Source organism: Tasmannia lanceolata, unplaced genomic scaffold (genome assembly GCF_043159265.1).
Source record: "Tasmannia lanceolata isolate RefF3 unplaced genomic scaffold, GAP_Taslan_0.1 ptg000257l, whole genome shotgun sequence".
In the NCBI taxonomy this organism is placed as follows: domain Eukaryota; kingdom Viridiplantae; phylum Streptophyta; class Magnoliopsida; order Canellales; family Winteraceae; genus Tasmannia; species Tasmannia lanceolata.
In genome coordinates, this window is record NW_027518932.1 from 376,903 (window position 1) to 448,710 (window position 71,808).

A 71,808-nucleotide genomic window follows, 5' to 3' on the forward strand; every position below is an offset into this window, starting at 1 on the left:
TCTGTCGTTGGAGGATACACATCCTTGGATAAGCAATTCTTTGGATTGGCCTCCTTTCATATATAATTTCAAGACGAAAATGCTAAAATGAATGGTGCCCTTGCAAAAAACCATCTGCATGGGCGCTCCTATTGGGACTTCTGATCAAGGTGGATTTCTTTTTCCATTAATTTAATATCTGTCCGTGCCATTTTCATATTTTTCTGTGCTCTTTCAAATGATTTTTGTTGGGATGGACCAATGTGGAGCGACCTTTAGCTGGTTTTTGCAAGGCAGCCATTCCCATTATCATTTCTCTAATTTATATATGGAATAAACCCCTTGGATTAGCTACATATAGAGTATGCCTTTCCCGCTCAATAAGTGGTGCCCTTTTCAAGATAAATAGGGCATTAATTAAAGGGAAAAATACAGGATACATCCCCTCAACTAGGGCGAAATTCCACTTCTAACCCCGTGGTATCGAAGGTACCAAAGGCAACCCCTCAACTTTCTGACATTTTTAAGTAGATCCCCTACTTTTCACCCTATAGTTCAAAATCCATCAAAGACACCCCCTAACAATTTATTCGTTCCTGTACACCCCGTCATATAACAAGCATTATTGAAAACTAAGGGGGTGTCTTTGGTACCTTTGATACCACGGGGTTAGAAGTGGAATTTTACCATATTTGAGGGGGTGTATCTGTAATTTTCCCTTAATTAAATTATCCAACCTAATGAAAGTCCAGTTGGGAAAAAAGATGTATTAGGTAGTAGTAGATATACTATTGGAGCCATATTGGTACAAATATATAGATAAGGGCGTCTTAGTTGCCCCCAAAATTTATGATATTAAGTTATTGAAAAAATCGTTTTTAAATTCTTTAAGACGTTTTTTGAAAAATTTGCATCAGTGGGTTAGGATCATCCTACCATAGTTTTAGCGTAGATGATGGATGGCCTTTCGGTGTGAGTGGGGGTCCACCAGATCAACAGCTTCAACGATAGAAAATCGACGCCATTTTTTTTTCTCAAATTGCATATTTGAAAAACAACCAAATGGTAAAAGGAGTTTAAAATATGTTTATTATTTTATTTACAATCTAACTAAGATTTCGCAAAGAATCTTTAATAACGAAGTAACTAAAATAAAAATTTTTAGAGATGCCATAAGTTTTTTTTAACAATTACAAGTGAAATTTTAATTTCTACCTCATTCCTCAGCATATCCATCCTTTTGTTTGTGCTTTCTTGGAAATGACTATTTTCAGAGAAAGGCAAACAAAAGGTGGAAATGTAGCCATTCTTAAGAAAAGATTAACAAAAGGAGAAGGAAATGCTGAAGAGGGGTCGGGAAAAATCAATTTCCTAATTAGAGTGGTATTGGCCAACCTTAAAAAAAGGTCTGCAGATTAGCAATGAAATGGGTAAGTATTTTGGGAATATATACATGGTATAAATAGGGTAGGCATTGTTTGAGGCCGTGTGGGAGATCACCCAGTTTGATTTCAGCATGTCCATCCCTCGGCTAATAGTGTAGCGGACGGTTTTGCGAGAGATGGAGTGAATTGGATCTTTGGTTTTCTTCCTGCATAATATGTCGTTTTTTATTTTTCTTTGTATACTTACGACCAGCTCGGTCGTGGGGCTCGTTCCACTTATTAATTTAGATCTTACCATTTCAAAATATTAAAAACAAAATTTACACACAAAAACAAGTCCGACGACTGCTTCTATTCTTTGCTGGAAAAGATCTACTTGGATAAAAAATTAGATTAGATAGCGTAGTTGTTAAACCGTGTATTGATTTGGTAGTAACAAGACCATTTCCATGAAATCACATGACCCCTAAGCCATGCATCTCTCTATCTATCTCTCTCTCTCTCTCTGCTATAAATATGCACCCTTTCTAAGTTTCTTCCACACCGTCAAAACACTTGCACCCAATACTCTTCTTTAGATTGATAAAATGGAGAAGGCTACTCCCCTCCTTGTACTTGTACTCCTTTCCTTGGCATCTTCTCTTACCTTTGCCGCTGATCCCAGTCCTCTACAGGACTTTTGTGTTGCTGACAATATGTCTCCAGGTACAAATGCTTTTTTTTTATTTCTCAATTTAACTTCCATTAGTATCATGATAATCACGTGTTTGTGCAAACTCAATTCCATTTTTGGTAGGTATTGTGGGGTTTGGCTAGATGACTTGAGAAATATTGTTATTGCATTTACTCTGCGTGTGGACACCGGCCCTACGTGCATGGGTTATGTTTTTTTTTATTGGCTGATCTTTTTTTGATGTTTTTCCTTCTCAGTGTTAGTCAATGGCGTGGTTTGCAAGGACCCAATGCTCGCTCAAGCAAGCGATTTCTTCTTCCCAGGGCTTGACATGCCACGCAACACAAATAACCGAGTTGGGTCCAATGTGACCGCAGTGAACGTGGTCCAAATACCAGGACTCAACACTCTTGGCATCTCCATGGCTCGCATAGACTTTGCACCCTATGGACTAAACCCTCCCCACACACACCCAAGGGGCACTGAGATGATTGTAGTTCAAGAGGGCACCCTCCTCGTTGGTTTCGTCACCTCTAACCTTGCAAATGGCGAAAATCGGCTCATATCAAAGGTCCTCAATAAGGGTGATGTGTTTGTGTTTCCAATAGGTCTCATTCACTTCCAATTCAATGTTGGACAGACCAATGCGGTGGCCATTGCCGCTCTGGCAAGTCAGAACCCAGGTGTGATCACCATAGCTAATGCCGTCTTCGGATCAAACCTGCCCATCTCCGATGATGTTCTCGCCAAGGCCTTCCAACTTGACAAGAAAGTAGTTGATTTTCTTCAGGCACAGTTCGGGCCCAAAAACTAGATAACTACCGACAAGGATCCCATGCATTAACTACAATAGTGTATTTGAATAAGCAAACTTGGTGTTTGCATTTCTTAAAATCGTAATAATAATACAGTTTGAGCATGTCAATGGGACAATCAAGCGATTGATTGAATATACAGTCTTGTTTTTCATGAATTCTCTCTCTCTCTCTCTCTCTCTCTCTCTCTCTCTCTCTCTCTCACACACACACACACACACACACACCCAAATCCGAGATCCAGGCCGGGCAAACGACGGTGCCTCATACCTACAACGCGACCCTCACAATCTGGTAAGGTAATTAGAATCATATATCGGAAATAAATCCAGGCATATATCAGAGTAGTAAAGCCAATGTAAAACTAAAACATCGATATCCATCAATACTATTAAAAGATGTATACACGCTCAAGTGCAAATTACTAGTCCTTTGACCAAATAAAACGAGGGTACGCTCCCACTCCAGATCTTTGCACAAGTCCAATTTCAATATCTGAAAATTTTAAACTACGAGTGAGCTAACGCTCAGATAGTAAACAAGCATTACTCTAGCTGGGTCTAGCATGGTAGGGAAACAGAAGGCTGCAACAGAAAGTCAAAGTGAAGCCGAAACTTAGAGTGAGGGATACACTACACATTCTGATGGTTCAACACAAGTAATTTTGAGCCACACAAAATATGCTTAACACAAGGTAAATAATCAGGGATTCATATTACCACAAATGGATAAGAGCCAAAATAGAACATACAAAATTTGCATGTAGAAACCGAAACTGAAATGAGAAGCATGGCCACAATTATAAAAGCCGAAATAGGAGGCAAGGAGCAATGTGAAGTAAAATAGGCATAGAATGAGTAATCAGAGAATCATTTTCCCAAGATACGAACCAAACAAGATCAAATCACATACCTAGACTAAAAATGAAGCTGGAACTGAAATATGCAACAAGAAGCATGGTCGCGTATTTCAAAAGTTCACAGTGGAGATTTTACAAGCAGCATGATCAAACACAAGTAACTGAGATCAAAATATACCAATAGACATAGTCAGGATATTCAAAAGGATTCACTTATCACAAGACATAAACAAGGTCTTCATCATAATATTTTCAAGAAGATCAAAAGTTTGAACCTTCTTCCAAAAATGATTTTAGTAAAGAACTTGAATATTTGAAGAAAGAAAATGAAACCCTCAAGGAAGAAAATGAGGGATTAATTCTTGAATTTTCTTATCAAATTGTTGAATTAAAAAGTGATCATGAAAATTAATAAATACTCAAACAGGGAAAATCAAGAAGAAATTAATGATTTTTTAAACCATATTCAAGATCTTAAAAGAGAAAATGAAAAGTTGAGAATATGTCTAAATAGGTTTATTAATGGGGATAGAATTGTAGACATTATTCTTAAAAGATCTAGATGCACAACTTACTATAGAACATATTTTGCATCTAGAAGGCATGCTAACCCATCCATAAGATGTCACTATTGTGGATCTTATGGACATTATAAATTTCAATGTGAGCATAGAAATCAATATTCTAAATGGGTTAGAAGGAATGGACCCAATAAAACTTGGGTTCTAAAAGCTCCAACATGAATCATTGTTTGAGTTTTTACTCAGATTTAGGGGCTGGAGCTAAAAATTGAAAAATCTTTACAATTTGAAAATGAATGTTGAAAATCATTTTGAGATGATGAGTTAAGCCGGAAGGTTGAACTTAAAATGAAAATTCTTGAGTCCTTGGCAATTTCTTTTTGAAAACCCCCTCTTATATTGAATTTCTAAATAAAAAAAGAGGGAGTTGTAGTTTTAAATTCTATTTGACTAAGGCGAACCTAAAACTTATGTATTAATATTTCAAAACCCCTTGATATTTTGATATGCTCTCATCTCTTCTTTATGTGGATGACAAAGGAGGAAAGAAATTTAGTGTTATGTTTTAAAGTTCTAAGTTGGAATATCATTTACTTCAAAACATATTTTATTGGAAAATCCCTTGTATGATGTCATCAAAAAAGGGGGGAGATGTAAGCCTAATTGTTCAACCCTTGGCTATCTTCTATTTTATGATGATTCAAAACACAAATGATTATATGTACTAATTGTGTTTGTTATTTAAGTTGAAGGTTCGTCAAGGTTCAAAGTCAAAGCAAGAGGAGATCCATGAAGTTGAAAGGGACTAGAAGACACAATTTGAAGAAGATCAAAAGTCAAGTCTTGTGTCAAATATAATGTAAAATCCAATCCCACACTTAGGATCCAAACAAGGCATCAAAAGAGGGTTAAAATACCCCAAGTAAGCTAATGGAATGAAGAAAATCAAGCGGACCAAGTTCCCAAGGCAAAACAATAGGAAAATATGAAATGGCCAAAATTCAGGGGGGGGGACGATCGATCGAGACATGGTCGGTCGACCGGTGCCATTCTGATATAAAAAAAAGGAAAAAAATACATTTACACCCCCTCTTGTTTCTGACAACTCTAACCCTGACTTTCAAAACGTGACAAGTACACCCCCTGAGGTTTCAATTTGTGACAAGTACACCCCCTCCTTCAACTGTCCGTCGGTTTAACCTGATAGAAAGACTAAAACTAACCATGGTTAATATTTTGACGCCAGAAACACCCTCATTTGCAGAGGGATTAGGGTTACGCCATTTTCCACTGCTGCCGTCGCCACCTTCGGCCACCGCCGACACCTCCGGCCACCGCCGTCACCTCCACCACAAACAATGAAACCCCACCCATGGCTACATCAAAGCCACATTTCAAGAAAAAAAATAAAACAAAAAAGCCCTAAAATATTAGGGTTTATGTGCAATTCATGATAATGGTGCGAATGAAGATAAATAAAACTCCTAAATCAAGGGTTTATGTTGATAAATAAACAAGGGTTTGAATCAAACCCTAATTTCAGTTTTTAAGTAACCCTAATTTCAGTTTTTAAGTCTGAAAACCTTAATTTTCAGTTGGGGAAGACGAGGGCATTTTGGTCATTTCTACCTCGCCATCTACTCCGTCACGTTAAAACAACTTCAAGGGGTGTACTTGTCACGTTTTGAAAGTCAGGGTTAGAATTGAATGTGTTAGAAACTAAAGGGGGTGTGTCTGTATTTTTCCCTTAAAAAACATGAGAGAGCCTCTGGCGGTCCACCGTGAGTGACTTCGCAAGTATTTTAAATAGCCTAACGGCTAGTTTAAACTATCCATTACAGAGCCGTTGGGGGTGTCCCAAATGGCTAGTTTTTGGGTTTTTGGCTATAAAAGGGTTCTCAAACCACTTAGACAAAATCAACAAGCTCTAATATACACTTAAAGCATCTCTTGAGTGAAAAGTCACTCCTTGTGCCTCTCTTCGAGAAATCTTATGAGGGATTGGATTCAAGGCTTAAAATTGTATATCTTTATGAGAGCATCTTGTGTAATTGCCTTTGAACAATGCATTCCTTCATTCTTTTAATCTTATATTTGGCAAGTAATCAGAGATGCAGAGCCTTCTCCGAAGGTGAGTGTTGGGAGACATAGATCCGTCTCCGTCGACAAGTGTTGAGGCGCAGAGCAACCTCGTTGTATTGGTTTGATCTTCACCGTTAAGAACAGATTTTAGTGACCATCAACAGTTGTGGTGGAGATGTAGGTCTGGGGTTTTAAACCGAACCCCTATTAAATCTCATTGTACTCCTTCCCTTATCTCCTTTACTTTACTTGTGCATTGATTTTAAGTTCTTTGTGTTTATTGTTAAAATTTTCTTTGATTTTATTTCTTAATCAATCCTTTAAAAGGGCACAATTTTATAAATCTAATTCGCTTCCCCTTTGGGTTGCAATCACCTAGGCCTACACATATTTATTTTCAGATTCCTTGCAAGATTCCATTGCCGCCATGTATTCGGGCTCGGTACAGGATAATGCAACCGTTGGTAGCAAGTTTGACATCAAACTAATAAGACCATTCCTAAACTCGAATACATTACCCATAATAGATCTTCCTTTGTCCATAACATTAGCATAACTTGCATAAAAAAAACCATGCAGCGACTTCGAATCCTTCTCATATGTGATAGCATAATCACTAGTACCTCTTACATAGAAAAGCGCTCATTTGACTGAAACTCGGCAGTGGAATCAATATGCACGGCAGAAACAAGATTGAGCTAAAAACAAAAACTTTTCGATCCACCAACTGAACCAAGATCTTAGTTGCTAGATTAATCAATGTTTATGAATTGAAATTCGGATGGTTAAGGACATTTACCAATTGGTTGACCGATACTGCCAATCTCTGCTTGATCTACTCCCCATTAGGTACCCGACGTTTCTGAAACCCAAGCTGGTCCGGAAGTCGAAGTAGTGGCTTCTCAAACCGTGCGGTTGAAGGAGAAATAGGAGAGAACTTGGAATCCTCTCCCAAACTAAAACCAATAAGGCTTTCAAGTTCTTCTAAAGAACTAGAAACAAAACTAGAAGCGGGAAAAAGAAAGGAGAAAAATGAAATTGGGAGGGGAGATGGGCTGGACGAATTTTGCATATGGGTTTCCAAATTGTGCAAGTAATCCAAATTGTCCACCCATCCCCTCCGTTTATAGAGTTCCCTCTAGCAATTCGTTCCCTTGTATGTGTCCCCTTGATTTTGGAAACTAAATTCAATTAAAACTCTCCGTTTCTTAAACATGTAAAACACATGGATACTCAAAATGATTTTTTCTTATTGAATGTTACCAATAACCAATGGGACTTTTAGAAATAGGAAACCTTCTCCAACTCAAATTCTCTCTTTTCCTTTTTAAATTTCCACCAATAGGAAATTAGAATAAATCAACCAATGGGATCTCTCATAACTGTTATCCAATAGGATTTGAGCATTTAATAAGCACATGTTAATTAAGACATGTACACACCATAATATGGTGTATCTCATCTTTAATACATGTGTGTGCACCCTATGTATGGTGCTCTTCCTCCCTGTATCACATATAGTGGATCCAATCCATACACACATACGATCAAATCTGAAACCCATATTGTCCAACAATCCATAAGGGTCTAGCGAGTTGTGAGTGTGATCGGCCCAGGGATCCAATGATCATTCTCACAGGGTCCACAATGGGCCCTACTGTGATCTCACGCAATGTAGTCCAACTACGATAGCATTAGGCAAGTGACCCCCACCATGACGTTACCCTGAAGAAGACCATTAGATCAAATTACCCAAATCACATCCAATGTGTAGTCCTTCCTCCAATCCTTCATTTACCGAGTTGGGTCTTGTGGAGGGTGGACATCAATTACCCCATGGGCTCACTCAATGGTATACCTTTCTATCTATCAAGCTTGGGCCCGCAAATGCATTTGCAGCTCCCTTTTGAAACAATCAATGTTTTTGAAAAACTTTGATAAACAATTTATCAAACGGATTGGCCAGTCATTATTTAATGGCCTAGCTGAGATCGAAATTGCAAATGATTTTCCTCTATGGGAGGGGTGGAGGATTCAATGATGGGCATCACTATTGACCCCACGGGTTTACCCCATGACCCAGCACTACCCGCTGGTAACCCCGGACCGGGGACTACTGTTAGATAGACCAAAGCCATAAGGTGCGCCCACAGACTAAAAATATCCCTCAGGTCTAAGGACATATCCAAGGGTCCTGTCTGACAGAATAACCTTATCCAATTCCTTGTCCACAGGTTATTCTACGAAGCCATCCGTTCAGTGTGTGATCCAATCATTTCGCCCATTCCACCTACTTAGAATCAACTACCTCAGTGACCTAGATAGGCCACCCCAATGCGTATATGGAGGCAGGTTCGATTCTAGTTGTGTACAGGTACGAGATGTCCAATCTCAACCCCAACCAAGAACATTCTAGGTCTGCAAAGAACCTGAAGATCATATCTCCCCACCACATAATCTCAATGTGCATGACCTATCCTACGATGCTACCTAAGGATAAAGGTGTGCCTAGAAGCACATTAGGTTAATGGTTTATCTATCTTTTAAGGGTTTCTAACATCTAAAACCTAAGGCTCCATGGGTTGACCAGTCTCATGCTTGGGTTGCATTCATGGAAGAGAATTGTGTCTCCACCCTTAAACAATTGGGCATATAAGTTAATAATATATTGTTGCCAGGCATATTCTCACGATTCACTCCAACAAATACCCAATAGATGTCATGTAACAATAAATAATAGTTGCAACATTACAACAACTGGATTTTGATTAGGGCACACACCCTAACAATGACGGCTTCTGAATGCGCTTTACCCAGATTCCCCATAAACCGGCTTAAAACTCCAACCGCGTAAGTAATTTTTGGCCTAGTATATACCATGGAAAACATCAAGCTCCCGACAAGGGTAGCATATGGGATTCGATCCATTTTCTTCACATCCTCTTCCGATTTTGGGCACTGATTGGAACATAACTTAAAGTAAGCTGCTAATGTGTCTTTATCGGCTTAGACTTGCTCATCCCAAACCATTCAAGCACCTTTTTTATAAACATCTTTTGTGAAAGCAACAAAGTTCCAAGGATAAAAAGAATGGAACTTTGTTGCTTTCACAAAATATGTTTGTAAAAAAGAGGCTTGAAAGGTTTGGGATAAGCAAATCTAAGCCGATAAAGCCATCATCAGCGGCTCACTTTAAGATATGTTCCGATCAATTCCCAAAATCGGAAGAGGAGATGAAGAAAATGGATCGAGTCCCATATGCTAGCATTGTTGGGAGCTTGATGTTTATCGTGATATGAACTAGGCCGAACATTGCTTATGCGGTTGGAGTTTTAATCCGGTTTATGGCGAATCCAGGTAAAGCACATTCGGAGGCCGCCAAATTGGTGCTTCGCTACCTAAGAAGTACTACTGATTATGTTATGATATATGGAAAGGATTCGAATCCGTTGCATGATTTTGTTGATACAAGTTATGCTAATGATATGGACAAAGAAAGATCTACTACGGGTTATATATTTAGGTTTGGGAATGGTCCTATTAATTAGATGTCAAAGCTGCAACCAACGGTTGCGTTATCCACTATCGAGGCATTAAGTTAAAACCTATGGATTTATTTTGTGATAACATGAGTATCATTTATTTGGCCAAGAATTCAATTTTTCACAAAGGACCACATATATATCGGTTCAATATCACTACATTTAGGAAGTCATTAAAGATGGAAGGATCTATTTGTTGAAGGTGTGAACCAAAGAGAATGTGGTGGATATGCTCATAAAGATGGTTCAAGGAGAGAAGTTATATTGAAGTTTATCTTCTCCCAGTCTCAAGAAGGAAGGGTTGGCACGCTGGTGATTGTGCATCAAGGTGGAGATTGTTAAAATGGTGACGCATGAGCACCATTTTTTTATTTCTTTTTTCGAAGTCGGTATCTCTTGGTCTTTTAAATGGGATGTTTTCCTTGCCTCTCTCATATGGTTTTTTAAAGACAAAAGATAAATAGGGTTTAAAAAAGGAGAAGAGTGAGAGATTTGAGAGGAGAAAAGGTTTAGACAAGAAAAGAGGGGTTTCCTCTTGGGGCTTTAGGAGGGCTTTGTGGTAAAGCGAAAACAAGTTTCTTCTTCTTGGTTTTCCAAGGTGTGTTCCTCTTCTTATGGTGTGCCCATCAAATGGATGGTTTGGATCTTCCTATGGTGTGGCACGTACAGTACTTTTTGGCAAGTGGGATTGGAAATTAGGGATCTGCTAGGGACTATCGATCAATTAAATGAATCTGAGAGCAACCACCTTTGTCCTCAGGTTAATAAAATGAATAAGACAAAATCTTAGCCTGTGTGGGTTGTGTGGCTACTCTCACATGCAACAGCCAAGCCGCAACATGCCTGAAGTGATTGTCCCTAGTAAATCTTTAGTTTTAAACCTAACATTTAACAAAGTAAAGTGATTGTCGCCAAAGGATGTGGGGCGGGGATGGGGATTAGATATTCCCCATGGGGAGGGGAGGGGGATTCCCCATGATCCCAGCAGTGGGGAGGGGAAGGGGAGGGGGAAAATTCCCCGCATAGGGCAAGGGGTAGGGGACCCCAACATCCGGCCCCGACCCGCCCCGTTGCCAGCCTTAAGAAAGATCTCTCAAGGAAGAAGATGCTAGTGTGTTTAAATCGGTCAGTGATAGCAAACTGATCTTGATCAGTTCTTCTTCATGCATTCAACAAGAAAATAATGGAATGAAGAGAAAAAGGACTATAACACTAGTCTACAATTCCAATTCATTAACAAGGAAAGAAAGAATAAAGGAGAAGAGCCTCTCTCTCTCTCTCTCTCTCTCTCTCTCTCTCTCTCAAATCAATGTCATTCTCAGAAATGAAATGAGATTGGCTTCATATAGACAGCCCTTACAACTAACATCAACCAACATAACCCCCAATGGTAAAGAGACTAAAAAAGGACATGTATAATAATCAAATGATTAATAATGATGACTACTAAATATAACAAAATATGGAAGGACAATAGTATAATAACATTACTATTGCAAGTAATGGTGAAGCAGATGCACCAAAGAATGTAGTGCATCACACTTGCCTTCTTAGAAAGAACTCGGCCCTGAGTTCACATAAATTCCACCCGGGAATTAGTCCACCTGGATCAAAGATGAAGATATACACACCCTCGTCCCAAGGAATATAACCTCCCACCTTAATTCTCTTATTGAGTTGTATCTTACCATGTGATGTGCGTGGGCTAGTAGAATACCTATAATCCCCAATTCAATGTCTGCTGAATATGACATATGTGTAGTAGTCCGCTGTTTAAACCAAATATGACATATGTGTAGCAGTCCACTATGTAAACGTATCATATATAGAATTGACAACCATTAGCCCCATCTCCTTCTCTTTGAAATGACAAGTGTAAGGGCCGTCTCTCTCTCTCTCTCTCTCTCTCTCTCTCTCTCTCTCTCTCTCTCTCTCTCTCTCTCTCTCTCTCTATCAGCATTAAAATCATTAAATGTTAAAAACGAAATAAATGTAAAGTGTAATGATAAAGGGCGGTGAAACTTTGAGAAATTCAGGTGATAGAATTTTTTTTTAATACTTTATAGGTTCTAATAGTTTATATAAAAATAAGCCATGGAAAATATTAATTATAAGGGCCGTGACTACAAGGTTCTAATTCTTCACACGCACACACACGCACACGCACGCACGCACTAGCACACTGGCGCACACGCACATAGGGATTTGCTAGCATTCATCGCAGAAGCCATTTTACGGCTGCGCTGTTGTATGTGAGGGCAGCCACCTCGTGAATGAAGACAAACTCTCACATCGCGGATGGTCTGTTGATGGATGCTAGCAAATCCCTACGTACACTCACACACGATATAGTTACTTAACTTTTAAAGAGGCAATTCCTTAATATTCTATTTGTAGATACGATTAATTTAAAATTAACCTATTTACACATTATGCCCCTTCGTATTTGATTGTTTAAGGCGTTCATATATTTGGCCCGATTGCGGATGGACCATTGTTTCAAAAATCTCCATTGTGAGACAATCTTAGAATCTAAATTTATGGCATATAAATGGATGAAAATGAATGATTGTAAGTTTAAAAAGAAAAAAAGATTAGCGGCATTAACTTATCTATTTTAGGAATGTTTTAAAAGATCAAGAATGGTAGGGATTATTATTTAAAAACAAGAATAAGTCGCACCCTTAGCGAATTCATCAGAATGATAATCTCTTCAAAATTTGGGGAGTTTTCTTAAAAATATTGGACCATTTACAAATCCTAATTATAAGATATATAAGACCATATGTAGATACATAAGACATGAGAGATATAATAGCTTATATTACGAAATTTTATTAGTATTTTTATAAACACATAAGATATAAGAGATTTACTCTTGGCATTTACACTTATCTGTTCAGATTGTATAATTATCTTCGTCATATGCAAAAGAAAATTTAGGGCAGAATGTGAAATTCTCATCATTTTTATTTGTACCATGAGCTTTATCTTAAATGCGAATGATTTTTTAAATTAAAAGAAATTTTGTGTAGTTGTTTGATTTTTTAACTTTTAATAATTTATGGACAAAGGAAGATCTATTATGGGTTATGCTAATGGGAATGGTCCTATTAGTTGGATGCCAAAGTTGCAACCAACGGTTGCCTTATCCACTATCGAGGCTGAGTACATGGAGACAGCGGAAGCTTGCTAGAAAGTAGTTTGGCTTCAAGGTTTGATGGGTGAGATTGGCATCGAGTCAAAACCCATGGATTATTTTTTTGTGATAACATGTGCATCATTTGTTTGGCCATGAATTCGGTTAATCACAAAAGGACCAAACATATATCGGTACAATATCACTACATTCAGGAAGTCTGATGGAAGGATCTATTTGTTGAAAGTGTGAACCAAGGAGAATGTAGTGGATATGATCGTAACGATGGTTTAAGGAGAAAAGTTAGATCGAAGTTTATCTTCTCTCGGTCTCAAGAAGGAAGACTTGGTATGCCGATGATTATGCATCAATGTGGAGATTGTTAAAATGGTGACGCATGAGCACCAGTTTTTTCATTTTTTGTTTTTTTTGGAGCGGGTCTCACTTGGTCTTTTAAGTGGGATGTTTTCCATGCCTCTCTCATATGGTTTTGTAAAGGCAAGAGATAAAAAGGTTTTTAAAAAGGAGGAGAAGAGTGAGAGGTTTGAGAGGAGAAAAGGTTACTACAAGAAATGAGGGGTTTTCTCTTTGGGCTCTAGGAGGGCTTCTCTGGTGAGGCGAAAACATGTTTCTTCTTCCTGGTTACTTAGGGTGTGTTCCTCTTCTTTCATTCTTCATTTCCATTAGTTTTTCCTTGCAACCCTAGCATAATGTTGGAGGTTTTTTTAAGGGGATTTCTCCTCATACTTAGTGTATAGATTTGGGGGTTTTTTGTGATTGTATAGAAGGTTGGAGAGAAGGGTTTTTCGGTGGTTTTTACAAGTGTGGAGGTAACGTTGTGCTATTTGGTTTGAAATAATGGACCTGTGTTACCTTGTCGTTGGATGTAGCCCATTATGGTGAACTGCATATATTGTTTTCTTCTTGTGATTGCTTGTGATTTATTTCTTTTGCTCCTCTTAAAAACTGGGCTGCTGTTGGATCAAATATCAAGGGGGTACCGCCCACATGGGACTTGACCGTCGGGCACCGTATTAAAACTCTTGTTTTATAATATTGTAAAGTAGTAACGGTTTGCTAGAAGAACTCTTAATTTGACAATATATTTTCTGAATTATAGTTTATAATGTAAAAGATATTAACAAGGGAAAAGTGTTTCTACTCGGTCAAAAGTAGATAACGTCGTCTACTACGTCGCATGAAACAAAGTGGGCCCACATTGCTTGGATAATCCAGAGCATTCATTTGTTAGGCCCTGAGATAGATAGGGTGTGCCCTAAAAATCAACTTCAAACGATCATCCTAACCCTTCAATTTGTGGAGGTTAAAAATGGGAGGTTCATAGCCCTCCATATTTAACCTCCACAAATAGAAGGGTTGGGATGATCTTATGGTTTTTATTTTATTTTATTTTATTTTGGCACACCCTAACTATTGCGATCAGGACCCAAACAATGTGGGCCCCACTGTAACTTTGGCCGACGGAGTAGATAACGTATCTACTCGGCCGTGTAGAAACACTTTTCCCTATTAACAATTAGATTGGTATGGTAATTCCATCACAATATTATCCGAAAACATGAAATTGTCAAAACGATTTCCCGAAGGAAATGATATATTAAGACGTTTTTTGATAAATTTGCCATCAGTGGATCAGGATCATCCTATCATAGTTTCAACGTAGATGATGGATGGATTTTTTATGTGAGTGGGGGTCCACCATATCAACAGCTTGAACGACAGAAAATCGACACCAATTATTTCTCAAATCGCATATTTGAAAAACATCCAAATGGTCAAAGGAGTTTAAAATATATTTATTTACCATTTAACCAAGTTTTGGCAACTAATCTTTAATAGCGAAGTAACGAAAATAAAATTTTTTATAGATGCTGTAAGTTTTTTTATAATTACAAGTGAAATTTTATTTTCTACCCCATTCCTCCGCATATCCATCCTTTTGTTTGTGCTTTCTTGGAAATGACTATTTTCAGGGAAAGGCAAACAAAAGGTGGAAATATAGCCATTCTTAAGAAAAGATAAACAAGAGGAGGTGGTAATGCTGAAAAGGGGTCGGGAAAAATCAATTTCCTAATTAGAGTGGTATTGGCCAACCTTAAAAAAAGGTCTGCAAATTAGCAATCAAATGGGTAGGTATAAATAGGGTAGGCATTGTTCGAGACCATGTGGGAGATCACCCAGTTTGATTTCAGCATGTCCTTCGCTCGGCTAATAGGGTAGCGGACCGTTTCGCGAGAGATGGAGTAAATTGGATCTTTGATTTTCTTCCTCCATAATATGTTGTTTCTTATTTTTCTTTGTCTGTACTCATGACCAGTTGGGTGGTGGGGCAAGCCCCACTTATTAATTTAGATCTAAGCATTTAAAAAAAGGGCAGGCATTTTTCAACTCAGATAAGTTACATTATAATTTAGGTACGAAAAGATTGTTTCAACTTTCACAGAAAAAAGAGTCTGACGACTGCTTCTATTCTTTGCGGGGAAAGATCTACTTGGATGAAAAAAATAGATTAGATAGCGTAGTTGTTAAACCATATATTGATTAAGTTGTAACAAGACCATTTCCATGAAATCACATGACACTTAAGCCATGCATCTGTTTCTCTCTCTCTCTCTCTGCCTATAAATATGCACCCATTCTAAGCTTCTTCCACACCATCAAAACACTCGCACCCAATACTCCTCTTTAGATTGATAAAATGGAGAAGGCTACTCCCCTCCTTGTACTTGTACTCCTTTCCTTGGCATCTTCTCTTACCTTTGCCGCTGATCCCAGTCCTCTACAGGACTTTTGTGTTGCTGACAATATGTCTCCAGGTACAAATGCTTTTTTTTTATTTCTCAATTTAACTTCCATTAGTATCATGATAATCACGTGTTTGTGCAAACCCAATTCCATTTTTGGTAGGTATTGTGGGGTTTGGCTAGATGACTTGAGAAATATTGTTATTGCATTTACTCTGCGTGTGGACACCGGCCCTACGTGCATGGGTTATGTTTTTTTTTATTGGCTGATCTTTTTTTGATGTTTTTCCTTCTCAGTGTTAGTCAATGGCGTGGTTTGCAAGGACCCAATGCTCGCTCAGGCAAGCGATTTCTTCTTTCCAGGGCTTGACATGCCACGCAACACAAATAACCGAGTTGGGTCCAATGTGACCGCAGTGAACGTGGTCCAAATACCAGGACTCAACACTCTTGGCATCTCCATGGCTCGCATAGACTTTGCACCCTACGGACTAAACCCTCCCCACACACACCCAAGGGGCACTGAGATGATTGTAGTTCAAGAGGGCACCCTCCTCGTTGGTTTCGTCACCTCTAACCTTGCAAATGGCGAAAATCGGCTCATATCAAAGGTCCTCAATAAGGGTGATGTGTTTGTGTTTCCAATAGGTCTCATTCACTTCCAATTCAATGTTGGACAGACCAATGCGGTGGCCATTGCCGCTCTGGCAAGTCAGAACCCAGGTGTGATCACCATAGCTAATGCCGTCTTCGGATCAAACCTGCCCATCTCCGATGATGTTCTCGCCAAGGCCTTCCAACTTGACAAGAAAGTAGTTGATTTTCTTCAGGCACAGTTCGGGCCCAAAAACTAGATGACTACCGACAAGGATCCCATGCATTAACTACCATAGTGTATTGGAATATGCAAACTTGATGTTTGCATTTCTTAAAAGAGTAATAATAATACAGTCTGAGTATGTCACTGGGGAAATCAAGGGATTGATTGACTATACAATCTTGTTTTTCATGAATTCGTCTCTCTCTCTCTCTCTCTCTCTCTCTCTCTCTCTCTCTCACACACACACACACACACACACACACCGATCATGAAGTCTGCAACAGGATGATCCTAACCCACTGATGGGAAACATAAAGTCAAAGTGAAGCCCAAACTTAAAGCGAGGGATACACTACACATTCTGATGGTTATCTTTTATAGTTCATCACAAAGAAACTCACATAGGGTTCATCACAAGTGATTTGGAACCACACAAGGACCAATGTGAAGTAAAATAGGCATAGAATGAGTAATCAGAGAATCATTTTGCCAAGATACGAACCAAACAGGATCAAATCACATCCCGAGACTAAAAATGTAGCTGAAACTGAAACATGCAACGAGAAGCATGGTCGCGTATTTCAAAAGTTCACAGTGGACATTTACAAGCATGATCAAACACAAGTAACTAAGATCAAAATATACGAATGAACAAAGTCGCGATATTCAAAAGGATTCATATATCACGTGACATAAACGATGTCTTCATCATAGTAGACCAAAACTGAAAATTAGCACCTTTAAACAAACGAACGTTTTGCTGAAAACTTGAAGAATTGGTATTGCCTGCCATATTGCCAACTTACCGAACCCGTGCCGGTCTTCTTTCGAAATTGTCCCCAGCCTTTCTGCTCTGATACCACTATGTAGAACTTAAAGAACAAGTAATACAGAAACACAGAAGAGAACAGAACACAAAAGAACTTTATTATATTGCTGAATGTATTTAACACACACGAAATAGCCTTTCAATAAGACTTTGACTTTGTATCTCGCGGCCAATCCATAAAGCATGTTTCCTATCTACTTTTAACCGATACAACACTACTCCAATCCGGTGTCTCTCTCTCTCTCCAACGTGCATGAACTGTTGGTGGGCCCAATAATTAATTTGTTTTAATTTGTGAGGAAGGTAGGTCCCACCATAGGATGATCCAAACCATCCATTCGATGGCCCACAACGTAAATAGGTTGCACCGCGAAATATTATTTCCAAAGCTCTGATCTAAAGAGAAACCTCTATAGATTTGAGGGTTGCGATCATCCTTTGAAAATGATATTTTGAAAATGATATTCTGGAGTGAAACCTATTTAAGTTGTGGGCCATCGAATAGATGGTTTGGATCATCCTATGGTTCAGGTCTTACAGTAACATTAAGGCCCAATTGTAGGTAGGGGTGGTTATTCGGTTTTAACCGAACCGAATAGACCGAAATTTGGTAACCGAAATAATTTCAGTTACCAAATTTCGGTAACCGAAACCGAACCGAATAAAAATTCGGTTATTCAGTTATAACCGAATAACCGAATTGTAGGAGAAATAGAGGGGAAAAATTAAAATCTCGGTTTGGATCGGAGGGCTAGGATCATCCGATCAGAATGATTTTTTGAGCACAACCTAATTAAGTTGGGATCAATCAAATGGACGGTTTTAATGGACGATCAATCAAAAAAAACCAAAACCGAACCGAACCGACCAATTCGGTTCGGGTATTCGGTTTTAACCGAATAATGCTCACCCCTAACTGTAGGCCCCACTTATATTTTTCAAAATGAACTGTACGGTCCACACAATAGGAGGATCCAAGCCGTTCATTTGATGGGCCGCAACGTAAATAGGTTGTTCCCCCAAAATCATTTCCACGGGATGATCTCAAACCTCCGATCTATAATATTTTGGGGTGCAACCTATTTATGTTGTGGGCCATCAAATGGATGGTTTGGATCATCCTATGGTGGGGCCTACCTTGCTTGATGTAGTGTTGTACAGCTGTAGAGTAGAGTGGGGTGATTTTATCCTGGAAGGGGAGAGAAAAAGGAAATGACTGCTTCGTCGGTAAAAAGTAGATGGGAATCGTACTTTATAGTTAGTGGGCTGTCAAGAGGGAAACTAGCCTCCAAGGGGGCCGTCAAGGGCGAAAATATCAGCGCCCTAAAAATAAATTAACATGCAAAAGGAGTTTTGTATGCTTTCTAGATGACTATACGATGGACTTGAATTAGGTGGGCCCCACAAGTTTTTAATTACTTCATCTAACAATCTCGCAAGGGGGTTTTCCACATCACAAGTTCACAACTACCTCGTCACCTAGTTTAGTGAAATGACGTATACTCAGCTCAACAAATCAATAATTAGTGGGAACAGAAACTTTGAAAATGTATAAAACTGGACGTGGCATGGAACTGCATTGTTCTCTGTCGTTGGAGGATACACATCCTTGGATAAGCAATTCTTTGGATTGGCCTCCTTTCATATATAATTTCAAGACGAAAATGCTAAAATGAATGGTGCCCTTGCAAAAAACCATCTGCATGGGCGCTCCTATTGGGACTTCTGATCAAGGTGGATTTCTTTTTCCATTAATTTAATATCTGTCCGTGCCATTTTCATATTTTTCTGTGCTCTTTCAAATGATTTTTGTTGGGATGGACCAATGTGGAGCGACCTTTAGCTGGTTTTTGCAAGGCAGCCATTCCCATTATCATTTCTCTAATTTATATATGGAATAAACCCCTTGGATTAGCTACATATAGAGTATGCCTTTCCCGCTCAATAAGTGGTGCCCTTTTCAAGATAAATAGGGCATTAATTAAAGGGAAAAATACAGGATACATCCCCTCAACTAGGGCGAAATTCCACTTCTAACCCCGTGGTATCGAAGGTACCAAAGGCAACCCCTCAACTTTCTGACATTTTTAAGTAGATCCCCTACTTTTCACCCTATAGTTCAAAATCCATCAAAGACACCCCCTAACAATTTATTCGTTCCTGTACACCCCGTCATATAACAAGCATTATTGAAAACTAAGGGGGTGTCTTTGGTACCTTTGATACCACGGGGTTAGAAGTGGAATTTTACCATATTTGAGGGGGTGTATCTGTAATTTTCCCTTAATTAAATTATCCAACCTAATGAAAGTCCAGTTGGGAAAAAAGATGTATTAGGTAGTAGTAGATATACTATTGGAGCCATATTGGTACAAATATATAGATAAGGGCGTCTTAGTTGCCCCCAAAATTTATGATATTAAGTTATTGAAAAAATCGTTTTTAAATTCTTTAAGACGTTTTTTGAAAAATTTGCCATCAGTGGGTTAGGATCATCCTACCATAGTTTTAGCGTAGATGATGGATGGCCTTTCGGTGTGAGTGGGGGTCCACCAGATCAACAGCTTCAACGATAGAAAATCGACGCCATTTTTTTTTCTCAAATTGCATATTTGAAAAACAACCAAATGGTAAAAGGAGTTTAAAATATGTTTATTATTTTATTTACAATCTAACTAAGATTTCGCAAAGAATCTTTAATAACGAAGTAACTAAAATAAAAAATTTTAGAGATGCCATAAGTTTTTTTTAACAATTACAAGTGAAATTTTAATTTCTACCTCATTCCTCAGCATATCCATCCTTTTGTTTGTGCTTTCTTGGAAATGACTATTTTCAGAGAAAGGCAAACAAAAGGTGGAAATGTAGCCATTCTTAAGAAAAGATTAACAAAAGGAGAAGGAAATGCTGAAGAGGGGTCGGGAAAAATCAATTTCCTAATTAGAGTGGTATTGGCCAACCTTAAAAAAAGGTCTGCAGATTAGCAATGAAATGGGTAAGTATTTTGGGAATATATACATGGTATAAATAGGGTAGGCATTGTTTGAGGCCGTGTGGGAGATCACCCAGTTTGATTTCAGCATGTCCATCCCTCGGCTAATAGTGTAGCGGACGGTTTTGCGAGAGATGGAGTGAATTGGATCTTTGGTTTTCTTCCTGCATAATATGTCGTTTTTTATTTTTCTTTGTATACTTACGACCAGCTCGGTCGTGGGGCTCGTTCCACTTATTAATTTAGATCTTACCATTTCAAAATATTAAAAACAAAATTTACACACAAAAACAAGTCCGACGACTGCTTCTATTCTTTGCTGGAAAAGATCTACTTGGATAAAAAATTAGATTAGATAGCGTAGTTGTTAAACCGTGTATTGATTTGGTAGTAACAAGACCATTTCCATGAAATCACATGACCCCTAAGCCATGCATCTCTCTATCTATCTCTCTCTCTCTCTCTGCTATAAATATGCACCCTTTCTAAGTTTCTTCCACACCGTCAAAACACTTGCACCCAATACTCTTCTTTAGATTGATAAAATGGAGAAGGCTACTCCCCTCCTTGTACTTGTACTCCTTTCCTTGGCATCTTCTCTTACCTTTGCCGCTGATCCCAGTCCTCTACAGGACTTTTGTGTTGCTGACAATATGTCTCCAGGTACAAATGCTTTTTTTTTATTTCTCAATTTAACTTCCATTAGTATCATGATAATCACGTGTTTGTGCAAACTCAATTCCATTTTTGGTAGGTATTGTGGGGTTTGGCTAGATGACTTGAGAAATATTGTTATTGCATTTACTCTGCGTGTGGACACCGGCCCTACGTGCATGGGTTATGTTTTTTTTTATTGGCTGATCTTTTTTTGATGTTTTTCCTTCTCAGTGTTAGTCAATGGCGTGGTTTGCAAGGACCCAATGCTCGCTCAAGCAAGCGATTTCTTCTTCCCAGGGCTTGACATGCCACGCAACACAAATAACCGAGTTGGGTCCAATGTGACCGCAGTGAACGTGGTCCAAATACCAGGACTCAACACTCTTGGCATCTCCATGGCTCGCATAGACTTTGCACCCTATGGACTAAACCCTCCCCACACACACCCAAGGGGCACTGAGATGATTGTAGTTCAAGAGGGCACCCTCCTCGTTGGTTTCGTCACCTCTAACCTTGCAAATGGCGAAAATCGGCTCATATCAAAGGTCCTCAATAAGGGTGATGTGTTTGTGTTTCCAATAGGTCTCATTCACTTCCAATTCAATGTTGGACAGACCAATGCGGTGGCCATTGCCGCTCTGGCAAGTCAGAACCCAGGTGTGATCACCATAGCTAATGCCGTCTTCGGATCAAACCTGCCCATCTCCGATGATGTTCTCGCCAAGGCCTTCCAACTTGACAAGAAAGTAGTTGATTTTCTTCAGGCACAGTTCGGGCCCAAAAACTAGATAACTACCGACAAGGATCCCATGCATTAACTACAATAGTGTATTTGAATAAGCAAACTTGGTGTTTGCATTTCTTAAAATCGTAATAATAATACAGTTTGAGCATGTCAATGGGACAATCAAGCGATTGATTGAATATACAGTCTTGTTTTTCATGAATTCTCTCTCTCTCTCTCTCTCTCTCTCTCTCTCTCTCTCTCTCTCTCTCTCTCTCACACACACACACACACACACACACACACACCCAAATCCGAGATCCAGGCCGGGCAAACGACGGTGCCTCATACCTACAACGCGACCCTCACAATCTGGTAAGGTAATTAGAATCATATATCGGAAATAAATCCAGGCATATATCAGAGTAGTAAAGCCAATGTAAAACTAAAACATCGATATCCATCAATACTATTAAAAGATGTATACACGCTCAAGTGCAAATTACTAGTCCTTTGACCAAATAAAACGAGGGTACGCTCCCACTCCAGATCTTTGCACAAGTCCAATTTCAATATCTGAAAATTTTAAACTACGAGTGAGCTAACGCTCAGATAGTAAACAAGCATTACTCTAGCTGGGTCTAGCATGGTAGGGAAACAGAAGGCTGCAACAGAAAGTCAAAGTGAAGCCGAAACTTAGAGTGAGGGATACACTACACATTCTGATGGTTCAACACAAGTAATTTTGAGCCACACAAAATATGCTTAACACAAGGTAAATAATCAGGGATTCATATTACCACAAATGGATAAGAGCCAAAATAGAACATACAAAATTTGCATGTAGAAACCGAAACTGAAATGAGAAGCATGGCCACAATTATAAAAGCCGAAATAGGAGGCAAGGAGCAATGTGAAGTAAAATAGGCATAGAATGAGTAATCAGAGAATCATTTTCCCAAGATACGAACCAAACAAGATCAAATCACATACCTAGACTAAAAATGAAGCTGGAACTGAAATATGCAACAAGAAGCATGGTCGCGTATTTCAAAAGTTCACAGTGGAGATTTTACAAGCAGCATGATCAAACACAAGTAACTGAGATCAAAATATACCAATAGACATAGTCAGGATATTCAAAAGGATTCACTTATCACAAGACATAAACAAGGTCTTCATCATAATATTTTGAAGAAGATCAAAAGTTTGAACCTTCTTCCAAAAATGATTTTAGTAAAGAACTTGAATATTTGAAGAAAGAAAATGAAACCCTCAAGGAAGAAAATGAGGGATTAATTCTTGAATTTTCTTATCAAATTGTTGAATTAAAAAGTGATCATGAAAATTAATAAATACTCAAACAGGGAAAATCAAGAAGAAATTAATGATTTTTAAACCAAATTCAAGATCTTAAAAGAGAAAATGAAAAGTTGAGAATATGTCTAAATAGGTTTATTAATGGGGATAGAATTGTAGACATTATTCTTAAAAGATCTAGATGCACAACTTACTATAGAACATATTTTGCATCTAGAAGGCATGCTAACCCATCCATAAGATGTCACTATTGTGGATCTTATGGACATTATAAATTTCAATGTGAGCATAGAAATCAATATTCTAAATGGGTTAGAAGGAATGGACCCAATAAAACTTGGGTTCTAAAAGCTCCAACATGAATCATTGTTTGAGTTTTTACTCAGATTTAGGGGCTGGAGCTAAAAATTGAAAAATCTTTACAATTTGAAAATGAATGTTGAAAATCATTTTGAGATGATGAGTTAAGCCGAAGGTTGAACTTAAAATGAAAATTCTTGAGTCCTTGGCAATTTCTTTTTGAAAACCCCCTCTTATATTGAATTTCTAAATAAAAAAAGAGGGAGTTGTAGTTTTAAATTCTATTTGACTAAGGCGAACCTAAAACTTATGTATTAATATTTCAAAACCCCTTGATATTTTGATATGCTCTCATCTCTTCTTTATGTGGATGACAAAGGAGGAAAGAAATTTGGTGTTATGTTTTAAAGTTCTAAGTTGGAATATCATTTACTTCAAAACATATTTTATTGGAAAATCCCTTGTATGATGTCATCAAAAAAGGGGGGAGATGTAAGCCTAATTGTTCAACCCTTGGCTATCTTCTATTTTATGATGATTCAAAACACAAATGATTATATGTACTAATTGTGTTTGTTATTTAAGTTGAAGGTTCGTCAAGGTTCAAAGTCAAAGCAAGAGGAGATCCATGAAGTTGAAAGGGACTAGAAGACACAATTTGAAGAAGATCAAAAGTCAAGTCTTGTGTCAAATAGAATGTAAAATCCAATCCCACACTTAGGATCCAAACAAGGCATCAAAAGAGGGTTAAAATACCCCAAGTAAGCTAATGGAATGAAGAAAATCAAGCGGACCAAGTTCCCAAGGCAAAACAATAGGAAAATATGAAATGGCCAAAATTCAGGGGGGGGGACGATCGATCGAGACATGGTCGGTCGACCGGTGCCATTCTGATATAAAAAAAAGGAAAAAAATACATTTACACCCCCTCTTGTTTCTGACAACTCTAACCCTGACTTTCAAAACGTGACAAGTACACCCCCTGAGGTTTCAATTTGTGACAAGTACACCCCCTCCTTCAACTGTCCGTCGGTTTAACCTGATAGAAAGACTAAAACTAACCATGGTTAATATTTTGACGCCAGAAACACCCTCATTTGCAGAGGGATTAGGGTTACGCCATTTTCCACTGCTGCCGTCGCCACCTTCGGCCACCGCCGACACCTCCGGCCACCGCCGTCACCTCCACCACAAACAATGAAACCCCACCCATGGCTACATCAAAGCCACATTTCAAGAAAAAAAATAAAACAAAAAAGCCCTAAAATATTAGGGTTTATGTGCAATTCATGATAATGGTGCGAATGAAGATAAATAAAACTCCTAAATCAAGGGTTTATGTTGATAAATAAACAAGGGTTTGAATCAAACCCTAATTTCAGTTTTTAAGTAACCCTAATTTCAGTTTTTAAGTCTGAAAACCTTAATTTTCAGTTGGGGAAGACGAGGGCATTTTGGTCATTTCTACCTCGCCATCTACTCCGTCACGTTAAAACAACTTCAAGGGGTGTACTTGTCACGTTTTGAAAGTCAGGGTTAGAATTGAATGTGTTAGAAACTAAAGGGGGTGTGTCTGTATTTTTCCCTTAAAAAACATGAGAGAGCCTCTGGCGGTCCACCGTGAGTGACTTCGCAAGTATTTTAAATAGCCTAACGGCTAGTTTAAACTATCCATTACAGAGCCGTTGGGGGTGTCCCAAATGGCTAGTTTTTGGGTTTTTGGCTATAAAAGGGTTCTCAAACCACTTAGACAAAATCAACAAGCTCTAATATACACTTAAAGCATCTCTTGAGTGAAAAGTCACTCCTTGTGCCTCTCTTCGAGAAATCTTATGAGGGATTGGATTCAAGGCTTAAAATTGTATATCTTTATGAGAGCATCTTGTGTAATTGCCTTTGAACAATGCATTCCTTCATTCTTTTAATCTTATATTTGGCAAGTAATCAGAGATGCAGAGCCTTCTCCGAAGGTGAGTGTTGGGAGACATAGATCCGTCTCCGTCGACAAGTGTTGAGGCGCAGAGCAACCTCGTTGTATTGGTTTGATCTTCACCGTTAAGAACAGATTTTAGTGACCATCAACAGTTGTGGTGGAGATGTAGGTCTGGGGTTTTAAACCGAACCCCTATTAAATCTCATTGTACTCCTTCCCTTATCTCCTTTACTTTACTTGTGCATTGATTTTAAGTTCTTTGTGTTTATTGTTAAAATTTTCTTTGATTTTATTTCTTAATCAATCCTTTAAAAGGGCACAATTTTATAAATCTAATTCGCTTCCCCTTTGGGTTGCAATCACCTAGGCCTACACATATTTATTTTCAGATTCCTTGCAAGATTCCATTGCCGCCATGTATTCGGGCTCGGTACAGGATAATGCAACCGTTGGTAGCAAGTTTGACATCAAACTAATAAGACCATTCCTAAACTCGAATACATTACCCATAATAGATCTTCCTTTGTCCATAACATTAGCATAACTTGCATAAAAAAAACCATGCAGCGACTTCGAATCCTTCTCATATGTGATAGCATAATCACTAGTACCTCTTACATAGAAAAGCGCTCATTTGACTGAAACTCGGCAGTGGAATCAATATGCACGGCAGAAACAAGATTGAGCTAAAAACAAAAACTTTTCGATCCACCAACTGAACCAAGATCTTAGTTGCTAGATTAATCAATGTTTATGAATTGAAATTCGGATGGTTAAGGACATTTACCAATTGGTTGACCGATACTGCCAATCTCTGCTTGATCTACTCCCCATTAGGTACCCGACGTTTCTGAAACCCAAGCTGGTCCGGAAGTCGAAGTAGTGGCTTCTCAAACCGTGCGGTTGAAGGAGAAATAGGAGAGAACTTGGAATCCTCTCCCAAACTAAAACCAATAAGGCTTTCAAGTTCTTCTAAAGAACTAGAAACAAAACTAGAAGCGGGAAAAAGAAAGGAGAAAAATGAAATTGGGAGGGGAGATGGGCTGGACGAATTTTGCATATGGGTTTCCAAATTGTGCAAGTAATCCAAATTGTCCACCCATCCCCTCCGTTTATAGAGTTCCCTCTAGCAATTCGTTCCCTTGTATGTGTCCCCTTGATTTTGGAAACTAAATTCAATTAAAACTCTCCGTTTCTTAAACATGTAAAACACATGGATACTCAAAATGATTTTTTCTTATTGAATGTTACCAATAACCAATGGGACTTTTAGAAATAGGAAACCTTCTCCAACTCAAATTCTCTCTTTTCCTTTTTAAATTTCCACCAATAGGAAATTAGAATAAATCAACCAATGGGATCTGTCATAACTGTTATCCAATAGGATTTGAGCATTTAATAAGCACATGTTAATTAAGACATGTACACACCATAATATGGTGTATCTCATCTTTAATACATGTGTGTGCACCCTATGTATGGTGCTCTTCCTCCCTGTATCACATATAGTGGATCCAATCCATATCACACATACGATCAAATCTGAAACCCATATTGTCCAACAATCCATAAGGGTCTAGCGAGTTGTGAGTGTGATCGGCCCAGGGATCCAATGATCATTCTCACAGGGTCCACAATGGGCCCTACTGTGATCTCACGCAATGTAGTCCAACTACGATAGCATTAGGCAAGTGACCCCCACCATGACGTTACCCTGAAGAAGACCATTAGATCAAATTACCCAAATCACATCCAATGTGTAGTCCTTCCTCCAATCCTTCATTTACCGAGTTGGGTCTTGTGGAGGGTGGACATCAATTACCCCATGGGCTCACTCAATGGTATACCTTTCTATCTATCAAGCTTGGGCCCGCAAATGCATTTGCAGCTCCCTTTTGAAACAATCAATGTTTTTGAAAAACTTTGATAAACAATTTATCAAACGGATTGGCCAGTCATTATTTAATGGCCTAGCTGAGATCGAAATTGCAAATGATTTTCCTCTATGGGAGGGGTGGAGGATTCAATGATGGGCATCACTATTGACCCCACGGGTTTACCCCATGACCCAGCACTACCCGCTGGTAACCCCGGACCGGGGACTACTGTTAGATAGACCAAAGCCATAAGGTGCGCCCACAGACTAAAAATATCCCTCAGGTCTAAGGACATATCCAAGGGTCCTGTCTGACAGAATAACCTTATCCAATTCCTTGTCCACAGGTTATTCTACGAAGCCATCCGTTCAGTGTGTGATCCAATCATTTCGCCCATTCCACCTACTTAGAATCAACTACCTCAGTGACCTAGATAGGCCACCCCAATGCGTATATGGAGGCAGGTTCGATTCTAGTTGTGTACAGGTACGAGATGTCCAATCTCAACCCCAACCAAGAACATTCTAGGTCTGCAAAGAACCTGAAGATCATATCTCCCCACCACATAATCTCAATGTGCATGACCTATCCTACGATGCTACCTAAGGATAAAGGTGTGCCTAGAAGCACATTAGGTTAATGGTTTATCTATCTTTTAAGGGTTTCTAACATCTAAAACCTAAGGCTCCATGGGTTGACCAGTCTCATGCTTGGGTTGCATTCATGGAAGAGAATTGTGTCTCCACCCTTAAACAATTGGGCATATAAGTTAATAATATATTGTTGCCAGGCATATTCTCACGATTCACTCCAACAAATACCCAATAGATGTCATGTAACAATAAATAATAGTTGCAACATTACAACAACTGGATTTTGATTAGGGCACACACCCTAACAATGACGGCTTCTGAATGCGCTTTACCCAGATTCCCCATAAACCGGCTTAAAACTCCAACCGCGTAAGTAATTTTTGGCCTAGTATATACCATGGAAAACATCAAGCTCCCGACAAGGGTAGCATATGGGATTCGATCCATTTTCTTCACATCCTCTTCCGATTTTGGGCACTGATTGGAACATAACTTAAAGTAAGCTGCTAATGTGTCTTTATCGGCTTAGACTTGCTCATCCCAAACCATTCAAGCACCTTTTTTATAAACATCTTTTGTGAAAGCAACAAAGTTCCAAGGATAAAAAGAATGGAACTTTGTTGCTTTCACAAAATATGTTTGTAAAAAAGGGGCTTGAAAGGTTTGGGATAAGCAAATCTAAGCCGATAAAGCCATCATCAGCGGCTCACTTTAAGATATGTTCCGATCAATTCCCAAAATCGGAAGAGGAGATGAAGAAAATGGATCGAGTCCCATATGCTAGCATTGTTGGGAGCTTGATGTTTATCGTGATATGAACTAGGCCGAACATTGCTTATGCGGTTGGAGTTTTAATCCGGTTTATGGCGAATCCAGGTAAAGCACATTCGGAGGCCGCCAAATTGGTGCTTCGCTACCTAAGAAGTACTACTGATTATGTTATGATATATGGAAAGGATTCGAATCCGTTGCATGATTTTGTTGATACAAGTTATGCTAATGATATGGACAAAGAAAGATCTACTACGGGTTATATATTTAGGTTTGGGAATGGTCCTATTAATTAGATGTCAAAGCTGCAACCAACGGTTGCATTATCCACTATCGAGGCATTAAGTTAAAACCTATGGATTTATTTTGTGATAACATGAGTATCATTTATTTGGCCAAGAATTCAATTTTTCACAAAGGACCACATATATATCGGTTCAATATCACTACATTTAGGAAGTCATTAAAGATGGGAAGGATCTATTTGTTGAAGGTGTGAACCCAAGAGAATGTGGTGGATATGCTCATAAAGATGGTTCAAGGAGAGAAGTTATATTGAAGTTTATCTTCCCCCAGTCTCAAGAAGGAAGGGTTGGCACGCTGGTGATTGTGCATCAAGGTGGAGATTGTTAAAATGGTGACGCATGAGCACCATTTTTTTATTTCTTTTTTCGAAGTCGGTATCTCTTGGTCTTTTAAATGGGATGTTTTCCTTGCCTCTCTCATATGGTTTTTTAAAGACAAAAGATAAATAGGGTTTAAAAAAGGAGAAGAGTGAGAGATTTGAGAGGAGAAAAGGTTTAGACAAGAAAAGAGGGGTTTCCTCTTGGGGCTTTAGGAGGGCTTTGTGGTAAAGCGAAAACAAGTTTCTTCTTCTTGGTTTTCCAAGGTGTGTTCCTCTTCTTATGGTGTGCCCATCAAATGGATGGTTTGGATCTTCCTATGGTGTGGCACGTACAGTACTTTTTGGCAAGTGGGATTGGAAATTAGGGATCTGCTAGGGACTATCGATCAATTAAATGAATCTGAGAGCAACCACCTTTGTCCTCAGGTTAATAAAATGAATAAGACAAAATCTTAGCCTGTGTGGGTTGTGTGGCTACTCTCACATGCAACAGCCAAGCCGCAACATGCCTGAAGTGATTGTCCCTAGTAAATCTTTAGTTTTAAACCTAACATTTAACAAAGTAAAGTGATTGTCGCCAAAGGATGTGGGGCGGGGATGGGGATTAGATATTCCCCATGGGGAGGGGAGGGGGATTCCCCATGATCCCCGCAGTGGGGAGGGGAAGGGGAGGGGGAAAATTCCCCGCATAGGGCAAGGGGTAGGGGACCCCAACATCCGGCCCCGACCCGCCCCGTTGCCAGCCTTAAGAAAGATCTCTCAAGGAAGAAGATGCTAGTGTGTTTAAATCTGTCAGTGATAACAAACTGATCTTGATCAGTTCTTCTTCATGCATTCAACAAGAAAATAATGGAATGAAGAGAAAAAGGACTATAACACTAGTCTACAATTCCAATTCATTAACAAGGAAAGAAAGAATAAAGGAGAAGAGCCTCTCTCTCTCTCTCTCTCTCTCTCTCTCAAATCAATGTCATTCTCAGAAATGAAATGAGATTGGCTTCATATAGACAGCCCTTACAACTAACATCAACCAACATAACCCCCAATGGTAAAGAGACTAAAAAAGGACATGTATAATAATCAAATGATTAATAATGATGACTACTAAATATAACAAAATATGGAAGGACAATAGTATAATAACATTACTATTGCAAGTAATGGTGAAGCAGATGCACCAAAGGATGTAGTGCATCACACTTGCCTTCTTAGAAAGAACTCGGCCCTGAGTTCACATAAATTCCACCCGGGAATTAGTCCACCTGGATCAAAGATGAAGATATACACACCCTCGTCCGAAGGAATATAACCTCCCACCTTAATTCTCTTATTGAGTTGTATCTTACCATGTGATGTGCGTGGGCTAGTAGAATACCTATAATCCCCAATTCAATGTCTGCTGAATATGACATATGTGTAGTAGTCCGCTGTTTAAACCAAATATGACATATGTGTAGCAGTCCACTATGTAAACGTATCATATATAGAATTGACAACCATTAGCCCCATCTCCTTCTCTTTGAAATGACAAGTGTAAGGGCCGTCTCTCTCTCTCTCTCTCTCTCTCTCTCTCTCTCTCTCTCTCTCTCTCTCTCTATCAGCATTAAAATCATTAAATGTTAAAAACGAAATAAATGTAAAGTGTAATGATAAAGGGCGGTGAAACTTTGAGAAATTCGGGTGATAGAATTTTTTTTTAATACTTTATAGGTTCTAATAGTTTATATAAAAATAAGCCATGGAAAATATTAATTATAAGGGCCGTGACTACAAGGTTCTAATTCTTCACACGCACACACACGCACACGCACGCACGCACTAGCACACTGGCGCACACGCACATAGGGATTTGCTAGCATTCATCGCAGAAGCCATTTTACGGCTGCGCTGTTGTATGTGAGGGCAGCCACCTCGTGAATGAAGACAAACTCTCACATCGCGGATGGTCTGTTGATGGATGCTAGCAAATCCCTACGTACACTCACACACGATATAGTTACTTAACTTTTAAAGAGGCAATTCCTTAATATTCTATTTGTAGATACGATTAATTTAAAATTAACCTATTTACACATTATGCCCCTTCGTATTTGATTGTTTAAGGCGTTCATATATTTGGCCCGATTGCGGATGGACCATTGTTTCAAAAATCTCCATTGTGAGACAATCTTAGAATCTAAATTTATGGCATATAAGTGGATGAAAATGAATTATTGTAAGTTTAAAAAAAAAAAAAGATTAGCGGCATTAACTTATCTATTTTAGGAATGTTTTAAAAGATCAAGAATGGTAGGGATTATTATTTAAAAACAAGAATAAGTCGCACCCTTAGCGAATTCATCAGAATGATAATCTCTTCAAAATTTGGGGAGTTTTCTTAAAAAAATTGGACCATTTACAAATCCTAATTATAAGATATATAAGACCATATGTAGATACATAAGACATGAGAGATATAATAGCTTATATTACGAAATTTTATTAGTTTTTTTATAAACACATAAGATATAAGAGATTTACTCTTGGCATTTACACTTATCTGTTCAGATTGTATAATTATCTTCGTCATATGCAAAAGAAAATTTAGGGCAGAATGTGAAATTCTCATCATTTTTATTTGTACCATGAGCTTTATCTTAAATGCGAATGATTTTTTAAATTAAAAGAAATTTTGTGTAGTTGTTTGATTTTTTAACTTTTAATAATTTATGGACAAAGGAAGATCTATTATGGGTTATGCTAATGGGAATGGTCCTATTAGTTGGATGGCAAAGTTGCAACCAACGGTTGCCTTATCCACTATCGAGGCCGAGTACATGGAGACAGCGGAAGCTTGCTAGAAAGTAGTTTGGCTTCAAGGTTTGATGGGTGAGATTGGCATCGAGTCAAAACCCATGGATTATTTTTTTGTGATAACATGTGCATCATTTGTTTGGCCATGAATTCGGTTAATCACAAAAGGACCAAACATATATCGGTACAATATCACTACATTCAGGAAGTCTGATGGAAGGATCTATTTGTTGAAAGTGTGAACCAAGGAGAATGTAGTGGATATGATCGTAACGATGGTTCAAGGAGAAAAGTTAGATCGAAGTTTATCTTCTCTCGGTCTCAAGAAGGAAGACTTGGTATGCCGATGATTATGCATCAATGTGGAGATTGTTAAAATGGTGACGCATGAGCACCAGTTTTTTCATTTTTTGTTTTTTTGGAGCGGGTCTCACTTGGTCTTTTAAGTGGGATGTTTTCCATGCCTCTCTCATATGGTTTTGTAAAGGCAAGAGATAAAAAGGTTTTTAAAAAGGAGGAGAAGAGTGAGAGGTTTGAGAGGAGAAAAGGTTACTACAAGAAATGAGGGGTTTTCTCTTTGGGCTCTAGGAGGGCTTCTCTGGTGAGGCGAAAACATGTTTCTTCTTCCTGGTTACTTAGGGTGTGTTCCTCTTCTTTCATTCTTCATTTCCATTAGTTTTTCCTTGCAACCCTAGCATAATGTTGGAGGTTTTTTTAAGGGGATTTCTCCTCATACTTAGTGTATAGATTTGGGGGTTTTTTGTGATTGTATAGAAGGTTGGAGAGAAGGGTTTTTCGGTGGTTTTTACAAGTGTGGAGGTAACGTTGTGCTATTTGGTTTGAAATAATGGACCTGTGTTACCTTGTCGTTGGATGTAGCCCATTATGGTGAACTGCATATATTGTTTTCTTCTTGTGATTGCTTGTGATTTATTTCTTTTGCTCCTCTTAAAAACTGGGCTGCTGTTGGATCAAATATCAAGGGGGTACCGCCCACATGGGACTTGACCGTCGGGCACCGTATTAAAACTCTTGTTTTATAATATTGTAAAGTAGTAACGGTTTGCTAGAAGAACTCTTAATTTGACAATATATTTTCTGAATTATAGTTTATAATGTAAAAGATATTAACAAGGGAAAAGTGTTTCTACTCGGTCAAAAGTAGATAACGTCGTCTACTACGTCGCATGAAACAAAGTGGGCCCACATTGCTTGGATAATCCAGAGCATTCATTTGTTAGGCCCTGAGATAGATAGGGTGTGCCCTAAAAATCAACTTCAAACGATCATCCTAACCCTTCAATTTGTGGAGGTTAAAAATGGGAGGTTCATAGCCCTCCATATTTAACCTCCACAAATAGAAGGGTTGGGATGATCTTATGGTTTTTATTTTATTTTATTTTATTTTGGCACACCCTAACTATTGCGATCAGGACCCAAACAATGTGGGCCCCACTGTAACTTTGGCCGACGGAGTAGATAACGTATCTACTCGGCCGTGTAGAAACACTTTTCCCTATTAACAATTAGATTGGTATGGTAATTCCATCACAATATTATCCGAAAACATGAAATTGTCAAAACGATTTCCCGAAGGAAATGATATATTAAGACGTTTTTTGATAAATTTGCCATCAGTGGATCAGGATCATCCTATCATAGTTTCAACGTAGATGATGGATGGATTTTTTATGTGAGTGGGGGTCCACCATATCAACAGCTTGAACGACAGAAAATCGACACCAATTATTTCTCAAATCGCATATTTGAAAAACATCCAAATGGTCAAAGGAGTTTAAAATATATTTATTTACCATTTAACCAAGTTTTGGCAACTAATCTTTAATAGCGAAGTAACGAAAATAAAAATTTTTATAGATGCTGTAAGTTTTTTTATAATTACAAGTGAAATTTTAATTTCTACCCCATTCCTCCGCATATCCATCCTTTTGTTTGTGCTTTCTTGGAAATGACTATTTTCAGGGAAAGGCAAACAAAAGGTGGAAATATAGCCATTCTTAAGAAAAGATAAACAAGAGGAGGTGGTAATGCTGAAAAGGGGTCGGGAAAAATCAATTTCCTAATTAGAGTGGTATTGGCCAACCTTAAAAAAAGGTCTGCAAATTAGCAATCAAATGGGTAGGTATAAATAGGGTAGGCATTGTTCGAGACCATGTGGGAGATCACCCAGTTTGATTTCAGCATGTCCTTCGCTCGGCTAATAGGGTAGCGGACCGTTTCGCGAGAGATGGAGTAAATTGGATCTTTGATTTTCTTCCTCCATAATATGTTGTTTCTTATTTTTCTTTGTCTGTACTCATGACCAGTTGGGTGGTGGGGCAAGCCCCACTTATTAATTTAGATCTAAGCATTTAAAAAAAGGGCAGGCATTTTTCAACTCAGATAAGTTACATTATAATTTAGGTACGAAAAGATTGTTTCAACTTTCACAGAAAAAAGAGTCTGACGACTGCTTCTATTCTTTGCGGGGAAAGATCTACTTGGATGAAAAAAATAGATTAGATAGCGTAGTTGTTAAACCATATATTGATTAAGTTGTAACAAGACCATTTCCATGAAATCACATGACACTTAAGCCATGCATCTGTTTCTCTCTCTCTCTCTCTCTGCCTATAAATATGCACCCATTCTAAGCTTCTTCCACACCATCAAAACACTCGCACCCAATACTCCTCTTTAGATTGATAAAATGGAGAAGGCTACTCCCCTCCTTGTACTTGTACTCCTTTCCTTGGCATCTTCTCTTACCTTTGCCGCTGATCCCAGTCCTCTACAGGACTTTTGTGTTGCTGACAATATGTCTCCAGGTACAAATGCTTTTTTTTTATTTCTCAATTTAACTTCCATTAGTATCATGATAATCACGTGTTTGTGCAAACCCAATTCCATTTTTGGTAGGTATTGTGGGGTTTGGCTAGATGACTTGAGAAATATTGTTATTGCATTTACTCTGCGTGTGGACACCGGCCCTACGTGCATGGGTTATGTTTTTTTTTATTGGCTGATCTTTTTTTGATGTTTTTCCTTCTCAGTGTTAGTCAATGGCGTGGTTTGCAAGGACCCAATGCTCGCTCAGGCAAGCGATTTCTTCTTTCCAGGGCTTGACATGCCACGCAACACAAATAACCGAGTTGGGTCCAATGTGACCGCAGTGAACGTGGTCCAAATACCAGGACTCAACACTCTTGGCATCTCCATGGCTCGCATAGACTTTGCACCCTACGGACTAAACCCTCCCCACACACACCCAAGGGGCACTGAGATGATTGTAGTTCAAGAGGGCACCCTCCTCGTTGGTTTCGTCACCTCTAACCTTGCAAATGGCGAAAATCGGCTCATATCAAAGGTCCTCAATAAGGGTGATGTGTTTGTGTTTCCAATAGGTCTCATTCACTTCCAATTCAATGTTGGACAGACCAATGCGGTGGCCATTGCCGCTCTGGCAAGTCAGAACCCAGGTGTGATCACCATAGCTAATGCCGTCTTCGGATCAAACCTGCCCATCTCCGATGATGTTCTCGCCAAGGCCTTCCAACTTGACAAGAAAGTAGTTGATTTTCTTCAGGCACAGTTCGGGCCCAAAAACTAGATGACTACCGACAAGGATCCCATGCATTAACTACCATAGTGTATTGGAATATGCAAACTTGATGTTTGCATTTCTTAAAAGAGTAATAATAATACAGTCTGAGTATGTCACTGGGGAAATCAAGGGATTGATTGACTATACAATCTTGTTTTTCATGAATTCGTCTCTCTCTCTCTCTCTCTCTCTCTCTCTCTCTCTCTCTCTCTCACACACACACACACACACACACACCGATCATGAAGTCTGCAACAGGATGATCCTAACCCACTGATGGGAAACATAAAGTCAAAGTGAAGCCCAAACTTAAAGCGAGGGATACACTACACATTCTGATGGTTATCTTTTATAGTTCATCACAAAGAAATTCACATAGGGTTCATCACAAGTGATTTGGAACCACACAAGGACCAATGTGAAGTAAAATAGGCATAGAATGAGTAATCAGAGAATCATTTTGCCAAGATACGAACCAAACAGGATCAAATCACATCCCGAGACTAAAAATGTAGCTGAAACTGAAACATGCAACGAGAAGCATGGTCGCGTATTTCAAAAGTTCACAGTGGACATTTACAAGCATGATCAAACACAAGTAACTAAGATCAAAATATACGAATGAACAAAGTCGCGATATTCAAAAGGATTCATATATCACGTGACATAAACGATGTCTTCATCATAGTAGACCAAAACTGAAAATTAGCACCTTTAAACAAACGAACGTTTTGCTGAAAACTTGAAGAATTGGTATTGCCTGCCATATTGCCAACTTACCGAACCCGTGCCGGTCTTCTTTCGAAATTGTCCCCAGCCTTTCTGCTCTGATACCACTATGTAGAATTTAAAGAACAAGTAATACAGAAACACAGAAGAGAACAGAACACAAAAGAACTTTATTATATTGCTGAATGTATTTAACACACACGAAATAGCCTTTCAATAAGACTTTGACTTTGTATCTCGCGGCCAATCCATAAAGCATGTTTCCTATCTACTTTTAACCGATACAACACTACTCCAATCCGGTGTCTCTCTCTCTCTCCAACGTGCATGAACTGTTGGTGGGCCCAATAATTAATTTGTTTTAATTTGTGAGGAAGGTAGGTCCCACCATAGGATGATCCAAACCATCCATTCGATGGCCCACAACGTAAATAGGTTGCACCGCGAAATATTATTTCCAAAGCTCTGATCTAAAGAGAAACCTCTATAGATTTGAGGGTTGCGATCATCCTTTGAAAATGATATTTTGAAAATGATATTCTGGAGTGAAACCTATTTAAGTTGTGGGCCATCGAATAGATGGTTTGGATCATCCTATGGTTCAGGTCTTACAGTAACATTAAGGCCCAATTGTAGGTAGGGGTGGTTATTCGGTTTTAACCGAACCGAATAGACCGAAATTTGGTAACCGAAATAATTTCAGTTACCAAATTTCGGTAACCGAAACCGAACCGAATAAAAATTCGGTTATTCAGTTATAACCGAATAACCGAATTGTAGGAGAAATAGAGGGGAAAAATTAAAATCTCGGTTTGGATCGGAGGGCTAGGATCATCCGATCAGAATGATTTTTTGAGCACAACCTAATTAAGTTGGGATCAATCAAATGGACGGTTTTAATGGACGATCAATCAAAAAAAACCAAAACCGAACCGAACCGACCAATTCGGTTCGGGTATTCGGTTTTAACCGAATAATGCTCACCCCTAACTGTAGGCCCCACTTATATTTTTCAAAATGAACTGTACGGTCCACACAATAGGAGGATCCAAGCCGTTCATTTGATGGGCCGCAACGTAAATAGGTTGTTCCCCCAAAATCATTTCCACGGGATGATCTCAAACCTCCGATCTATAATATTTTGGGGTGCAACCTATTTATGTTGTGGGCCATCAAATGGATGGTTTGGATCATCCTATGGTGGGGCCTACCTTGCTTGATGTAGTGTTGTACAGCTGTAGAGTAGAGTGGGGTGATTTTATCCTGGAAGGGGAGAGAAAAAGGAAATGACTGCTTCGTCGGTAAAAAGTAGATGGGAATCGTACTTTATAGTTAGTGGGCTGTCAAGAGGGAAACTAGCCTCCAAGGGGGCCGTCAAGGGCGAAAATATCAGCGCCCTAAAAATAAATTAACATGCAAAAGGAGTTTTGTATGCTTTCTAGATGACTATACGATGGACTTGAATTAGGTGGGCCCCACAAGTTTTTAATTACTTCATCTAACAATCTCGCAAGGGGGTTTTCCACATCACAAGTTCACAACTACCTCGTCACCTAGTTTAGTGAAATGACGTATACTCAGCTCAACAAATCAATAATTAGTGGGAACAGAAACTTTGAAAATGTATAAAACTGGACGTGGCATGGAACTGCATTGTTCTCTGTCGTTGGAGGATACACATCCTTGGATAAGCAATTCTTTGGATTGGCCTCCTTTCATATATAATTTCAAGACGAAAATGCTAAAATGAATGGTGCCCTTGCAAAAAACCATCTGCATGGGCGCTCCTATTGGGACTTCTGATCAAGGTGGATTTCTTTTTCCATTAATTTAATATCTGTCCGTGCCATTTTCATATTTTTCTGTGCTCTTTCAAATGATTTTTGTTGGGATGGACCAATGTGGAGCGACCTTTAGCTGGTTTTTGCAAGGCAGCCATTCCCATTATCATTTCTCTAATTTATATATGGAATAAACCCCTTGGATTAGCTACATATAGAGTATGCCTTTCCCGCTCAATAAGTGGTGCCCTTTTCAAGATAAATAGGGCATTAATTAAAGGGAAAAATACAGGATACATCCCCTCAACTAGGGCGAAATTCCACTTCTAACCCCGTGGTATCGAAGGTACCAAAGGCAACCCCTCAACTTTCTGACATTTTTAAGTAGATCCCCTACTTTTCACCCTATAGTTCAAAATCCATCAAAGACACCCCCTAACAATTTATTCGTTCCTGTACACCCCGTCATATAACAAGCATTATTGAAAACTAAGGGGGTGTCTTTGGTACCTTTGATACCACGGGGTTAGAAGTGGAATTTTACCATATTTGAGGGGGTGTATCTGTAATTTTCCCTTAATTAAATTATCCAACCTAATGAAAGTCCAGTTGGGAAAAAAGATGTATTAGGTAGTAGTAGATATACTATTGGAGCCATATTGGTACAAATATATAGATAAGGGCGTCTTAGTTGCCCCCAAAATTTATGATATTAAGTTATTGAAAAAATCGTTTTTAAATTCTTTAAGACGTTTTTTGAAAAATTTGCCATCAGTGGGTTAGGATCATCCTACCATAGTTTTAGCGTAGATGATGGATGGCCTTTCGGTGTGAGTGGGGGTCCACCAGATCAACAGCTTCAACGATAGAAAATCGACGCCATTTTTTTTTCTCAAATTGCATATTTGAAAAACAACCAAATGGTAAAAGGAGTTTAAAATATGTTTATTATTTTATTTACAATCTAACTAAGATTTCGCAAAGAATCTTTAATAACGAAGTAACTAAAATAAAAATTTTTAGAGATGCCATAAGTTTTTTTTAACAATTACAAGTGAAATTTTAATTTCTACCTCATTCCTCAGCATATCCATCCTTTTGTTTGTGCTTTCTTGGAAATGACTATTTTCAGAGAAAGGCAAACAAAAGGTGGAAATGTAGCCATTCTTAAGAAAAGATTAACAAAAGGAGAAGGAAATGCTGAAGAGGGGTCGGGAAAAATCAATTTCCTAATTAGAGTGGTATTGGCCAACCTTAAAAAAAGGTCTGCAGATTAGCAATGAAATGGGTAAGTATTTTGGGAATATATACATGGTATAAATAGGGTAGGCATTGTTTGAGGCCGTGTGGGAGATCACCCAGTTTGATTTCAGCATGTCCATCCCTCGGCTAATAGTGTAGCGGACGGTTTTGCGAGAGATGGAGTGAATTGGATCTTTGGTTTTCTTCCTGCATAATATGTCGTTTTTTATTTTTCTTTGTATACTTACGACCAGCTCGGTCGTGGGGCTCGTTCCACTTATTAATTTAGATCTTACCATTTCAAAATATTAAAAACAAAATTTACACACAAAAACAAGTCCGACGACTGCTTCTATTCTTTGCTGGAAAAGATCTACTTGGATAAAAAATTAGATTAGATAGCGTAGTTGTTAAACCGTGTATTGATTTGGTAGTAACAAGACCATTTCCATGAAATCACATGACCCCTAAGCCATGCATCTCTCTATCTATCTCTCTCTCTCTCTCTGCTATAAATATGCACCCTTTCTAAGTTTCTTCCACACCGTCAAAACACTTGCACCCAATACTCTTCTTTAGATTGATAAAATGGAGAAGGCTACTCCCCTCCTTGTACTTGTACTCCTTTCCTTGGCATCTTCTCTTACCTTTGCCGCTGATCCCAGTCCTCTACAGGACTTTTGTGTTGCTGACAATATGTCTCCAGGTACAAATGCTTTTTTTTTATTTCTCAATTTAACTTCCATTAGTATCATGATAATCACGTGTTTGTGCAAACTCAATTCCATTTTTGGTAGGTATTGTGGGGTTTGGCTAGATGACTTGAGAAATATTGTTATTGCATTTACTCTGCGTGTGGACACCGGCCCTACGTGCATGGGTTATGTTTTTTTTTATTGGCTGATCTTTTTTTGATGTTTTTCCTTCTCAGTGTTAGTCAATGGCGTGGTTTGCAAGGACCCAATGCTCGCTCAAGCAAGCGATTTCTTCTTCCCAGGGCTTGACATGCCACGCAACACAAATAACCGAGTTGGGTCCAATGTGACCGCAGTGAACGTGGTCCAAATACCAGGACTCAACACTCTTGGCATCTCCATGGCTCGCATAGACTTTGCACCCTATGGACTAAACCCTCCCCACACACACCCAAGGGGCACTGAGATGATTGTAGTTCAAGAGGGCACCCTCCTCGTTGGTTTCGTCACCTCTAACCTTGCAAATGGCGAAAATCGGCTCATATCAAAGGTCCTCAATAAGGGTGATGTGTTTGTGTTTCCAATAGGTCTCATTCACTTCCAATTCAATGTTGGACAGACCAATGCGGTGGCCATTGCCGCTCTGGCAAGTCAGAACCCAGGTGTGATCACCATAGCTAATGCCGTCTTCGGATCAAACCTGCCCATCTCCGATGATGTTCTCGCCAAGGCCTTCCAACTTGACAAGAAAGTAGTTGATTTTCTTCAGGCACAGTTCGGGCCCAAAAACTAGATAACTACCGACAAGGATCCCATGCATTAACTACAATAGTGTATTTGAATAAGCAAACTTGGTGTTTGCATTTCTTAAAATCGTAATAATAATACAGTTTGAGCATGTCAATGGGACAATCAAGCGATTGATTGAATATACAGTCTTGTTTTTCATGAATTCTCTCTCTCTCTCTCTCTCTCTCTCTCTCTCTCTCTCTCTCTCTCTCTCTCTCACACACACACACACACACACACCCAAATCCGAGATCCAGGCCGGGCAAACGACGGTGCCTCATACCTACAACGCGACCCTCACAATCTGGTAAGGTAATTAGAATCATATATCGGAAATAAATCCAGGCATATATCAGAGTAGTAAAGCCAATGTAAAACTAAAACATCGATGTCCATCAATACTATTAAAAGATGTATACACGCTCAAGTGCAAATTACTAGTCCTTTGACCAAATAAAACGAGGGTACGCTCCCACTCCAGATCTTTGCACAAGTCCAATTTCAATATCTGAAAATTTTAAACTACGAGTGAGCTAACGCTCAGATAGTAAACAAGCATTACTCTAGCTGGGTCTAGCATGGTAGGGAAACAGAAGGCTGCAACAGAAAGTCAAAGTGAAGCCGAAACTTAGAGTGAGGGATACACTACACATTCTGATGGTTCAACACAAGTAATTTTGAGCCACACAAAATATGCTTAACACAAGGTAAATAATCAGGGATTCATATTACCACAAATGGATAAGAGCCAAAATAGAACATACAAAATTTGCATGTAGAAACCGAAACTGAAATGAGAAGCATGGCCACAATTATAAAAGCCGAAATAGGAGGCAAGGAGCAATGTGAAGTAAAATAGGCATAGAATGAGTAATCAGAGAATCATTTTCCCAAGATACGAACCAAACAAGATCAAATCACATACCTAGACTAAAAATGAAGCTGGAACTGAAATATGCAACAAGAAGCATGGTCGCGTATTTCAAAAGTTCACAGTGGAGATTTTACAAGCAGCATGATCAAACACAAGTAACTGAGATCAAAATATACCAATAGACATAGTCAGGATATTCAAAAGGATTCACTTATCACAAGACATAAACAAGGTCTTCATCATAATATTTTGAAGAAGATCAAAAGTTTGAACCTTCTTCCAAAAATGATTTTAGTAAAGAACTTGAATATTTGAAGAAAGAAAATGAAACCCTCAAGGAAGAAAATGAGGGATTAATTCTTGAATTTTCTTATCAAATTGTTGAATTAAAAAGTGATCATGAAAATTAATAAATACTCAAACAGGGAAAATCAAGAAGAAATTAATGATTTTTTAAACCAAATTCAAGATCTTAAAAGAGAAAATGAAAAGTTGAGAATATGTCTAAATAGGTTTATTAATGGGGATAGAATTGTAGACATTATTCTTAAAAGATCTAGATGCACAACTTACTATAGAACATATTTTGCATCTAGAAGGCATGCTAACCCATCCATAAGATGTCACTATTGTGGATCTTATGGACATTATAAATTTCAATGTGAGCATAGAAATCAATATTCTAAATGGGTTAGAAGGAATGGACCCAATAAAACTTGGGTTCTAAAAGCTCCAACATGAATCATTGTTTGAGTTTTTACTCAGATTTAGGGGCTGGAGCTAAAAATTGAAAAATCTTTACAATTTGAAAATGAATGTTGAAAATCATTTTGAGATGATGAGTTAAGCCGAAGGTTGAACTTAAAATGAAAATTCTTGAGTCCTTGGCAATTTCTTTTTGAAAACCCCCTCTTATATTGAATTTCTAAATAAAAAAAGAGGGAGTTGTAGTTTTAAATTCTATTTGACTAAGGCGAACCTAAAACTTATGTATTAATATTTCAAAACCCCTTGATATTTTGATATGCTCTCATCTCTTCTTTATGTGGATGACAAAGGAGGAAAGAAATTTGGTGTTATGTTTTAAAGTTCTAAGTTGGAATATCATTTACTTCAAAACATATTTTATTGGAAAATCCCTTGTATGATGTCATCAAAAAAGGGGGGAGATGTAAGCCTAATTGTTCAACCCTTGGCTATCTTCTATTTTATGATGATTCAAAACACAAATGATTATATGTACTAATTGTGTTTGTTATTTAAGTTGAAGGTTCGTCAAGGTTCAAAGTCAAAGCAAGAGGAGATCCATGAAGTTGAAAGGGACTAGAAGACACAATTTGAAGAAGATCAAAAGTCAAGTCTTGTGTCAAATATAATGTAAAATCCAATCCCACACTTAGGATCCAAACAAGGCATCAAAAGAGGGTTAAAATACCCCAAGTAAGCTAATGGAATGAAGAAAATCAAGCGGACCAAGTTCCCAAGGCAAAACAATAGGAAAATATGAAATGGCCAAAATTCAGGGGGGGGGACGATCGATCGAGACATGGTCGGTCGACCGGTGCCATTCTGATATAAAAAAAAGGAAAAAAATACATTTACACCCCCTCTTGTTTCTGACAACTCTAACCCTGACTTTCAAAACGTGACAAGTACACCCCCTGAGGTTTCAATTTGTGACAAGTACACCCCCTCCTTCAACTGTCCGTCGGTTTAACCTGATAGAAAGACTAAAACTAACCATGGTTAATATTTTGACGCCAGAAACACCCTCATTTGCAGAGGGATTAGGGTTACGCCATTTTCCACTGCTGCCGTCGCCACCTTCGGCCACCGCCGACACCTCCGGCCACCGCCGTCACCTCCACCACAAACAATGAAACCCCACCCATGGCTACATCAAAGCCACATTTCAAGAAAAAAAATAAAACAAAAAAGCCCTAAAATATTAGGGTTTATGTGCAATTCATGATAATGGTGCGAATGAAGATAAATAAAACTCCTAAATCAAGGGTTTATGTTGATAAATAAACAAGGGTTTGAATCAAACCCTAATTTCAGTTTTTAAGTAACCCTAATTTCAGTTTTTAAGTCTGAAAACCTTAATTTTCAGTTGGGGAAGACGAGGGCATTTTGGTCATTTCTACCTCGCCATCTACTCCGTCACGTTAAAACAACTTCAAGGGGTGTACTTGTCACGTTTTGAAAGTCAGGGTTAGAATTGAATGTGTTAGAAACTAAAGGGGGTGTGTCTGTATTTTTCCCTTAAAAAACATGAGAGAGCCTCTGGCGGTCCACCGTGAGTGACTTCGCAAGTATTTTAAATAGCCTAACGGCTAGTTTAAACTATCCATTACAGAGCCGTTGGGGGTGTCCCAAATGGCTAGTTTTTGGGTTTTTGGCTATAAAAGGGTTCTCAAACCACTTAGACAAAATCAACAAGCTCTAATATACACTTAAAGCATCTCTTGAGTGAAAAGTCACTCCTTGTGCCTCTCTTCGAGAAATCTTATGAGGGATTGGATTCAAGGCTTAAAATTGTATATCTTTATGAGAGCATCTTGTGTAATTGCCTTTGAACAATGCATTCCTTCATTCTTTTAATCTTATATTTGGCAAGTAATCAGAGATGCAGAGCCTTCTCCGAAGGTGAGTGTTGGGAGACATAGATCCGTCTCCGTCGACAAGTGTTGAGGCGCAGAGCAACCTCGTTGTATTGGTTTGATCTTCACCGTTAAGAACAGATTTTAGTGACCATCAACAGTTGTGGTGGAGATGTAGGTCTGGGGTTTTAAACCGAACCCCTATTAAATCTCATTGTACTCCTTCCCTTATCTCCTTTACTTTACTTGTGCATTGATTTTAAGTTCTTTGTGTTTATTGTTAAAATTTTCTTTGATTTAATTTCTTAATCAATCCTTTAAAAGGGCACAATTTTATAAATCTAATTCGCTTCCCCTTTGGGTTGCAATCACCTAGGCCTACACATATTTATTTTCAGATTCCTTGCAAGATTCCATTGCCGCCATGTATTCGGGCTCGGTACAGGATAATGCAACCGTTGGTAGCAAGTTTGACATCAAACTAATAAGACCATTCCTAAACTCGAATACATTACCCATAATAGATCTTCCTTTGTCCATAACATTAGCATAACTTGCATAAAAAAAACCATGCAGCGACTTCGAATCCTTCTCATATGTGATAGCATAATCACTAGTACCTCTTACATAGAAAAGCGCTCATTTGACTGAAACTCGGCAGTGGAATCAATATGCACGGCAGAAACAAGATTGAGCTAAAAACAAAAACTTTTCGATCCACCAACTGAACCAAGATCTTAGTTGCTAGATTAATCAATGTTTATGAATTGAAATTCGGATGGTTAAGGACATTTACCAATTGGTTGACCGATACTGCCAATCTCTGCTTGATCTACTCCCCATTAGGTACCCGACGTTTCTGAAACCCAAGCTGGTCCGGAAGTCGAAGTAGTGGCTTCTCAAACCGTGCGGTTGAAGGAGAAATAGGAGAGAACTTGGAATCCTCTCCCAAACTAAAACCAATAAGGCTTTCAAGTTCTTCTAAAGAACTAGAAACAAAACTAGAAGCGGGAAAAAGAAAGGAGAAAAATGAAATTGGGAGGGGAGATGGGCTGGACGAATTTTGCATATGGGTTTCCAAATATTGCAAGTAATCCAAATTGTCCACCCATCCCCTCCGTTTATAGAGTTCCCTCTAGCAATTCGTTCCCTTGTATGTGTCCCCTTGATTTTGGAAACTAAATTCAATTAAAACTCTCCGTTTCTTAAACATGTAAAACACATGGATACTCAAAATGATTTTTTCTTATTGAATGTTACCAATAACCAATGGGACTTTTAGAAATAGGAAACCTTCTCCAACTCAAATTCTCTCTTTTCCTTTTTAAATTTCCACCAATAGGAAATTAGAATAAATCAACCAATGGGATCTCTCATAACTGTTATCCAATAGGATTTGAGCATTTAATAAGCACATGTTAATTAAGACATGTACACACCATAATATGGTGTATCTCATCTTTAATACATGTGTGTGCACCCTATGTATGGTGCTCTTCCTCCCTGTATCACATATAGTGGATCCAATCCATATCACACATACGATCAAATCTGAAACCCATATTGTCCAACAATCCATAAGGGTCTAGCGAGTTGTGAGTGTGATCGGCCCAGGGATCCAATGATCATTCTCACAGGGTCCACAATGGGCCCTACTGTGATCTCACGCAATGTAGTCCAACTACGATAGCATTAGGCAAGTGACCCCCACCATGACGTTACCCTGAAGAAGACCATTAGATCAAATTACCCAAATCACATCCAATGTGTAGTCCTTCCTCCAATCCTTCATTTACCGAGTTGGGTCTTGTGGAGGGTGGACATCAATTACCCCATGGGCTCACTCAATGGTATACCTTTCTATCTATCAAGCTTGGGCCCGCAAATGCATTTGCAGCTCCCTTTTGAAACAATCAATGTTTTTGAAAAACTTTGATAAACAATTTATCAAACGGATTGGCCAGTCATTATTTAATGGCCTAGCTGAGATCGAAATTGCAAATGATTTTCCTCTATGGGAGGGGTGGAGGATTCAATGATGGGCATCACTATTGACCCCACGGGTTTACCCCATGACCCAGCACTACCCGCTGGTAACCCCGGACCGGGGACTACTGTTAGATAGACCAAAGCCATAAGGTGCGCCCACAGACTAAAAATATCCCTCAGGTCTAAGGACATATCCAAGGGTCCTGTCTGATAGAATAACCTTATCCAATTCCTTGTCCACAGGTTATTCTACGAAGCCATCCGTTCAGTGTGTGATCCAATCATTTCGCCCATTCCACCTACTTAGAATCAACTACCTCAGTGACCTAGATAGGCCACCCCAATGCGTATATGGAGGCAGGTTCGATTCTAGTTGTGTACAGGTACGAGATGTCCAATCTCAACCCCAACCAAGAACATTCTAGGTCTGCAAAGAACCTGAAGATCATATCTCCCCACCACATAATCTCAATGTGCATGACCTATCCTACGATGCTACCTAAGGATAAAGGTGTGCCTAGAAGCACATTAGGTTAATGGTTTATCTATCTTTTAAGGGTTTCTAACATCTAAAACCTAAGGCTCCATGGGTTGACCAGTCTCATGCTTGGGTTGCATTCATGGAAGAGAATTGTGTCTCCACCCTTAAACAATTGGGCATATAAGTTAATAATATATTGTTGCCAGGCATATTCTCACGATTCACTCCAACAAATACCCAATAGATGTCATGTAACAATAAATAATAGTTGCAACATTACAACAACTGGATTTTGATTAGGGCACACACCCTAACAATGACGGCTTCTGAATGCGCTTTACCCAGATTCCCCATAAACCGGCTTAAAACTCCAACCGCGTAAGTAATTTTTGGCCTAGTATATACCATGGAAAACATCAAGCTCCCGACAAGGGTAGCATATGGGATTCGATCCATTTTCTTCACATCCTCTTCCGATTTTGGGCACTGATTGGAACATAACTTAAAGTAAGCTGCTAATGTGTCTTTATCGGCTTAGACTTGCTCATCCCAAACCATTCAAGCACCTTTTTTATAAACATCTTTTGTGAAAGCAACAAAGTTCCAAGGATAAAAAGAATGGAACTTTGTTGCTTTCACAAAATATGTTTGTAAAAAAGGGGCTTGAAAGGTTTGGGATAAGCAAATCTAAGCCGATAAAGCCATCATCAGCGGCTCACTTTAAGATATGTTCCGATCAATTCCCAAAATCGGAAGAGGAGATGAAGAAAATGGATCGAGTCCCATATGCTAGCATTGTTGGGAGCTTGATGTTTATCGTGATATGAACTAGGCCGAACATTGCTTATGCGGTTGGAGTTTTAATCCGGTTTATGGCGAATCCAGGTAAAGCACATTCGGAGGCCGCCAAATTGGTGCTTCGCTACCTAAGAAGTACTACTGATTATGTTATGATATATGGAAAGGATTCGAATCCGTTGCATGATTTTGTTGATACAAGTTATGCTAATGATATGGACAAAGAAAGATCTACTACGGGTTATATATTTAGGTTTGGGAATGGTCCTATTAATTAGATGTCAAAGCTGCAACCAACGGTTGCATTATCCACTATCGAGGCATTAAGTTAAAACCTATGGATTTATTTTGTGATAACATGAGTATCATTTATTTGGCCAAGAATTCAATTTTTCACAAAGGACCACATATATATCGGTTCAATATCACTACATTTAGGAAGTCATTAAAGATGGAAGGATCTATTTGTTGAAGGTGTGAACCAAAGAGAATGTGGTGGATATGCTCATAAAGATGGTTCAAGGAGAGAAGTTATATTGAAGTTTATCTTCCCCCAGTCTCAAGAAGGAAGGGTTGGCACGCTGGTGATTGTGCATCAAGGTGGAGATTGTTAAAATGGTGACGCATGAGCACCATTTTTTTATTTCTTTTTTCGAAGTCGGTATCTCTTGGTCTTTTAAATGGGATGTTTTCCTTGCCTCTCTCATATGGTTTTTTAAAGACAAAAGATAAATAGGGTTTAAAAAAGGAGAAGAGTGAGAGATTTCAGAGGAGAAAAGGTTTAGACAAGAAAAGAGGGGTTTCCTCTTGGGGCTTTAGGAGGGCTTTGTGGTAAAGCGAAAACAAGTTTCTTCTTCTTGGTTTTCCAAGGTGTGTTCCTCTTCTTATGGTGTGCCCATCAAATGGATGGTTTGGATCTTCCTATGGTGTGGGGCGGGGATGGGGATTAGATATTCCCCATGGGGAGGGGAGGGGGATTCCCCATGATCCCCGCAGTGGGGAGGGGAAGGGGAGGGGGAAAATTCCCCGCATAGGGCAAGGGGTAGGGGACCCCAACATCCGGCCCCGACCCGCCCCGTTGCCAGCCTTAAGAAAGATCTCTCAAGGAAGAAGATGCTAGTGTGTTTAAATCTGTCAGTGATAACAAACTGATCTTGATCAGTTCTTCTTCATGCATTCAACAAGAAAATAATGGAATGAAGAGAAAAAGGACTATAACACTAGTCTACAATTCCAATTCATTAACAAGGAAAGAAAGAATAAAGGAGAAGAGCCTCTCTCTCTCTCTCTCTCTCTCTCTCTCTCTCTCTCTCTCTCTCTCAAATCAATGTCATTCTCAGAAATGAAATGAGATTGGCTTCATATAGACAGCCCTTACAACTAACATCAACCAACATAACCCCCAATGGTAAAGAGACTAAAAAAGGACATGTATAATAATCAAATGATTAATAATGATGACTACTAAATATAACAAAATATGGAAGGACAATAGTATAATAACATTACTATTGCAAGTAATGGTGAAGCAGATGCACCAAAGGATGTAGTGCATCACACTTGCCTTCTTAGAAAGAACTCGGCCCTGAGTTCACATAAATTCCACCCGGGAATTAGTCCACCTGGATCAAAGATGAAGATATACACACCCTCGTCCCAAGGAATATAACCTCCCACCTTAATTCTCTTATTGAGTTGTATCTTACCATGTGATGTGCGTGGGCTAGTAGAATACCTATAATCCCCAATTCAATGTCTGCTGAATATGACATATGTGTAGTAGTCCGCTGTTTAAACCAAATATGACATATGTGTAGCAGTCCACTATGTAAACGTATCATATATAGAATTGACAACCATTAGCCCCATCTCCTTCTCTTTGAAATGACAAGTGTAAGGGCCGTCTCTCTCTCTCTCTCTCTCTCTCTCTCTCTCTCTCTCTCTCTCTCTCTCTCTCTCTCTCTCTCTCTCTCTATCAGCATTAAAATCATTAAATGTTAAAAACGAAATAAATGTAAAGTGTAATGATAAAGGGCGGTGAAACTTTGAGAAATTCGGGTGATAGAATTTTTTTTTAATACTTTATAGGTTCTAATAGTTTATATAAAAATAAGCCATGGAAAATATTAATTATAAGGGCCGTGACTACAAGGTTCTAATTCTTCACACGCACACACACGCACACGCACGCACGCACTAGCACACTGGCGCACACGCACATAGGGATTTGCTAGCATTCATCGCAGAAGCCATTTTACGGCTGCGCTGTTGTATGTGAGGGCAGCCACCTCGTGAATGAAGACAAACTCTCACATCGCGGATGGTCTGTTGATGGATGCTAGCAAATCCCTACGTACACTCACACACGATATAGTTACTTAACTTTTAAAGAGGCAATTCCTTAATATTCTATTTGTAGATACGATTAATTTAAAATTAACCTATTTACACATTATGCCCCTTCGTATTTGATTGTTTAAGGCGTTCATATATTTGGCCCGATTGCGGATGGACCATTGTTTCAAAAATCTCCATTGTGAGACAATCTTAGAATCTAAATTTATGGCATATAAATGGATGAAAATGAATTATTGTAAGTTTAAAAAAAAAAAAAGATTAGCGGCATTAACTTATCTATTTTAGGAATGTTTTAAAAGATCAAGAATGGTAGGGATTATTATTTAAAAACAAGAATAAGTCGCACCCTTAGCGAATTCATCAGAATGATAATCTCTTCAAAATTTGGGGAGTTTTCTTAAAAAAATTGGACCATTTACAAATCCTAATTATAAGATATATAAGACCATATGTAGATACATAAGACATGAGAGATATAATAGCTTATATTACGAAATTTTATTAGTTTTTTTATAAACACATAAGATATAAGAGATTTACTCTTGGCATTTACACTTATCTGTTCAGATTGTATAATTATCTTCGTCATATGCAAAAGAAAATTTAGGGCAGAATGTGAAATTCTCATCATTTTTATTTGTACCATGAGCTTTATCTTAAATGCGAATGATTTTTTAAATTAAAAGAAATTTTGTGTAGTTGTTTGATTTTTTAACTTTTAATAATTTATGGACAAAGGAAGATCTATTATGGGTTATGCTAATGGGAATGGTCCTATTAGTTGGATGCCAAAGTTGCAACCAACGGTTGCCTTATCCACTATCGAGGCCGAGTACATGGAGACAGCGGAAGCTTGCTAGAAAGTAGTTTGGCTTCAAGGTTTGATGGGTGAGATTGGCATCGAGTCAAAACCCATGGATTATTTTTTTGTGATAACATGTGCATCATTTGTTTGGCCATGAATTCGGTTAATCACAAAAGGACCAAACATATATCGGTACAATATCACTACATTCAGGAAGTCTGATGGAAGGATCTATTTGTTGAAAGTGTGAACCAAGGAGAATGTAGTGGATATGATCGTAACGATGGTTCAAGGAGAAAAGTTAGATCGAAGTTTATCTTCTCTCGGTCTCAAGAAGGAAGACTTGGTATGCCGATGATTATGCATCAATGTGGAGATTGTTAAAATGGTGACGCATGAGCACCAGTTTTTTCATTTTTTGTTTTTTTGGAGCGGGTCTCACTTGGTCTTTTAAGTGGGATGTTTTCCATGCCTCTCTCATATGGTTTTGTAAAGGCAAGAGATAAAAAGGTTTTTAAAAAGGAGGAGAAGAGTGAGAGGTTTGAGAGGAGAAAAGGTTACTACAAGAAATGAGGGGTTTTCTCTTTGGACTCTAGGAGGGCTTCTCTGGTGAGGCGAAAACATGTTTCTTCTTCCTGGTTACTTAGGGTGTGTTCCTCTTCTTTCATTCTTCATTTCCATTAGTTTTTCCTTGCAACCCTAGCATAATGTTGGAGGTTTTTTTAAGGGGATTTCTCCTCATACTTAGTGTATAGATTTGGGGGTTTTTTGTGATTGTATAGAAGGTTGGAGAGAAGGGTTTTTCGGTGGTTTTTACAAGTGTGGAGGTAACGTTGTGCTATTTGGTTTGAAATAATGGACCTGTGTTACCTTGTCGTTGGATGTAGCCCATTATGGTGAACTGCATATATTGTTTTCTTCTTGTGATTGCTTGTGATTTATTTCTTTTGCTCCTCTTAAAAACTGGGCTGCTGTTGGATCAAATATCAAGGGGGTACCGCCCACATGGGACTTGACCGTCGGGCACCGTATTAAAACTCTTATTTTATAATATTGTAAAGTAGTAACGGTTTGCTAGAAGAACTCTTAATTTGACAATATATTTTCTGAATTATAGTTTATAATGTAAAAGATATTAACAAGGGAAAAGTGTTTCTACTCGGTCAAAAGTAGATAACGTCGTCTACTACGTCGCATGAAACAAAGTGGGCCCACATTGCTTGGATAATCCAGAGCATTCATTTGTTAGGCCCTGAGATAGATAGGGTGTGCCCTAAAAATCAACTTCAAACGATCATCCTAACCCTTCAATTTGTGGAGGTTAAAAATGGGAGGTTCATAGCCCTCCATATTTAACCTCCACAAATAGAAGGGTTGGGATGATCTTATGGTTTTTATTTTATTTTATTTTATTTTGGCACACCCTAACTATTGCGATCAGGACCCAAACAATGTGGGCCCCACTGTAACTTTGGCCGACGGAGTAGATAACGTATCTACTCGGCCGTGTAGAAACACTTTTCCCTATTAACAATTAGATTGGTATGGTAATTCCATCACAATATTATCCGAAAACATGAAATTGTCAAAACGATTTCCCGAAGGAAATGATATATTAAGACGTTTTTTGATAAATTTGCCATCAGTGGATCAGGATCATCCTATCATAGTTTTAACGTAGATGATGGATGGATTTTTTATGTGAGTGGGGGTCCACCATATCAACAGCTTGAACGACAGAAAATCGACACCAATTATTTCTCAAATCGCATATTTGAAAAACATCCAAATGGTCAAAGGAGTTTAAAATATATTTATTTACCATTTAACCAAGTTTTGGCAACTAATCTTTAATAGCGAAGTAACGAAAATAAAATTTTTTATAGATGCTGTAAGTTTTTTTATAATTACAAGTGAAATTTTATTTTCTACCCCATTCCTCCGCATATCCATCCTTTTGTTTGTGCTTTCTTGGAAATGACTATTTTCAGGGAAAGGCAAACAAAAGGTGGAAATATAGCCATTCTTAAGAAAAGATAAACAAGAGGAGGTGGTAATGCTGAAAAGGGGTCGGGAAAAATCAATTTCCTAATTAGAGTGGTATTGGCCAACCTTAAAAAAAGGTCTGCAAATTAGCAATCAAATGGGTAGGTATAAATAGGGTAGGCATTGTTCGAGACCATGTGGGAGATCACCCAGTTTGATTTCAGCATGTCCTTCGCTCGGCTAATAGGGTAGCGGACCGTTTCGCGAGAGATGGAGTAAATTGGATCTTTGATTTTCTTCCTCCATAATATGTTGTTTCTTATTTTTCTTTGTCTGTACTCATGACCAGTTGGGTGGTGGGGCAAGCCCCACTTATTAATTTAGATCTAAGCATTTAAAAAAAGGGCAGGCATTTTTCAACTCAGATAAGTTACATTATAATTTAGTTACGAAAAGATTGTTTCAACTTTCACAGAAAAAAGAGTCTGACGACTGCTTCTATTCTTTGCGGGGAAAGATCTACTTGGATGAAAAAAATAGATTAGATAGCGTAGTTGTTAAACCATATATTGATTAAGTTGTAACAAGACCATTTCCATGAAATCACATGACACTTAAGCCATGCATCTATTTCTCTCTCTCTCTCTCTCTCTCTCTGCCTATAAATATGCACCCATTCTAAGCTTCTTCCACACCATCAAAACACTCGCACCCAATACTCCTCTTTAGATTGATAAAATGGAGAAGGCTACTCCCCTCCTTGTACTTGTACTCCTTTCCTTGGCATCTTCTCTTACCTTTGCCGCTGATCCCAGTCCTCTACAGGACTTTTGTGTTGCTGACAATATGTCTCCAGGTACAAATGCTTTTTTTTTATTTCTCAATTTAACTTCCATTAGTATCATGATAATCACGTGTTTGTGCAAACCCAATTCCATTTTTGGTAGGTATTGTGGGGTTTGGCTAGATGACTTGAGAAATATTGTTATTGCATTTACTCTGCGTGTGGACACCGGCCCTACGTGCATGGGTTATGTTTTTTTTTATTGGCTGATCTTTTTTTGATGTTTTTCCTTCTCAGTGTTAGTCAATGGCGTGGTTTGCAAGGACCCAATGCTCGCTCAGGCAAGCGATTTCTTCTTTCCAGGGCTTGACATGCCACGCAACACAAATAACCGAGTTGGGTCCAATGTGACCGCAGTGAACGTGGTCCAAATACCAGGACTCAACACTCTTGGCATCTCCATGGCTCGCATAGACTTTGCACCCTACGGACTAAACCCTCCCCACACACACCCAAGGGGCACTGAGATGATTGTAGTTCAAGAGGGCACCCTCCTCGTTGGTTTCGTCACCTCTAACCTTGCAAATGGCGAAAATCGGCTCATATCAAAGGTCCTCAATAAGGGTGATGTGTTTGTGTTTCCAATAGGTCTCATTCACTTCCAATTCAATGTTGGACAGACCAATGCGGTGGCCATTGCCGCTCTGGCAAGTCAGAACCCAGGTGTGATCACCATAGCTAATGCCGTCTTCGGATCAAACCTGCCCATCTCCGATGATGTTCTCGCCAAGGCCTTCCAACTTGACAAGAAAGTAGTTGATTTTCTTCAGGCACAGTTCGGGCCCAAAAACTAGATGACTACCGACAAGGATCCCATGCATTAACTACCATAGTGTATTGGAATATGCAAACTTGATGTTTGCATTTCTTAAAAGAGTAATAATAATACAGTCTGAGTATGTCACTGGGGAAATCAAGGGATTGATTGACTATACAATCTTGTTTTTCATGAATTCGTCTCTCTCTCTCTCTCTCTCTCTCTCTCTCTCTCTCTCTCTCTCTCTCTCTCTCTCTCTCTCACACACACACACACACACACACACACCGATCATGAAGTCTGCAACAGGATGATCCTAACCCACTGATGGGAAACATAAAGTCAAAGTGAAGCCCAAACTTAAAGCGAGGGATACACTACACATTCTGATGGTTATCTTTTATAGTTCATCACAAAGAAATTCACATAGGGTTCATCACAAGTGATTTGGAACCACACAAGGACCAATGTGAAGTAAAATAGGCATAGAATGAGTAATCAGAGAATCATTTTGCCAAGATACGAACCAAACAGGATCAAATCACATCCCGAGACTAAAAATGTAGCTGAAACTGAAACATGCAACGAGAAGCATGGTCGCGTATTTCAAAAGTTCACAGTGGAGATTTACAAGCATGATCAAACACAAGTAACTAAGATCAAAATATACGAATGAACAAAGTCGCGATATTCAAAAGGATTCATATATCACGTGACATAAACGATGTCTTCATCATAGTAGACCAAAACTGAAAATTAGCACCTTTAAACAAACGAACGTTTTGCTGAAAACTTGAAGAATTGGTATTGCCTGCCATATTGCCAACTTACCGAACCCGTGCCGGTCTTCTTTCGAAATTGTCCCCAGCCTTTCTGCTCTGATACCACTATGTAGAATTTAAAGAACAAGTAATACAGAAACACAGAAGAGAACAGAACACAAAAGAACTTTATTATATTGCTGAATGTATTTAACACACACGAAATAGCCTTTCAATAAGACTTTGACTTTGTATCTCGCGGCCAATCCATAAAGCATGTTTCCTATCTACTTTTAACCGATACAACACTACTCCAATCCGGTGTCTCTCTCTCTCTCCAACGTGCATGAACTGTTGGTGGGCCCAATAATTAATTTGTTTTAATTTGTGAGGAAGGTAGGTCCCACCATAGGATGATCCAAACCATCCATTCGATGGCCCACAACGTAAATAGGTTGCACCGCGAAATATTATTTCCAAAGCTCTGATCTAAAGAGAAACCTCTATAGATTTGAGGGTTGCGATCATCCTTTGAAAATGATATTTTGAAAATGATATTCTGGAGTGAAACCTATTTAAGTTGTGGGCCATCGAATAGATGGTTTGGATCATCCTATGGTTCAGGTCTTACAGTAACATTAAGGCCCAATTGTAGGTAGGGGTGGTTATTCGGTTTTAACCGAACCGAATAGACCGAAATTTGGTAACCGAAATAATTTCAGTTACCAAATTTCGGTAACCGAAACCGAACCGAATAAAAATTCGGTTATTCAGTTATAACCGAATAACCGAATTGTAGGAGAAATAGAGGGGAAAAATTAAAATCTCGGTTTGGATCGGAGGGCTAGGATCATCCGATCAGAATGATTTTTTGAGCACAACCTAATTAAGTTGGGATCAATCAAATGGACGGTTTTAATGGACGATCAATCAAAAAAAACCAAAACCGAACCGAACCGACCAATTCGGTTCGGGTATTCGGTTTTAACCGAATAATGCTCACCCCTAACTGTAGGCCCCACTTATATTTTTCAAAATGAACTGTACGGTCCACACAATAGGAGGATCCAAGCCGTTCATTTGATGGGCCGCAACGTAAATAGGTTGTTCCCCCAAAATCATTTCCACGGGATGATCTCAAACCTCCGATCTATAATATTTTGGGGTGCAACCTATTTATGTTGTGGGCCATCAAATGGATGGTTTGGATCATCCTATGGTGGGGCCTACCTTGCTTGATGTAGTGTTGTACAGCTGTAGAGTAGAGTGGGGTGATTTTATCCTGGAAGGGGAGAGAAAAAGGAAATGACTGCTTCGTCGGTAAAAAGTAGATGGGAATCGTACTTTATAGTTAGTGGGCTGTCAAGAGGGAAACTAGCCTCCAAGGGGGCCGTCAAGGGCGAAAATATCAGCGCCCTAAAAATAAATTAACATGCAAAAGGAGTTTTGTATGCTTTCTAGATGACTATACGATGGACTTGAATTAGGTGGGCCCCACAAGTTTTTAATTACTTCATCTAACAATCTCGCAAGGGGGTTTTCCACATCACAAGTTCACAACTACCTCGTCACCTAGTTTAGTGAAATGACGTATACTCAGCTCAACAAATCAATAATTAGTGGGAACAGAAACTTTGAAAATGTATAAAACTGGACGTGGCATGGAACTGCATTGTTCTCTGTCGTTGGAGGATACACATCCTTGGATAAGCAATTCTTTGGATTGGCCTCCTTTCATATATAATTTCAAGACGAAAATGCTAAAATGAATGGTGCCCTTGCAAAAAACCATCTGCATGGGCGCTCCTATTGGGACTTCTGATCAAGGTGGATTTCTTTTTCCATTAATTTAATATCTGTCCGTGCCATTTTCATATTTTTCTGTGCTCTTTCAAATGATTTTTGTTGGGATGGACCAATGTGGAGCGACCTTTAGCTGGTTTTTGCAAGGCAGCCATTCCCGTTATCATTTCTCTAATTTATATATGGAATAAACCCCTTGGATTAGCTACATATAGAGTATGCCTTTCCCGCTCAATAAGTGGTGCCCTTTTCAAGATAAATAGGGCATTAATTAAAGGGAAAAATACAGGATACATCCCCTCAACTAGGGCGAAATTCCACTTCTAACCCCGTGGTATCGAAGGTACCAAAGGCAACCCCTCAACTTTCTGACATTTTTAAGTAGATCCCCTACTTTTCACCCTATAGTTCAAAATCCATCAAAGACACCCCCTAACAATTTATTCGTTCCTGTACACCCCGTCATATAACAAGCATTATTGAAAACTAAGGGGGTGTCTTTGGTACCTTTGATACCACGGGGTTAGAAGTGGAATTTTACCATATTTGAGGGGGTGTATCTGTAATTTTCCCTTAATTAAATTATCCAACCTAATGAAAGTCCAGTTGGGAAAAAAGATGTATTAGGTAGTAGTAGATATACTATTGGAGCCATATTGGTACAAATATATAGATAAGGGCGTCTTAGTTGCCCCCAAAATTTATGATATTAAGTTATTGAAAAAATCGTTTTTAAATTCTTTAAGACGTTTTTTGAAAAATTTGCCATCAGTGGGTTAGGATCATCCTACCATAGTTTTAGCGTAGATGATGGATGGCCTTTCGGTGTGAGTGGGGGTCCACCAGATCAACAGCTTCAACGATAGAAAATCGACGCCATTTTTTTTTCTCAAATTGCATATTTGAAAAACAACCAAATGGTAAAAGGAGTTTAAAATATGTTTATTATTTTATTTACAATCTAACTAAGATTTCGCAAAGAATCTTTAATAACGAAGTAACTAAAATAAAAAATTTTAGAGATGCCATAAGTTTTTTTTAACAATTACAAGTGAAATTTTAATTTCTACCTCATTCCTCAGCATATCCATCCTTTTGTTTGTGCTTTCTTGGAAATGACTATTTTCAGAGAAAGGCAAACAAAAGGTGGAAATGTAGCCATTCTTAAGAAAAGATTAACAAAAGGAGAAGGAAATGCTGAAGAGGGGTCGGGAAAAATCAATTTCCTAATTAGAGTGGTATTGGCCAACCTTAAAAAAAGGTCTGCAGATTAGCAATGAAATGGGTAAGTATTTTGGGAATATATACATGGTATAAATAGGGTAGGCATTGTTTGAGGCCGTGTGGGAGATCACCCAGTTTGATTTCAGCATGTCCATCCCTCGGCTAATAGTGTAGCGGACGGTTTTGCGAGAGATGGAGTGAATTGGATCTTTGGTTTTCTTCCTGCATAATATGTCGTTTTTTATTTTTCTTTGTATACTTACGACCAGCTCGGTCGTGGGGCTCGTTCCACTTATTAATTTAGATCTTACCATTTCAAAATATTAAAAACAAAATTTACACACAAAAACAAGTCCGACGACTGCTTCTATTCTTTGCTGGAAAAGATCTACTTGGATAAAAAATTAGATTAGATAGCGTAGTTGTTAAACCGTGTATTGATTTGGTAGTAACAAGACCATTTCCATGAAATCACATGACCCCTAAGCCATGCATCTCTCTATCTATCTCTCTCTCTCTCTCTGCTATAAATATGCACCCTTTCTAAGTTTCTTCCACACCGTCAAAACACTTGCACCCAATACTCTTCTTTAGATTGATAAAATGGAGAAGGCTACTCCCCTCCTTGTACTTGTACTCCTTTCCTTGGCATCTTCTCTTACCTTTGCCGCTGATCCCAGTCCTCTACAGGACTTTTGTGTTGCTGACAATATGTCTCCAGGTACAAATGCTTTTTTTTTATTTCTCAATTTAACTTCCATTAGTATCATGATAATCACGTGTTTGTGCAAACTCAATTCCATTTTTGGTAGGTATTGTGGGGTTTGGCTAGATGACTTGAGAAATATTGTTATTGCATTTACTCTGCGTGTGGACACCGGCCCTACGTGCATGGGTTATGTTTTTTTTTATTGGCTGATCTTTTTTTGATGTTTTTCCTTCTCAGTGTTAGTCAATGGCGTGGTTTGCAAGGACCCAATGCTCGCTCAAGCAAGCGATTTCTTCTTCCCAGGGCTTGACATGCCACGCAACACAAATAACCGAGTTGGGTCCAATGTGACCGCAGTGAACGTGGTCCAAATACCAGGACTCAACACTCTTGGCATCTCCATGGCTCGCATAGACTTTGCACCCTATGGACTAAACCCTCCCCACACACACCCAAGGGGCACTGAGATGATTGTAGTTCAAGAGGGCACCCTCCTCGTTGGTTTCGTCACCTCTAACCTTGCAAATGGCGAAAATCGGCTCATATCAAAGGTCCTCAATAAGGGTGATGTGTTTGTGTTTCCAATAGGTCTCATTCACTTCCAATTCAATGTTGGACAGACCAATGCGGTGGCCATTGCCGCTCTGGCAAGTCAGAACCCAGGTGTGATCACCATAGCTAATGCCGTCTTCGGATCAAACCTGCCCATCTCCGATGATGTTCTCGCCAAGGCCTTCCAACTTGACAAGAAAGTAGTTGATTTTCTTCAGGCACAGTTCGGGCCCAAAAACTAGATAACTACCGACAAGGATCCCATGCATTAACTACAATAGTGTATTTGAATAAGCAAACTTGGTGTTTGCATTTCTTAAAATCGTAATAATAATACAGTTTGAGCATGTCAATGGGACAATCAAGCGATTGATTGAATATACAGTCTTGTTTTTCATGAATTCTCTCTCTCTCTCTCTCTCTCTCTCTCTCTCTCTCTCTCTCTCTCTCTCACACACACACACACACACACACCCAAATCCGAGATCCAGGCCGGGCAAACGACGGTGCCTCATACCTACAACGCGACCCTCACAATCTGGTAAGGTAATTAGAATCATATATCGGAAATAAATCCAGGCATATATCAGAGTAGTAAAGCCAATGTAAAACTAAAACATCGATGTCCATCAATACTATTAAAAGATGTATACACGCTCAAGTGCAAATTACTAGTCCTTTGACCAAATAAAACGAGGGTACGCTCCCACTCCAGATCTTTGCACAAGTCCAATTTCAATATCTGAAAATTTTAAACTACGAGTGAGCTAACGCTCAGATAGTAAACAAGCATTACTCTAGCTGGGTCTAGCATGGTAGGGAAACAGAAGGCTGCAACAGAAAGTCAAAGTGAAGCCGAAACTTAGAGTGAGGGATACACTACACATTCTGATGGTTCAACACAAGTAATTTTGAGCCACACAAAATATGCTTAACACAAGGTAAATAATCAGGGATTCATATTACCACAAATGGATAAGAGCCAAAATAGAACATACAAAATTTGCATGTAGAAACCGAAACTGAAATGAGAAGCATGGCCACAATTATAAAAGCCGAAATAGGAGGCAAGGAGCAATGTGAAGTAAAATAGGCATAGAATGAGTAATCAGAGAATCATTTTCCCAAGATACGAACCAAACAAGATCAAATCACATACCTAGACTAAAAATGAAGCTGGAACTGAAATATGCAACAAGAAGCATGGTCGCGTATTTCAAAAGTTCACAGTGGAGATTTTACAAGCAGCATGATCAAACACAAGTAACTGAGATCAAAATATACCAATAGACATAGTCAGGATATTCAAAAGGATTCACTTATCACAAGACATAAACAAGGTCTTCATCATAATATTTTGAAGAAGATCAAAAGTTTGAACCTTCTTCCAAAAATGATTTTAGTAAAGAACTTGAATATTTGAAGAAAGAAAATGAAACCCTCAAGGAAGAAAATGAGGGATTAATTCTTGAATTTTCTTATCAAATTGTTGAATTAAAAAGTGATCATGAAAATTAATAAATACTCAAACAGGGAAAATCAAGAAGAAATTAATGATTTTTTAAACCAAATTCAAGATCTTAAAAGAGAAAATGAAAAGTTGAGAATATGTCTAAATAGGTTTATTAATGGGGATAGAATTGTAGACATTATTCTTAAAAGATCTAGATGCACAACTTACTATAGAACATATTTTGCATCTAGAAGGCATGCTAACCCATCCATAAGATGTCACTATTGTGGATCTTATGGACATTATAAATTTCAATGTGAGCATAGAAATCAATATTCTAAATGGGTTAGAAGGAATGGACCCAATAAAACTTGGGTTCTAAAAGCTCCAACATGAATCATTGTTTGAGTTTTTACTCAGATTTAGGGGCTGGAGCTAAAAATTGAAAAATCTTTACAATTTGAAAATGAATGTTGAAAATCATTTTGAGATGATGAGTTAAGCCGAAGGTTGAACTTAAAATGAAAATTCTTGAGTCCTTGGCAATTTCTTTTTGAAAACCCCCTCTTATATTGAATTTCTAAATAAAAAAAGAGGGAGTTGTAGTTTTAAATTCTATTTGACTAAGGCGAACCTAAAACTTATGTATTAATATTTCAAAACCCCTTGATATTTTGATATGCTCTCATCTCTTCTTTATGTGGATGACAAAGGAGGAAAGAAATTTGGTGTTATGTTTTAAAGTTCTAAGTTGGAATATCATTTACTTCAAAACATATTTTATTGGAAAATCCCTTGTATGATGTCATCAAAAAAGGGGGGAGATGTAAGCCTAATTGTTCAACCCTTGGCTATCTTCTATTTTATGATGATTCAAAACACAAATGATTATATGTACTAATTGTGTTTGTTATTTAAGTCGAAGGTTCGTCAAGGTTCAAAGTCAAAGCAAGAGGAGATCCATGAAGTTGAAAGGGACTAGAAGACACAATTTGAAGAAGATCAAAAGTCAAGTCTTGTGTCAAATAGAATGTAAAATCCAATCCCACACTTAGGATCCAAACAAGGCATCAAAAGAGGGTTAAAATACCCCAAGTAAGCTAATGGAATGAAGAAAATCAAGCGGACCAAGTTCCCAAGGCAAAACAATAGGAAAATATGAAATGGCCAAAATTCAGGGGGGGGGACGATCGATCGAGACATGGTCGGTCGACCGGTGCCATTCTGATATAAAAAAAAGGAAAAAAATACATTTACACCCCCTCTTGTTTCTGACAACTCTAACCCTGACTTTCAAAACGTGACAAGTACACCCCCTGAGGTTTCAATTTGTGACAAGTACACCCCCTCCTTCAACTGTCCGTCGGTTTAACCTGATAGAAAGACTAAAACTAACCATGGTTAATATTTTGACGCCAGAAACACCCTCATTTGCAGAGGGATTAGGGTTACGCCATTTTCCACTGCTGCCGTCGCCACCTTCGGCCACCGCCGACACCTCCGGCCACCGCCGTCACCTCCACCACAAACAATGAAACCCCACCCATGGCTACATCAAAGCCACATTTCAAGAAAAAAAATAAAACAAAAAAGCCCTAAAATATTAGGGTTTATGTGCAATTCATGATAATGGTGCGAATGAAGATAAATAAAACTCCTAAATCAAGGGTTTATGTTGATAAATAAACAAGGGTTTGAATCAAACCCTAATTTCAGTTTTTAAGTAACCCTAATTTCAGTTTTTAAGTCTGAAAACCTTAATTTTCAGTTGGGGAAGACGAGGGCATTTTGGTCATTTCTACCTCGCCATCTACTCCGTCACGTTAAAACAACTTCAGGGGGTGTACTTGTCACGTTTTGAAAGTCAGGGTTAGAATTGAATGTGTTAGAAACTAAAGGGGGTGTGTCTGTATTTTTCCCTTAAAAAACATGAGAGAGCCTCTGGCGGTCCACCGTGAGTGACTTCGCAAGTATTTTAAATAGCCTAACGGCTAGTTTAAACTATCCATTACAGAGCCGTTGGGGGTGTCCCAAATGGCTAGTTTTTGGGTTTTTGGCTATAAAAGGGTTCTCAAACCACTTAGACAAAATCAACAAGCTCTAATATACACTTAAAGCATCTCTTGAGTGAAAAGTCACTCCTTGTGCCTCTCTTCGAGAAATCTTATGAGGGATTGGATTCAAGGCTTAAAATTGTATATCTTTATGAGAGCATCTTGTGTAATTGCCTTTGAACAATGCATTCCTTCATTCTTTTAATCTTATATTTGGCAAGTAATCAGAGATGCAGAGCCTTCTCCGAAGGTGAGTGTTGGGAGACATAGATCCGTCTCCGTCGACAAGTGTTGAGACGCAGAGCAACCTCGTTGTATTGGTTTGATCTTCACCGTTAAGAACAGATTTTAGTGACCATCAACAGTTGTGGTGGAGATGTAGGTCTGGGGTTTTAAACCGAACCCCTATTAAATCTCATTGTACTCCTTCCCTTATCTCCTTTACTTTACTTGTGCATTGATTTTAAGTTCTTTGTGTTTATTGTTAAAATTTTCTTTGATTTAATTTCTTAATCAATCCTTTAAAAGGGCACAATTTTATAAATCTAATTCGCTTCCCCTTTGGGTTGCAATCACCTAGGCCTACACATATTTATTTTCAGATTCCTTGCAAGATTCCATTGCCGCCATGTATTCGGGCTCGGTACAGGATAATGCAACCGTTGGTAGCAAGTTTGACATCAAACTAATAAGACCATTCCTAAACTCGAATACATTACCCATAATAGATCTTCCTTTGTCCATAACATTAGCATAACTTGCATAAAAAAAACCATGCAGCGACTTCGAATCCTTCTCATATGTGATAGCATAATCACTAGTACCTCTTACATAGAAAAGCGCTCATTTGACTGAAACTCGGCAGTGGAATCAATATGCACGGCAGAAACAAGATTGAGCTAAAAACAAAAACTTTTCGATCCACCAACTGAACCAAGATCTTAGTTGCTAGATTAATCAATGTTTATGAATTGAAATTCGGATGGTTAAGGACATTTACCAATTGGTTGACCGATACTGCCAATCTCTGCTTGATCTACTCCCCATTAGGTACCCGACGTTTCTGAAACCCAAGCTGGTCCGGAAGTCGAAGTAGTGGCTTCTCAAACCGTGCGGTTGAAGGAGAAATAGGAGAGAACTTGGAATCCTCTCCCAAACTAAAACCAATAAGGCTTTCAAGTTCTTCTAAAGAACTAGAAACAAAACTAGAAGCGGGAAAAAGAAAGGAGAAAAATGAAATTGGGAGGGGAGATGGGCTGGACGAATTTTGCATATGGGTTTCCAAATATTGCAAGTAATCCAAATTGTCCACCCATCCCCTCCGTTTATAGAGTTCCCTCTAGCAATTCGTTCCCTTGTATGTGTCCCCTTGATTTTGGAAACTAAATTCAATTAAAACTCTCCGTTTCTTAAACATGTAAAACACATGGATACTCAAAATGATTTTTTCTTATTGAATGTTACCAATAACCAATGGGACTTTTAGAAATAGGAAACCTTCTCCAACTCAAATTCTCTCTTTTCCTTTTTAAATTTCCACCAATAGGAAATTAGAATAAATCAACCAATGGGATCTCTCATAACTGTTATCCAATAGGATTTGAGCATTTAATAAGCACATGTTAATTAAGACATGTACACACCATAATATGGTGTATCTCATCTTTAATACATGTGTGTGCACCCTATGTATGGTGCTCTTCCTCCCTGTATCACATATAGTGGATCCAATCCATATCACACATACGATCAAATCTGAAACCCATATTGTCCAACAATCCATAAGGGTCTAGCGAGTTGTGAGTGTGATCGGCCCAGGGATCCAATGATCATTCTCACAGGGTCCACAATGGGCCCTACTGTGATCTCACGCAATGTAGTCCAACTACGATAGCATTAGGCAAGTGACCCCCACCATGACGTTACCCTGAAGAAGACCATTAGATCAAATTACCCAAATCACATCCAATGTGTAGTCCTTCCTCCAATCCTTCATTTACCGAGTTGGGTCTTGTGGAGGGTGGACATCAATTACCCCATGGGCTCACTCAATGGTATACCTTTCTATCTATCAAGCTTGGGCCCGCAAATGCATTTGCAGCTCCCTTTTGAAACAATCAATGTTTTTGAAAAACTTTGATAAACAATTTATCAAACGGATTGGCCAGTCATTATTTAATGGCCTAGCTGAGATCGAAATTGCAAATGATTTTCCTCTATGGGAGGGGTGGAGGATTCAATGATGGGCATCACTATTGACCCCACGGGTTTACCCCATGACCCAGCACTACCCGCTGGTAACCCCGGACCGGGGACTACTGTTAGATAGACCAAAGCCATAAGGTGCGCCCACAGACTAAAAATATCCCTCAGGTCTAAGGACATATCCAAGGGTCCTGTCTGATAGAATAACCTTATCCAATTCCTTGTCCACAGGTTATTCTACGAAGCCATCCGTTCAGTGTGTGATCCAATCATTTCGCCCATTCCACCTACTTAGAATCAACTACCTCAGTGACCTAGATAGGCCACCCCAATGCGTATATGGAGGCAGGTTCGATTCTAGTTGTGTACAGGTACGAGATGTCCAATCTCAACCCCAACCAAGAACATTCTAGGTCTGCAAAGAACCTGAAGATCATATCTCCCCACCACATAATCTCAATGTGCATGACCTATCCTACGATGCTACCTAAGGATAAAGGTGTGCCTAGAAGCACATTAGGTTAATGGTTTATCTATCTTTTAAGGGTTTCTAACATCTAAAACCTAAGGCTCCATGGGTTGACCAGTCTCATGCTTGGGTTGCATTCATGGAAGAGAATTGTGTCTCCACCCTTAAACAATTGGGCATATAAGTTAATAATATATTGTTGCCAGGCATATTCTCACGATTCACTCCAACAAATACCCAATAGATGTCATGTAACAATAAATAATAGTTGCAACATTACAACAACTGGATTTTGATTAGGGCACACACCCTAACAATGACGGCTTCTGAATGCGCTTTACCCAGATTCCCCATAAACCGGCTTAAAACTCCAACCGCGTAAGTAATTTTTGGCCTAGTATATACCATGGAAAACATCAAGCTCCCGACAAGGGTAGCATATGGGATTCGATCCATTTTCTTCACATCCTCTTCCGATTTTGGGCACTGATTGGAACATAACTTAAAGTAAGCTGCTAATGTGTCTTTATCGGCTTAGACTTGCTCATCCCAAACCATTCAAGCACCTTTTTTATAAACATCTTTTGTGAAAGCAACAAAGTTCCAAGGATAAAAAGAATGGAACTTTGTTGCTTTCACAAAATATGTTTGTAAAAAAGGGGCTTGAAAGGTTTGGGATAAGCAAATCTAAGCCGATAAAGCCATCATCAGCGGCTCACTTTAAGATATGTTCCGATCAATTCCCAAAATCGGAAGAGGAGATGAAGAAAATGGATCGAGTCCCATATGCTAGCATTGTTGGGAGCTTGATGTTTATCGTGATATGAACTAGGCCGAACATTGCTTATGCGGTTGGAGTTTTAATCCGGTTTATGGCGAATCCAGGTAAAGCACATTCGGAGGCCGCCAAATTGGTGCTTCGCTACCTAAGAAGTACTACTGATTATGTTATGATATATGGAAAGGATTCGAATCCGTTGCATGATTTTGTTGATACAAGTTATGCTAATGATATGGACAAAGAAAGATCTACTACGGGTTATATATTTAGGTTTGGGAATGGTCCTATTAATTAGATGTCAAAGCTGCAACCAACGGTTGCATTATCCACTATCGAGGCATTAAGTTAAAACCTATGGATTTATTTTGTGATAACATGAGTATCATTTATTTGGCCAAGAATTCAATTTTTCACAAAGGACCACATATATATCGGTTCAATATCACTACATTTAGGAAGTCATTAAAGATGGAAGGATCTATTTGTTGAAGGTGTGAACCAAAGAGAATGTGGTGGATATGCTCATAAAGATGGTTCAAGGAGAGAAGTTATATTGAAGTTTATCTTCCCCCAGTCTCAAGAAGGAAGGGTTGGCACGCTGGTGATTGTGCATCAAGGTGGAGATTGTTAAAATGGTGACGCATGAGCACCATTTTTTTATTTCTTTTTTCGAAGTCGGTATCTCTTGGTCTTTTAAATGGGATGTTTTCCTTGCCTCTCTCATATGGTTTTTTAAAGACAAAAGATAAATAGGGTTTAAAAAAGGAGAAGAGTGAGAGATTTCAGAGGAGAAAAGGTTTAGACAAGAAAAGAGGGGTTTCCTCTTGGGGCTTTAGGAGGGCTTTGTGGTAAAGCGAAAACAAGTTTCTTCTTCTTGGTTTTCCAAGGTGTGTTCCTCTTCTTATGGTGTGCCCATCAAATGGATGGTTTGGATCTTCCTATGGTGTGGGGCGGGGATGGGGATTAGATATTCCCCATGGGGAGGGGAGGGGGATTCCCCATGATCCCCGCAGTGGGGAGGGGAAGGGGAGGGGGAAAATTCCCCGCATAGGGCAAGGGGTAGGGGACCCCAACATCCGGCCCCGACCCGCCCCGTTGCCAGCCTTAAGAAAGATCTCTCAAGGAAGAAGATGCTAGTGTGTTTAAATCTGTCAGTGATAACAAACTGATCTTGATCAGTTCTTCTTCATGCATTCAACAAGAAAATAATGGAATGAAGAGAAAAAGGACTATAACACTAGTCTACAATTCCAATTCATTAACAAGGAAAGAAAGAATAAAGGAGAAGAGCCTCTCTCTCTCTCTCTCTCTCTCTCTCTCTCTCTCTCAAATCAATGTCATTCTCAGAAATGAAATGAGATTGGCTTCATATAGACAGCCCTTACAACTAACATCAACCAACATAACCCCCAATGGTAAAGAGACTAAAAAAGGACATGTATAATAATCAAATGATTAATAATGATGACTACTAAATATAACAAAATATGGAAGGACAATAGTATAATAACATTACTATTGCAAGTAATGGTGAAGCAGATGCACCAAAGGATGTAGTGCATCACACTTGCCTTCTTAGAAAGAACTCGGCCCTGAGTTCACATAAATTCCACCCGGGAATTAGTCCACCTGGATCAAAGATGAAGATATACACACCCTCGTCCCAAGGAATATAACCTCCCACCTTAATTCTCTTATTGAGTTGTATCTTACCATGTGATGTGCGTGGGCTAGTAGAATACCTATAATCCCCAATTCAATGTCTGCTGAATATGACATATGTGTAGTAGTCCGCTGTTTAAACCAAATATGACATATGTGTAGCAGTCCACTATGTAAACGTATCATATATAGAATTGACAACCATTAGCCCCATCTCCTTCTCTTTGAAATGACAAGTGTAAGGGCCGTCTCTCTCTCTCTCTCTCTCTCTCTCTCTCTCTCTCTCTCTCTCTCTCTCTCTCTCTCTCTCTCTCTCTCTCTCTCTCTCTATCAGCATTAAAATCATTAAATGTTAAAAACGAAATAAATGTAAAGTGTAATGATAAAGGGCGGTGAAACTTTGAGAAATTCGGGTGATAGAATTTTTTTTTAATACTTTATAGGTTCTAATAGTTTATATAAAAATAAGCCATGGAAAATATTAATTATAAGGGCCGTGACTACAAGGTTCTAATTCTTCACACGCACACACACGCACACGCACGCACGCACTAGCACACTGGCGCACACGCACATAGGGATTTGCTAGCATTCATCGCAGAAGCCATTTTACGGCTGCGCTGTTGTATGTGAGGGCAGCCACCTCGTGAATGAAGACAAACTCTCACATCGCGGATGGTCTGTTGATGGATGCTAGCAAATCCCTACGTACACTCACACACGATATAGTTACTTAACTTTTAAAGAGGCAATTCCTTAATATTCTATTTGTAGATACGATTAATTTAAAATTAACCTATTTACACATTATGCCCCTTCGTATTTGATTGTTTAAGGCGTTCATATATTTGGCCCGATTGCGGATGGACCATTGTTTCAAAAATCTCCATTGTGAGACAATCTTAGAATCTAAATTTATGGCATATAAATGGATGAAAATGAATTATTGTAAGTTTAAAAAAAAAAAAAGATTAGCGGCATTAACTTATCTATTTTAGGAATGTTTTAAAAGATCAAGAATGGTAGGGATTATTATTTAAAAACAAGAATAAGTCGCACCCTTAGCGAATTCATCAGAATGATAATCTCTTCAAAATTTGGGGAGTTTTCTTAAAAAAATTGGACCATTTACAAATCCTAATTATAAGATATATAAGACCATATGTAGATACATAAGACATGAGAGATATAATAGCTTATATTACGAAATTTTATTAGTTTTTTTATAAACACATAAGATATAAGAGATTTACTCTTGGCATTTACACTTATCTGTTCAGATTGTATAATTATCTTCGTCATATGCAAAAGAAAATTTAGGGCAGAATGTGAAATTCTCATCATTTTTATTTGTACCATGAGCTTTATCTTAAATGCGAATGATTTTTTAAATTAAAAGAAATTTTGTGTAGTTGTTTGATTTTTTAACTTTTAATAATTTATGGACAAAGGAAGATCTATTATGGGTTATGCTAATGGGAATGGTCCTATTAGTTGGATGCCAAAGTTGCAACCAACGGTTGCCTTATCCACTATCGAGGCCGAGTACATGGAGACAGCGGAAGCTTGCTAGAAAGTAGTTTGGCTTCAAGGTTTGATGGGTGAGATTGGCATCGAGTCAAAACCCATGGATTATTTTTTTGTGATAACATGTGCATCATTTGTTTGGCCATGAATTCGGTTAATCACAAAAGGACCAAACATATATCGGTACAATATCACTACATTCAGGAAGTCTGATGGAAGGATCTATTTGTTGAAAGTGTGAACCAAGGAGAATGTAGTGGATATGATCGTAACGATGGTTCAAGGAGAAAAGTTAGATCGAAGTTTATCTTCTCTCGGTCTCAAGAAGGAAGACTTGGTATGCCGATGATTATGCATCAATGTGGAGATTGTTAAAATGGTGACGCATGAGCACCAGTTTTTTCATTTTTTGTTTTTTTGGAGCGGGTCTCACTTGGTCTTTTAAGTGGGATGTTTTCCATGCCTCTCTCATATGGTTTTGTAAAGGCAAGAGATAAAAAGGTTTTTAAAAAGGAGGAGAAGAGTGAGAGGTTTGAGAGGAGAAAAGGTTACTACAAGAAATGAGGGGTTTTCTCTTTGGGCTCTAGGAGGGCTTCTCTGGTGAGGCGAAAACATGTTTCTTCTTCCTGGTTACTTAGGGTGTGTTCCTCTTCTTTCATTCTTCATTTCCATTAGTTTTTCCTTGCAACCCTAGCATAATGTTGGAGGTTTTTTTAAGGGGATTTCTCCTCATACTTAGTGTATAGATTTGGGGGTTTTTTGTGATTGTATAGAAGGTTGGAGAGAAGGGTTTTTCGGTGGTTTTTACAAGTGTGGAGGTAACGTTGTGCTATTTGGTTTGAAATAATGGACCTGTGTTACCTTGTCGTTGGATGTAGCCCATTATGGTGAACTGCATATATTGTTTTCTTCTTGTGATTGCTTGTGATTTATTTCTTTTGCTCCTCTTAAAAACTGGGCTGCTGTTGGATCAAATATCAAGGGGGTACCGCCCACATGGGACTTGACCGTCGGGCACCGTATTAAAACTCTTGTTTTATAATATTGTAAAGTAGTAACGGTTTGCTAGAAGAACTCTTAATTTGACAATATATTTTCTGAATTATAGTTTATAATGTAAAAGATATTAACAAGGGAAAAGTGTTTCTACTCGGTCAAAAGTAGATAACGTCGTCTACTACGTCGCATGAAACAAAGTGGGCCCACATTGCTTGGATAATCCAGAGCATTCATTTGTTAGGCCCTGAGATAGATAGGGTGTGCCCTAAAAATCAACTTCAAACGATCATCCTAACCCTTCAATTTGTGGAGGTTAAAAATGGGAGGTTCATAGCCCTCCATATTTAACCTCCACAAATAGAAGGGTTGGGATGATCTTATGGTTTTTATTTTATTTTATTTTATTTTGGCACACCCTAACTATTGCGATCAGGACCCAAACAATGTGGGCCCCACTGTAACTTTGGCCGACGGAGTAGATAACGTATCTACTCGGCCGTGTAGAAACACTTTTCCCTATTAACAATTAGATTGGTATGGTAATTCCATCACAATATTATCCGAAAACATGAAATTGTCAAAACGATTTCCCGAAGGAAATGATATATTAAGACGTTTTTTGATAAATTTGCCATCAGTGGATCAGGATCATCCTATCATAGTTTTAACGTAGATGATGGATGGATTTTTTATGTGAGTGGGGGTCCACCATATCAACAGCTTGAACGACAGAAAATCGACACCAATTATTTCTCAAATCGCATATTTGAAAAACATCCAAATGGTCAAAGGAGTTTAAAATATATTTATTTACCATTTAACCAAGTTTTGGCAACTAATCTTTAATAGCGAAGTAACGAAAATAAAATTTTTTATAGATGCTGTAAGTTTTTTTATAATTACAAGTGAAATTTTATTTTCTACCCCATTCCTCCGCATATCCATCCTTTTGTTTGTGCTTTCTTGGAAATGACTATTTTCAGGGAAAGGCAAACAAAAGGTGGAAATATAGCCATTCTTACGAAAAGATAAACAAGAGGAGGTGGTAATGCTGAAAAGGGGTCGGGAAAAATCAATTTCCTAATTAGAGTGGTATTGGCCAACCTTAAAAAAAGGTCTGCAAATTAGCAATCAAATGGGTAGGTATAAATAGGGTAGGCATTGTTCGAGACCATGTGGGAGATCACCCAGTTTGATTTCAGCATGTCCTTCGCTCGGCTAATAGGGTAGCGGACCGTTTCGCGAGAGATGGAGTAAATTGGATCTTTGATTTTCTTCCT

At 38.7% G+C, this 71,808-nt stretch overlaps 7 protein-coding genes across 7 annotated transcripts; all 7 read left to right on the plus strand.

Moving 5' to 3' along the window:
- Positions 1-1,918: 1,918 nt before the first annotated feature.
- On the plus strand, positions 1,919-2,937 carry LOC143867521 (germin-like protein 8-2). Its single transcript, XM_077376123.1, has 2 exons — positions 1,919-2,069; positions 2,295-2,937. The coding sequence occupies exons 1-2, from the start codon at positions 1,952-1,954 to the stop codon at positions 2,849-2,851; spliced, it is 675 nt and encodes a 224-aa protein (XP_077232238.1). The 5' UTR covers positions 1,919-1,951; the 3' UTR covers positions 2,852-2,937.
- Positions 2,938-15,645: 12,708 nt separating this feature from the next.
- Positions 15,646-16,677, plus strand: LOC143867523 (germin-like protein 8-2). The gene is made up of 2 exons (XM_077376125.1): positions 15,646-15,832; positions 16,058-16,677. The coding sequence occupies exons 1-2, from the start codon at positions 15,715-15,717 to the stop codon at positions 16,612-16,614; spliced, it is 675 nt and encodes a 224-aa protein (XP_077232240.1). The 5' UTR covers positions 15,646-15,714; the 3' UTR covers positions 16,615-16,677.
- Positions 16,678-20,946: 4,269 nt separating this feature from the next.
- Positions 20,947-21,932, plus strand: LOC143867494 (germin-like protein 8-2). The gene is made up of 2 exons (XM_077376097.1): positions 20,947-21,064; positions 21,290-21,932. Exons 1-2 carry the CDS (start codon positions 20,947-20,949, stop codon positions 21,844-21,846), a joined length of 675 nt encoding a protein of 224 aa, XP_077232212.1. The 3' UTR covers positions 21,847-21,932.
- A 12,772-nt stretch (positions 21,933-34,704) lies between these two features.
- On the plus strand, positions 34,705-35,667 carry LOC143867495 (germin-like protein 8-2). Its single transcript, XM_077376098.1, has 2 exons — positions 34,705-34,822; positions 35,048-35,667. The coding sequence occupies exons 1-2, from the start codon at positions 34,705-34,707 to the stop codon at positions 35,602-35,604; spliced, it is 675 nt and encodes a 224-aa protein (XP_077232213.1). The 3' UTR covers positions 35,605-35,667.
- Positions 35,668-39,938: 4,271 nt separating this feature from the next.
- Positions 39,939-40,924, plus strand: LOC143867496 (germin-like protein 8-2). Its single transcript, XM_077376099.1, has 2 exons — positions 39,939-40,056; positions 40,282-40,924. Exons 1-2 carry the CDS (start codon positions 39,939-39,941, stop codon positions 40,836-40,838), a joined length of 675 nt encoding a protein of 224 aa, XP_077232214.1. The 3' UTR covers positions 40,839-40,924.
- Positions 40,925-53,466: 12,542 nt separating this feature from the next.
- Positions 53,467-54,429, plus strand: LOC143867497 (germin-like protein 8-2). Its single transcript, XM_077376100.1, has 2 exons — positions 53,467-53,584; positions 53,810-54,429. The coding sequence occupies exons 1-2, from the start codon at positions 53,467-53,469 to the stop codon at positions 54,364-54,366; spliced, it is 675 nt and encodes a 224-aa protein (XP_077232215.1). The 3' UTR covers positions 54,367-54,429.
- Positions 54,430-58,720: 4,291 nt separating this feature from the next.
- Positions 58,721-59,706, plus strand: LOC143867498 (germin-like protein 8-2). The gene is made up of 2 exons (XM_077376101.1): positions 58,721-58,838; positions 59,064-59,706. Exons 1-2 carry the CDS (start codon positions 58,721-58,723, stop codon positions 59,618-59,620), a joined length of 675 nt encoding a protein of 224 aa, XP_077232216.1. The 3' UTR covers positions 59,621-59,706.
- Positions 59,707-71,808: the final 12,102 nt, after the last annotated feature.

Excerpts from the sequence above, each read along its gene's own strand:
- LOC143867494 (XM_077376097.1), top strand. The coding sequence starts at position 20,947 with ATGGAGAAGGCTACTCCCCTCCTTGTACTTGTACTCCTTTCCTTGGCA. Across the intron at positions 21,065-21,289 it reads TGCTGACAATATGTCTCCAG|TGTTAGTCAATGGCGTGGTT; the intron begins GTACAAATGCTT and ends TTTCCTTCTCAG.
- LOC143867521 (XM_077376123.1), top strand. The coding sequence starts at position 1,952 with ATGGAGAAGGCTACTCCCCTCCTTGTACTTGTACTCCTTTCCTTGGCA. Across the intron at positions 2,070-2,294 it reads TGCTGACAATATGTCTCCAG|TGTTAGTCAATGGCGTGGTT; the intron begins GTACAAATGCTT and ends TTTCCTTCTCAG.
- LOC143867498 (XM_077376101.1), top strand. The coding sequence starts at position 58,721 with ATGGAGAAGGCTACTCCCCTCCTTGTACTTGTACTCCTTTCCTTGGCA. Across the intron at positions 58,839-59,063 it reads TGCTGACAATATGTCTCCAG|TGTTAGTCAATGGCGTGGTT; the intron begins GTACAAATGCTT and ends TTTCCTTCTCAG.
- LOC143867495 (XM_077376098.1), top strand. The coding sequence starts at position 34,705 with ATGGAGAAGGCTACTCCCCTCCTTGTACTTGTACTCCTTTCCTTGGCA. Across the intron at positions 34,823-35,047 it reads TGCTGACAATATGTCTCCAG|TGTTAGTCAATGGCGTGGTT; the intron begins GTACAAATGCTT and ends TTTCCTTCTCAG.
- LOC143867496 (XM_077376099.1), top strand. The coding sequence starts at position 39,939 with ATGGAGAAGGCTACTCCCCTCCTTGTACTTGTACTCCTTTCCTTGGCA. Across the intron at positions 40,057-40,281 it reads TGCTGACAATATGTCTCCAG|TGTTAGTCAATGGCGTGGTT; the intron begins GTACAAATGCTT and ends TTTCCTTCTCAG.
- LOC143867497 (XM_077376100.1), top strand. The coding sequence starts at position 53,467 with ATGGAGAAGGCTACTCCCCTCCTTGTACTTGTACTCCTTTCCTTGGCA. Across the intron at positions 53,585-53,809 it reads TGCTGACAATATGTCTCCAG|TGTTAGTCAATGGCGTGGTT; the intron begins GTACAAATGCTT and ends TTTCCTTCTCAG.
- LOC143867523 (XM_077376125.1), top strand. The coding sequence starts at position 15,715 with ATGGAGAAGGCTACTCCCCTCCTTGTACTTGTACTCCTTTCCTTGGCA. Across the intron at positions 15,833-16,057 it reads TGCTGACAATATGTCTCCAG|TGTTAGTCAATGGCGTGGTT; the intron begins GTACAAATGCTT and ends TTTCCTTCTCAG.